Genomic DNA, 72,089 nt, shown 5'->3' on the forward strand with positions numbered 1-72,089 from the left:
CTCCATTTCCGCAGACAGCGGGTATGAATTTCTCGAAGCTTTTCCATCGCGAAACCTTGACCAGCTCCTAAACAATGATGAGCTACGTCACGCCATCGGTCTAAGACTTAATTGCGATATGGTAATACCCTATCACTGCATCCTTTGTCAAACGCCGGTCAACTCCAAAGGCCGTCACTCTTTACACTGCAAGCGATGTAGAGGCAGATTCATTAGACATTCAAAATGCAATGATACTATTGCCAGGGCCCTAAAATCTGCCGGTATCCCATCAACCCTCGAACCTACTGGACTCTACAATTCTGATGGTAAGCGTCCCGATGGCTCTACCATGATCCCTTGGAAGAGGGGGGAATTCCTAACCTGGGATTTCTCATGCATCGATCCCCTTGCCCCTTCCAATATAAATAGAGATGCTCTATTAGACGCCGAGATAAATAAACTCGCTAAATATTCGCCATCGCTTCCGGCCAATTACACATTCCTACCACTAATCGCCACGACTCTAACATCGTTCGGCTCTCACGCCCTTGCCTTCTTTAAAGAGCTGGGGAAACGGATCTCTACTAGGACCGAAGATCCCAACGAGGGTTACTACCTACGCCAAAGATTAGCCCTCAATATAATAAAATCCAATTACCTCAGCTTCATATTCTCAATGACTGATACCCCATAATCACAGAATTGGAGATGAGAAAAGCAATTAAGAACAAGAGAGGGATATTCAGATGGAAGTCAACAAAAGAACCAAACCCTAATCACAGAATCGGCGATGAGAAAAACAATTAAGAACAAGAGAGGAATATTATCAATGTTATATTTTAAAAATATTTATAAATTTTTTTTTGATTCTTAATATTTATATGTATTAATTCTAATCTAATATTTAAAATAGTATTCATATAATTATGCTATATTTTTGTTATAAATAACCTAAATATTTATAATCTAAATTTTAATGAGATATCTGTAATTTATATTTTATTTATTTAATAATTTATTCCTCATATATACATTGAAATTTTTACATTCATATTCCTTATAAAGAGCCAAAATGTGGATAAGAAAAAATAATCAATAAATTTAAGAAAAATATTATAAAAAATGTTTATATAAAAAGGATATTACCTTTTCACATTTAAATCAAGGATAAACGTTAATAGATATCAATTATAAACTGAACAATAAAAGAATAATTAAAACGTCAAAATTTCAAATGGAAAATGTATAATAATGGTGATTTATATATTTTACCGTTGATCATCATATATCATAAGAAAATATAATATGAGGAAGAGAAGGAAAAAAACAACATGCAACTTTGAAATATTCAATGAACTAGAAAAAAATAGTTAAACTTTAAATTTTTAATGCAGCAAAATTTTATTTGTAGAAGGTATTAATATGGGGATAATTTACAAGATTCATTATTTTTTAACGTTTAATAATATTAAAGTTTTATATAAGTTTTATTTCTTAATTTCTTTAAAAATATTAATTTCAGATAATTCTAAATTTTTATATTCAAATTGTTTACAAGTGGCAGAAGAAACTCTTCCAGGTATCAATTTTTCTTATGAAATATTTTTAATATATCTTTATTGAGATAATTAAAATACAAATTAGAGGGACAAAAATAAAAACAAAATGTTGTTCTTAATAAATTTATTATTGGAAAAAGTTTAGTTAAACTCTCTTATCTTTGAATGCATCAAATTTTCGATAATAAAATATAAAAATGGTGATTTAAATTATTTTAATTTTGTCAGTTGATCATATTAAAAAAAAATTTAAAGAAATTTTAAAAATGAATCTTCAAGATTATATATGTATAATTTTTTTTAATTTTTTTAAAATTGTTAAGAAATACTAGAAGAAATTGTTCCATGTAAGAATAATTCAGTTATTGTAGAAAATAATATTTTCGATATAAGAAATATATTATATTTAAAAATTGTTGATGAATCGTTTGAATGAATCTAATATCACATCTATCCTAAAGAGATTTGTAGAGGAGATAATAAACGATTGGTATTTAGCATTTTAACGGATATGAATAAATGTAAGCCAAACCCACAATGCTTAAAAAAAATCTCACTATCTTCAATAATTTAAAATCTCTAATTATTTATGTAAAATATGAAATTTCGCCATTCAATCCCAGGTTAAATAATAATTAAACCCTACATGACTTTATTGAACAAAATTACTTTAAACATTTAACTTTTAATTATAAATATCATTGCAAATAAATATGTAGATGAATTACAAAAATTAGCACATTGTGATTGTCTCCTTTTAAGACCCACGTTATAGCAAACGCGATTTCGCATGAATAATTCATCGGTAAGCGATAGTAAAGCCCTATAAGGTAACATTATGTAAATTATACATAGCTTGAGTGATATCGCTGTATTTCGTTTTAACTATAAACGAGGCCTTAGGCACATTTCAGTTTTTCTTCATATTAACGACTATTTTTTAAATTTTTAATCCATATACAACATATTTATCTATGTTTCTCTTATAAATTTCTACTTTTAATAAAAGTGTTTTTCTAAAAGAAGAATTAAAAACATTTATGGATAAAAAATTTTAAAAAATAAACTAATTTTTGTAAGAAAAATATAATTTTTATTCCTAAAATGGTAATAATATTTTTATTCTAAAAATATTTAATTGTATATTCCGCCTAAGGAATAAGAATTCCCTAGCTTCGAGAGTTTGTATTTTTATTTTATGAGTTAAATATTATTTAAAGAGATGTGTTCAGCGCAAACTGTACGTTGGCGGAAGTAGTAATTGATGTGATTGTAAAATTTCCGGGTTTTTATATTTGTTTGCTTAGTCTAAGTAAGCAGGTAGAATAAATGTTAATATTTTAAATACAAATAGCCCCTTAATATTTATGTATAAATCGTTATTAGGTTACTTATATTTATGTTATAAACTTCCAGTAGGTTTATTTTATAGGGTGATAAATGGGTTTTTGCTATAATTTATTAGTTCAGGAACATATGCCAAAAGATTAAGCATAGGTAATGAATTATATGTAGAAATACATCTTCACAAAAAATTAAAGTCATTGTGGTGATGAATAGTTTTGTTAAGTACCTGATTTAGATCAATTATTTATGCAAGACCATTGGCGTACGCAGCGGGGGGGGGGGGAGGCAGGGAGCCAAATCCCCCCCCCCTCGAGCCAAAAAATGCAGATGCCGGATATATTTTTCAAAAATATTAGTGTTTATATTAATTTATATTTGTTAATATTTATTCCTATCTCATATTAAATATTTATTTAATTACATTTATTTATCACATTTATCTATTAAGTTATTTTATAAATTAATTTTGATTTCAAGTTTTTATTGGCGTAATATTTACCTATTATTTTCAAATTTCTAGTAGCGTAATATTTATCTACCATTTTCATATTTCTAGTCAAATAATAATTTTTCTGACACTCCTTGTCCAACAGAGAGAAAGAAAGTGCAAGCTTATCCAACGAGATGGAGTCTCCGCCATCAAGCAGTAACAGCTTTTATTAGAAGAACCGATTATTAATGCTATTACTGAAATATCACAATGGCCTGAAAGAATATTTCCTCAGAAGCAAGAAAATTATTGGATTCAATATTTATTTCAATTTTTTCTCATTAGAATGTATTATTTAATTATATTACAATCTGCAGATATTACTTCTACAAAAGCCTTCCCAATCTTTTTCAGATGGTGATAGAAAAAAAATAATATTTGTTTGATGCCTTATTAGCTGAATAACTATGTTTAAAAGATTAACCAAGATATAGTCCCAAAAAATGCTATGGATGCTTTGTATAATTTCAAACACATTTTAGATTTTATTCCCAATGTATTAAAATGATTCTTCCCATTAGTAAACTAATGAGAGAACATTCTCTTTTTTAAGAAAAATAACAGAGCCCTGCAGAGATACAAGTTCCAGGGCACGACCTGGATATTTTTTCAAAATTTTTTTTCGGCCCGGTCTTGGTTTTTTTAAAGAAATTTTCAGGCTTGGCCTGGCTTTTTATAAATTAAATTTTTCAGGCTCGGCCCGGATATTTTTAAATAAATTATATTTATTTTTTTTATAGCTAATTTCAAATATTTGGTTTTAAAATATATAGCCGGGACCGGATAATTTTTTTTTAAAAAAATCAGGCCGACCCGGGTGTTTTTTTTCAAAAAAAAGTTTGGAACCTGCCCGGGTGTATTCAAAAATTTAAAATACGATCCGGCCCGGGAACCGGGCCTGCAGTTCTCTGAAAACATAAATAAGAAGTACAACTTCTGAAAGTGGATTGAATGGTTTGGATCTTTTAATAATTTATAGGCATTTGACGCCAAGCAAGGATGAGTAATTGAAAAATTAGCTCAATCCCAAAGAAGATTAAATTTTACATTGTAATATAATACAAAATACAATTATTCCTAAGAAACTTTTTGTGTATTAATATTTATATTTCCAACATTAAAATTTTTTACTTCAAAAAATTCAAATTTCTATTTTGGGTCATTTAAGTGATTCATACGGGGGTTATATTCACTTTATATTTTTTAATTCACATTTATTTTATAATTTTTTATGTGCTGGTTTAAATATATAATTTTTTTATAATTCATATAATTTAAAATGGTTATTAGAAATAGTTATTAGTCCTAATAAATAAATGTTTGATATTAAATAACAATAATATTTCTTTAAAAAATTTATTATCCCCCCCCCTAGACCAAATTCCTGCGTCCGCTACTGAGCAAGACTTGAAGATTTTGCTCATAGATAGCAGAATAGTTTGGACCTCTATCTGATAAAATCTCGATGCTTACATAATATTATTTTGGCTAAAATCTTAATCTGGCTGTTTTTAAAAATCGACCTAAATCGGATCTTTTAACAATACTACTTATGGATTATGAAATTCGTGTTGAAACGGTTTTCTCGTCCCTGGTGTCTCCCATGCCAAAATGATACTGCATTTAAATTAATATCTATTATATAATGTCAAAATTAAGATGATAAACTTTTAGTAGGGAATATTATTAATACAATAAATTAAAAAAAATATTATATTCTAAATATTTAAGTAATTAAATTGGTTTCAAAATGGTCTTGATTTTTATATATGTATAGCTGAATATTTAAAAAAATTAAAAATGTTTGCTTATGAATCATTTTTTTTAAGATAATTTTCAATAAAAAGGTACCCTTAAATTTAAAAGATAGATGCCTTTGGTTATCTTAAAAAAATAAATATGGTGAATTCTCTATCAATTCAAACTTAAAATAGTTGATTTTAATTCGAACCCTATAGAATTTTTTTAAATTTTCATATTGATAGTTAACTACAAAATAATAAAATTTTAGTTCCCAACACCATTTATTCTTTAAGATATGGGGTTTTAAAGATAGGAAGTGATAGATTTTTTGACATAATATACTTCATAAATATCTCAAGAAATAATTAAATTAGAGCGGTAATTTACATTTTATTATATATCTTATACGATATATAAATAAATAAGATTTCCAATTAAATGGCCATAAAAAAATGTATTTTTTCAGACTGATTTATATTTGTGTGAAACTCTAAACTGGACATGCGTCTAGAAGTTATGACCCTTTATATGACTAAAATTTAAAAAATTATAAATATCATCATATTAATGGATACTTTTGTAATAATTTTTAATGTCTAAATGAAAGTCCCTTACTTTATTGTTAAAAAAATATATTTTGGGGGCTTGCTTGAGCTGCTAACAGTAACACCTCCAAATTGTAGCAGGGATTTTACTATTAGCGATTGCAAAAAATGTTTTTCTGCCTTTATCGTAAAATAAAGTTTTTTATATTTATATATTTGTGATGTATGCTTGTAAACCAAAGGTCCCAGGTTCATTAGGGTTTTTCTTTGATGATGGATGGCTTTAGACATATGATATGATAAATATCTGAGCCGAGTAATGCCACCCCGGTCTCCGACAGGCTTGGACAGCCGGGTGCTAGGATACTTGTCCAATAAACCAAAAAGACGGCCAGCTTAATTCGTGGTCAGATGATAACGATTTCTTGGCTAGCGCTAGGATGATGGAATAATGATGACCTCGGGGGCCGCTCAAGCTCAATGTCTACCAATACAATGGACTTGATAACGATACTCCGGTGGGAGATCCATCGGGATTGATACTCCAGTGGGAGATCAGGATTGGAATATCTGTCGATTTGATAATTCGGTGTAATGAATACTCCGGTGGGATATCTGGTCAATATTGATTTTTAACACCGGTGAGATCAAGATACTTTGGCATCGATAGCGATACACCGGTGATTGATACAAATTTAATCGATCAGAAATACAAATATAAATTAAATAAAAATAGATAGCATGAGTAATAAAGTGGAGATAGATAGTGAAAGAGCTTACCACCAGAAAAGGTGAAAGCTAAAATGGAAAAAAAAATATTAGGTAACTTCCCCATAGGAAAATAGACGACTCTGTAATATCTTTAAGAATATGATTAATTTTGTTAATTAAGTACACATACGATATCTTTTACTGATATAACAATAAAATTTACACGTTTAATTATGTTATCTTTCCGATAATTAATCGTAAAAGAATGAAGAGTGTTTTGATTATTGGTCCAAATGATGTGCTGATCCTGCATTACACATGCATAATTTTCTTAAAAGTCATTAAAGACTAAAAATTCCCTAACATTTAAATTAAATTTTAATGAGTTTTAATTTCAAGGGTAGAGCGACGAACCACTAACTATTGTTTAAATGTTATACTCTATTGAATTAGGTCTTTCTTTTATTTTTCATTTATTAAAATAATTTGTAATTAATTTTCCCAGTTATTTTGTAAGAAATTCAAAATCTGATAAAATAGTTTGAAAATTTGATAAGGAATTTACCTTGCATAAGAATAGATGTTACTTAATATGTTATGATAAATACAAAAACTAAAATCTTTTACTTCTACATATCCACTGCTTCACTGTTTTTAAGTTTTTTAACAAATTTTTGTTAAAAATATATATCATTTTCTATAACCGTAGCAGATAATTCTCTGGTTATAGGATAATTTTTTTGTTACTCTCTGGCTATACAATATTGATTTTGAGGATTTATTTGTTACCATCAGGAAGTTAGTTTATCCCATGTTTTGGGGGCTTCTTTATTACTATCGCTCTAGGTTAGGTGTCCTTTCCTCCTATTCTGAAACTTATTATTTTATATTTAACATCTATGAAAGTTTATTTTACATTTTAGGGATTGGATTTAAGATTCACTAAATTGTTTAAGTAGATTTCAAAATATTCTATTTTTTAGTATTTTATATTTTTCTTTATTTTTATTTTTTGAAAAGTTTTTGAAGGTAAGTGAAGTAAAATATAATCATGTTATATTTTTACTATTTATGTCAATTATAATATTTATATAAATTAATTATTATTTATAGTCTTGATATGTAAGATATTTTATACTCTAGCTTATAATAATTGACTTTCCCATAGTCAATATATTATTTTTATAATAGTGACCAGTTTACTAGTTTAATAAATTTTGGAGATAAATTTATATAATATTTAATATAAATTTTTATCGTGTTATTTGAATCTAAGCTAGTTGAAATGGGATTAGGGCTGTAACTAAATATTTTTTTCCTGTTAAGGGGCTTAAATTTTCGCATTTTTAATAAATTGAATTATTGGATATGATTCAAACGGAAATTGCACATGTCATTTTTATGACGAATAATCAGATTCAAATAATGAATTAAATAATATGTAAAAATATTCCATATATTATAACTAAATATAAAAAAAATTGGAAAATGACTAAATTTAATAATAATAATCCTATTATATGTTTAAAAAAAGCATATTATATGTAATATTCATGAAAAATTATTATTATGATAAATTTGTGTGATATATTAGTTACAGCCCAAAATATTATAAAATATATTTCTCTTTTTTTTTCTCCAACATTAATTTTTATTGCTATTGTAGTTTTATTTGAATAAAAAGAATTATATAGATTTTGCCCAAGAAGTTATTCCCTTTTTACGCCCTTTGATATTAAATATTATAATATCTAATATGAATATTTTTACTTTGGGGAATTTATTTTGGTATATTTCAAATACTACGTATTATATTATAGATATTTATTTGGTGATGGATCAAATGAACTTATTTCAATAAATAGTTATTCTTTTGTAAATATTTTTTTTAATTTTTACTATTCAATTAATACATAAAATAATATAATAAATTATTTATTTACATTAAAATAATATGAAATATCTTTTCGTCAAAAAATTCTATATTTATCATATATTTATTGAAGAGTTACTTTAATGGCATATTTTTTAAACATTTATAACTATAAATTTTTTAAAATATTAAATTAGTATTTGGGGTTGCTGTTCTCATCAGATATCCCTTAGACTTCTTTTATTATATATAAATAATAAAGTTAGCTATGTTTATTAATGGCAGCATGGTAGCTATGAAGTAAAAATCTCGACAGAGTGAGTATTAGATTCGAACTCAAGTTATAGCAAAAATATTTTCAGGTCAATAGTTTTTTTTGCTGACACCCCAACCCATTTTAGTAAAATCAAACTAAGAATATAGGCCTACTAAGCATTAAAGATATTTCAAAATTATTAACATTAAATCGCTCAATCTATCAAACCCTAGAATTAGTATTACCTATACCTAGCCAAACAGAAACTCATTTGACTTAACATCTAAAACTTAACTGTTTCCAGTTAGTTTCAGTCTGGCTTCAAATATAGTAATAATATTTGGAAAAATAAATTGACCTGATCTCTAATTTCATGAATTGCCTTATTCCCACAAATAGGGTAATAGAACTAATATACTTCTCATCGATATATTACCTTTCATCCCATTTACCAATCATTTAAAAAGTTTGAACAATAACACTTCAGCACACAAACGTTATTAGTATTTTATGTATAAGAATCTCATTATAAGGGGAATAGTGAAGAGGATTATAATTTCAGGGTTAATTATCATACGGATTAGAATTAAATAAAACTTAAGAGTTTAATATAATTATCTTCCCAAGTAAAACTTTTTCTTGACAATTTATATTAGGTTTTAGAGTTTTTTAGATCTAAAGAACATCCATCTTAGATAAAATTAAAAAAGAATCTGAAATAAAAGTTTAAAAATTGAAATATTTCCAGGGTTGCCATGTCTCCATCAGCGGGAGACTCCCGCAATTTTTTAGTTTACAAGCAGAAAGCTCTCTCCCGTAAAACTACCGCAATTGGAAATCTCCCACAAAAATCTACCGCAATTTTTTAATTTTTCCAATGTTTTTTTTAATATATAAATAATCATTTTGAGAGACAGTAATTGATTATTTTTATATTTTTAAAATAAATTTTAAATTTCGAAAAACATGTCTAATTTGTAAATTTCTTTTTATCCTGTTTTATTTTTATCCTGTTTTATTTTTATCCTGTTTTATTTTTATCCTGTTTTATTTTTATCCCATAATAAATCAACATCATTTCCTTCATATAAGTCAGTATAGGGGAGTATATCGCAGGGTTGTGCATTTGACCGGTCAAATAAGATTAAGTCAATTGACCGATATTTGACCTATGGTCAAAGGTCAAATATGGTCAAATTCATATAAATGTTTTTTAGGATAATATTAATTCAATTTTATATAATAGTAAAAAAATGTATGTATAATAAATTATTTTTTAAATTCTATAATTAATGTTTCGCTCTCCATGGCACAACCTTGTTCTAATTTATATTCAATCTTATTTTCTTTAAAAATTTTTTAATCACTCTTAGGTTATGATATACTCCTACCAATTTTCTGGTTGCGAGATCTTCAATCTAATTTCTTAGACATTTCTCTTAATATTAAAAGTGAACAAAGCCTATTACAACAACTTGAGCCCGAAATCTGATTTTTGATGATCATCTCTTTATGAAACGACTAATTTTTGTATTAAGTCATATGCTTCATAAAACTCAAGTAAGATGCCCCTTATATTGGGGATCAATAATCAGCAGTGCAATGTGAGCACATGTATTTGATGTTTTCTTTTTCAAACTAATCTTTAATATTTTTTCTTTAGGTTGGAAAATTATAAAATCATGGACATGATTGTTATTATGTGTTCTAAATTAAGCATATCATGTGAGCCAAGGCCAAGATAGCTAAATGTTTTTATGAATAGTTTAAAATTTTTTGTCCAAAATATATAATAAAATATATTATATATTATTGGTAATTTTTTTCGGACAAATATCCAATTTCTTCAACAGCTGCTTTCAGATGTATTTGCTCATTATATTTTTTTGATGATGCCCATCCTGTTTGGAGAATCTACATAATGTAATATAAATTGGCAATTAACAATTTTCTCAAACTATACTTAAGTTAAATTATTTATTTATATATTTAGATTCAATCAAATTAATAATGAGAAAAATTCTTAATATTTTAATATGAAAATTTTATATTTTTATATAAAATTATAATTAAATCGATGCCTAGGTGACACAAATATATTTTAAAATATATTTTAAAATAATTTGTAAATAAATTAGATAGATAAATATACTTTAAATACATATAGTTCATTAAATAAATATAGTTATTCACCAATAACATTATAGAGTATTTGACCGTATTTAACCAGGTCAAATACTCCTTCTGTCAATTGACCGGTCAGTAGACCTAATTTGACTAGTCAATTGACCGACTTCCCAACCCTGGTATATCTTATATCAACATCGATTGCAATACAAAAATATTCTCCAAAAATAATAAATAATACAGATGCAACTACAGCTGCGGAAATCGTATAAACCTATTATGTAGTTCAACATTCAAAGAGCTATATCATCACAATGTTGGACGAATCTTTTTGCCATGATATTTAATGACTCCAATATAAGTGCAAACCTCTTGATTTTAGTACCTGAATCCTAGAGGTCAATTCTAGACGATTTGAAAGATGAGCATCCATATGCAATTCTAACAGATGCATCTAATAAGGGAAATATTAAGACATTTCCCTTGATCCTTCGCTATTTCAACTAGAATAAGAACATTTCAATAAAACTGTTAAAATATTTTCCTCGGATAGTGAAAAATCCAACGATGTAGCTAACCACATAATGTAAATATAGCTGATTCAGGGTTATCAATGGATTGTATGTCAGCTATCTGCGCTGATAATGCCTCTGTAAATTTTGACAAAAACCATAGTGTTTTTACCTAATTGAGGCAGCACAATAATGAATTAATAACAATTGGCTGTATATGCCATATACAACATGATTCTTGCAAGAAGGCAATAAATGTACTATCTATGTATGTCGAAATAATTGTGATGAAATGTTTAAAGAATTTAGTTCATCAACTAAAAAAGTTAATGAATTAAAAGAGTTGGTGAAGCGGTCTGACTTGGAAGGGTGTGAGGTTTTGCGATATGTACCTATCAGGTGGTTATCATTAATACTTGCCATCGATAGAATTTTAAAATTTTACAAACCCTTAAAAAAATACTTTTTAAATAAAGATTTTAAAAGCTGTCCTAAAATTTTGAAAAATTTTTTGTATTATGAAATGGCAAAAGGATATTTGAGATTAGTTTCACATGTAGGAAATCTATTTCATGCAGTTAATATTCAGTTGTAATCAGAATATTCTTTATTAATAAAGATTCACAAAATGATGCTACATACAGCTCTGTTCATCTCTACAGTTAAAAATTGATAATAAATTTTATGGCGCTATTGCTAAAAATATTATATTAAAATGTTCAAATAATACTTTAATTAATACATTTTTGAATGAAGCAGATATTTTTATTAAGACAATTTTAGAAAATTTACAATCAAAATTTTAACAAATCTATTTACAAATGTATAAATTTGACCTTGGAACAGAAACCATCAATTGATGATTTTTGTAATTTAATAAATATATTAAAAATACTGAAAAACATTGATGTCTTGTTTGAGGAGATTGTTTTTCTCTCTATTTTTTATGATTAGCAAGAATATTTAAAGTTAGATAGTCTAAAAGTACAGGAGAAATGTGTTGAATTTTTTTGTAATAACTAGTGTTGTTAAAACGCCGCGAGTCGCGACCCCGACCCAAAGCTCGGGTCGTTTTATTCGACTCCGACTCAATGTTTGGGTCGTTTTTTTCGACTTCGACCCGAGTTCAAGCCGAAAAAAACTACTTCGACCCAAAATATGGGTCGTTTTTTTCGACTCCGACCCAAGTCCAAGCCGAAAAAAACGACCTCGACCCAAAATATGGGTCGTTTTTTACGACTCCGACTCAAAATTTGGGTCGTATTTTTCGACTTAAACTTGAAGTTTGGGTCATATTTTTCGACTCAAACTTGAAGTTTGGGTCGTATTTTTCGACTCAAACTTGAAGTTTGGGTCGTATTTTTCGACTCCAACTCAAAGTTTGGGTCGTTTTTCTGACTCAGACTCAAACATCGGGTCGTTTTATTCAACCCGACCCAAAATATGGATCTTTCTTTTTAAAGACGACTTGAAGTTAGGGTTGCTTTTTTTCACCCCTAACCCAATATCTAGTTCGACCAAAAGTCAAATAACATTTAGTATATATTAATATTATAGGCGGGAAAGTTACTTAAAGCTTCTTTAAATTATAATGCTCTGATTAACTATTCATCATAGTTATATTTTAAAATTTTTAAGTGATGTACCATAGAAAAGTGCCATTTGTCATGATAATTATTTTTGAACTTTTTTAAATGAAATACATAAAAATATATATTGTAGACATGTTAAATCAAAATTTCAGTGATGATGTACCATAGATAAGTGGTAATTGTCATAATCGCTATTTTTGAACTTTTTTGAGTTTTTTTAAAGCAAATTGCTAAAAATATATATTCTAAACATGTTAAATTAAAATTTCAGTGAGGATGTATCATAGATAGGTGACAATTGTCATAATCGCTATTTTTGAACTTTTTTCAATTTTTTTAAAGGAAATAGCAAAAAATATATATTCTAACCATGTTAAATTAAAAATTCAGTGAGGATGTATCATAGATAGGTGACAATTGTCATAATCGCTATTTTTGAACTTTTTCAAATTTTTTTAAAGGAAACATCTTAAAATATATATTCTAAACATGTTAAATTTAAAATTCAGTGAGGATGTATCATATATAGGTGACAATTGTCATAATCGCTATTTTTGAAATTTTTCAAATTTTTTTAAAGGAAATATCTAAAAATATATATTCTAAACATGTTAAATTAAAAATTCAGTGAGTATGTATCATAGATAGGTGACAATTGTCATAATCGCTATTTTTGAACTTTTTCAAATTTTTTTAAAGGAAATATCTAAAAATATATATTCTAAACATGTTAAATTAAAAATTCAGTGAGGATGTATCATAGATAGGTGACAATTGTCATAATCGCTATTTTTGAACTTTTTTAAAGGAAATATCTAAAAATAAATATTCTAAACATGTTAAATTTAAAATTCAGTGAGGATGTATCATAGATAGGTGACAATTGTCATAATCGCTATTTTTAAACTTTTTTCAATTATTTTAAAGGAAATAGCAAAAAATATATATTCTAAAAATGTTAAATTAAAAATTCAGTGAGGATGTATCATAGATATGTGACAATTGTCATAATCGCTATTTTTGAACTTTTTCAAATTTTTTTAAAGGAAACATCTTAAAATATATATTCTAAACATATTAAATTTAAAATTCAGTGAGGATGTATCATATATAGATGACAATTGTCATAATCGCTATTTTTGAACTTTTTCAAATTTTTTTAAAGGAAATATCTAAAAATATATATTCTAAACATGTTAAATTAAAAATTCAGTGAATATGTATCATAGATAGGTGACTTTAACATGTTTAGAATATATATTTTTAGCTATCTCCTTTAAAAAAATTTGAAAAAGTTCAAAAATAGTGATTATGACAATTGTCACCTATCTATGATACATCCTCACTGAATTTTAAATTTAACATGTTTAGAATATTTATTTTTAGATATTTCCTTTAAAAAAGTTCAAAAATAGCGATTATGACAATTGTCACCTATCTATGATACATCCTCACTGAAATTTTAATTTAACATGTTTAGAATATATATTTTTAGCTATTTCCTTTAAAAAAATTTGAAAAAGTTCAAAAATAGCGATTTTGACAATTGTCACCTATCTATGATACATCCTCACTGAATTTTTAATTTAACATGTTTAGAATATATATTTTTAGCCATTTCCTTTAAAAAAATTTGAAAAAGTTTAAAAATAGCGATTATGACAATTGTCACCTATCTATGTTACATACTCACTGAATTTTTAATTTAACATGTTTAGAATAAATATTTTTAGATATTTCCTTTAAAAAAATTTGAAAAAGTTCAAAAATAGCGATTATGACAATTGTCACCTATATATGATACATCCTCACTGAATTTTAAATTTAACATGTTTAGAATATATATTTTAAGATGTTTCCTTTAAAAAAATTTGAAAAAGTTCAAAAATAGCGATTATGACAATTGTCACCTATCTATGATACATCCTCACTGAATTTTTAATTTAACATGGTTAGAATATATATTTTTTGCTATTTCCTTTAAAAAAATTGAAAAAAGTTCAAAAATAGCGATTATGACAATTGTCACCTATCTTATGATACATCCTCACTGAATTTTTAATTTAACATGTTTAGAATATATATTTTTAGCAATTTGCTTTAAAAAAACTCAAAAAAGTTCAAAAATAGCGATTATGACAATTACCACTTATCTATGGTACATCATCACTGAAATTTTGATTTAACATGTCTACAATATATATTTTTATCTATTTCATTTAAAAAAGTTCAAAAATAATTATCATGACAAATGGCACTTTTCTATGGTACATCACTTAAAAATTTTAAAATATAACTATGATGAATAGTTAATCAGAGCATTATAATTTAAAGAAGCTTTAAGTAACTTTCCCGCCTATAATATTAATATATACTAAATGTTATTTGACTTTTGGTCGAAAAAAATGATCTAGATATTGGGTTAGGGGTGAAAAAAAGCAACCCTAACTTCAAGTCGTCTTTAAAAAGAAAGATCCATATTTTGGGTCGGATTGAATAAAACGACCCGATGTTTGAGTCTGAGTCAGAAAAACGACCCAAACTTTGAGTTGGAGTCGAAAAATACGACCCAAACTTCAAGTTTGAGTCGAAAAATACGACCCAAACTTCAAGTTTGAGTCGAAAAATATGACCCAAACTTCAAGTTTAAGTCGAAAAATACGACCCAAATTTCAAGTTTGAGTCGAAAAATACGACCCAAATTTTGAGTCGGAGTCGTAAAAAACGACCCATATTTTGGGTCGAGGTCGTTTTTTTCGGCTTGGACTTGGGTCGGAGTCGAAAAAAACGACCCATATTTTGGGTCGAAGTCGTTTTTTTCGGCTTGAACTCTGGTCGAAGTCGTAAAAAACGACCAAAACTTTGAGTTGGAGTCGAAAAAAACGACCCAAAATTTGGGTGAGCTCTGTTCGAGCCGACTCGGCTGAGCCGATTAACAACACTAGTAATAACAATAAATCCCCATGCTTGGAAAAAATATGCAAGTGTCTTCTCCTTACCTCATTCTAATGCCTCATCCGAGCGCATTTTTAGCCTGATGAGGACTGCCTGGAAAAAGGAGAGAAATCGGATTGCTTTAACAACATTAGAGGCCGAGCTAATGGTTAAACATATTTATAATATGTCATGCCAGGAATTTTATAAATATCTCACTAACGACGGTAAACGTTTAGTTCCATTATTTAAATCTCAAATAAAATATAATTAACATTATAATTATTTAATTTTCCATATTTTTTTTATATTTTTAAAATCTTATTTATACATTCGCATAAAATAAATATATTTATTACATTGTAAATCAAAAATAGAGAGCATTACAATCTCCTCAGACACGACATCAATGAGTTTTATCAATGGCGCCATAAAATTTATTGTCAATTTTTAACTGTAAAGAAGAACACATCTGCAGCATAATTTTGTGAACTTTGTTGAGATTCTTCTGATTGCAACTGCACATTAATAGCATGTAGTAGATTTCCTACATGTGACATCAATCCTAAATACACCTCTGCCATTCATTATTGGAAAAATAATTTCGAAATTTTAGGACAGCTTTTATAATTTTTATTTAAGAAATATATTTTTAAAGGTTTATGAAATTTTAAGAACATATCGCAACCAACATTGTGCTGACTCAATTCTGTAAATACACTCTGGTTTTTTCCAAATTCACTGAGGCATTATCAGATCAGAAAGCTTACATACAATTTATTGATAATCCCGAATCTGCTATATTTACCATTATATGGTTAACTATGCCTTTGAATTTTTCACTATTTAGGGGAAAAAATTTAATCGTTTCCTTGACACGTCCTTAATTTTGTTAAAATAGCAGAGGATCAAGGTAAATATTTAAATATTTCCCTTATTAGATGCATCTGTTAGAATTGCATATGTATGCAGATCTTTCAAATCGTCAAGAATTGACCTCCTGAGTTCAGGTTCTAAAACATTGATGATATATTTGCTCATTTTTGTTCTACAAGTAAAGTTTTCATTTATCTTGGAGTCGTTAAATATTACGTGGAAAGATTCTATGCACATTGTAATGATAGCAACTGTAGTTGCATCTATATTATTTCTTATTTTTGGAGAATATTTTTGTTTTGCAATGGATGTAGATACACTCTCCTGCACTGATCATAATAATGTGATTGAACAATAATAAATAAAATAATTATCATTGAAATGAGTACAATATTACATAATTATGTATTTAAACGTGATACGTGATAATTAAGCGCCTATCACTATAATGTTATACACACACACAAGGTAGATTTCCAATTGCGGATGTTTTGCGCATTCGCATAAAATATATTTTTTACATTGTAAAATTAAAATCGTTTGTTTTTTTATAAAATTTTATCTTGTTTACATTCTTTTATATTTAAAAAGGATGGTTGGTTATTTTATAAATTAATATATTTTAATAAATCAAGATGTTATTTTATTTTGAAAAATAGTTACCGACTGTATTTATATAAACTAATTATAAAAGATAATAGGCGGATGGATAATTGAGTCAATTCAAAATACCGGCCGAAGGCCCGCAAAATTTATTTTTAACAACTTTTATATTTCTACCACAATTTTAATATTACCCCCGCAAAATACCAAATTTCTCCCGCAATTTAAAAATTTTGACCTGGCAACCCTGGCACAGTTAATTTTTTTATTCATATTAATATTTTAAAATTGCTCATAATAAAAAGTATATATTTTTTATTTAAGTTATATCTGATTCCCATTGCAGTCAAATATGTAAGATTTTAATTAGCCTGTTTTCTGATGATAAATTATATTCGAAAATGCTTGATATTCATAAAATTGAAATAATCATAGGCAAAAAAATTTAAATAAATTTATTGAAAACTTATATTTGGATAATCATCTCACAAATACCCACAATGTAATTAATCATTAGCTATTAGATCAGAGATGAAGCCTACACTTTATTAAAATTTTATATATATTGGTTAGAACTCCATCCAAATATGTTTATAATATATAGATACAAATATATTCGCTGAAGGCCAGTGACTTTGGTTATCGACAGTTCCACTATTAACTTCATACTGAGTGGTAGTTATGTGCTAAGGACTATTATATAATCGATTAGAAGCGAGAACTTAATTCTATTTTAATAATTTGCTTTTTAAATAAGGATTAAATTTCTCTCTCTATATATATGTTGTAAATAAAGTTTTATTTGTTATATATATATTAATCAGGGGCGTCACTAGCCTTTACAATCTTACGGGGCTAAAAAAAATTTACTTTAATTTTTATAGGGAGTATAAAGCGGTAGATGGAGTAGGGAATAGTAAAAGGTTATGAGTGTGATTTGAAAATGTGTGTTTGTCTGCATTGCATTAAATTTAATTAACTTTCTGAAAAACTTTAGAAATAAAAATATATTTTATGAGATTTATAGGGTTTATATAAAGATTGCGAGAAATTTAAACATTTATAAATTTATCAAAGTATAAAATAATTTATAAAATGGAGTACTAAATAAATATGTGACAATTTAATATTTGTTTGTACCAGGGTTCCAATGACATATAATAATATATGTCATTGCTTGGTTCTAAATAAATATTTACCTGATACGTGATATATAGCGCTTCTTACCTCTAGCGTTGAAGGTTCAACAGAGCCACGCTAGGTTTTCCTCATTTCCATCTAATTGGAATAATTTAATTTGGGTATAAAAGTAAAAATATGTGAAACCCTCTACACGTTTGTGGGCAAGCCGCACGTATTTGTAGGTACAAAATCTCTAAGGCTTAAAAAGGAATGGGGCAAAAAAAAGCCTATACCCGAGAAATACAGTATAATTTAATTACTTTAAAGGTGAGTGATGGCTGATTTTAAGTATAATTTCTTTAGTGTAAATTATGATTACTATCAATATTGAAATATAATGTTCATAGAATCTGTAAACAAATATGATTAAAATAAAATAATATTTGCCTGATTCAACCCATACAATACAGTTCTATCACTTCAGATTTTTCACCGTCAAAAATAAATATTTCAATCTTTAATATTACTTTCTAGCATGAATATTTCTATAGGAAGCATTCCATAACCTAAAATAAAACATATGGTAATTTATGGGAATAAAAAAATTAAGAGTGGGTACCCGAAGAAGTCAAGTTTACTTTAAATTATTTTATTTATATTCAAAAAATAGCTAGCCTTAGTACAAACTGAATACGTGATTAAGGAATTAACGAAAATATGTTCTTTTGAATGTGAGATAGGTATAATTTACATGTATATAATTTTGTATAAAATTGTTAAAGTTAAAATCGACACAATAGGCGATAATATCCTTGACATACCTTTACCAAAAGTTTTAGTTTACTATGATGTTAAATTTTTAAACTATATTAGATTGGAGAAAAGGCACTATTCACCAGAGAACTAGAAGTTGCCTTGGAACTTCATCAAATTGATATTGTAGTGCATTCATTAAAAGACTTACCTACAACTTTACCATCTAAATTAGTTATTGGGGCTATATTAAAGTTTATAATAATTAAATATATAAAATTGTATGGTATATACATTATATTAATTAAATAGAAGAGTTTGTTCTGAAGATGTTGTTATCATCAACACACAAAAGCATTCAATTAAAAATATTGAATTACTACCAAACAATAGGTTATTAAGTTATATTTTCTTAAAATATTAATATTATTCAGTATTATAGGAACTAGTTCACTTAGAAGAATGGCTCAAATTAGGCATACATATCCACACCTTATTGTTAAAGATATAGTAAATTGTATTTGGAATAATTTTAAAAGATATTATTTATAAGATATCATAATATAAATTTACATACAACAAATTTAAAAAAAAAAAAAATTATATAAAGAGAGGTAATATCAACACAAGGATAAGAAAATTAGATGAAGGACAATTTGATGCTATTATATTAGCCTCTGCTGGCTTGCAGAGATTGAATTGGGAGGACAAGATTGCACAAGTTTTAAAATTCTATTTATATTAGGCCTCTTCCAATATGATCTTGTAATATCAGCATTTAAGTTAATTTTTTTAGATTATAAAAAACCATTCAGTAGATATATTTACATTTAAAAATTTTGAAAAATGGCAATAAAGTTAGTGCAGTTACTTTTTAATGCATTAATTTATGTAATAATATTATTTAAAAGTAATTTTTCTAATAATAATTATATTTAAATTTTATGTGACAAATTGTTTTTTGGCACTATTTCTTATATAAAATTAGGTACTAGATGATAAAAATTATTATTACGCAGTTGGACAAGGAGTTTTGGCTGTCGAATGTTTAGAATCTAGAATAGATATTTTAAGTCTGCTAGCTCCTTTAAATCATATCTCTACTATTGTCCAAATATTGGCTGAAAGAACCTTTCTAAAAACTATTGTAAAAATTTAAATACACATAATTTACCCATTTTTGTCACCTCAGTTTTGGAGTGAATTATTTTGGACAAATCTGATGTCCAAAAAGAATATGTAATCAAATATATTATAGATTCATTCTTAACATCAAAATGTATTTACTACTTTTTAATGTTATTAAAGTAACTAGTTACATTTTTGTTAAATAACCATAATAAAAATAACTACTTAATTTTTTTAAAAAAGATCTTAAATATACATATCAAAGACATTTAGAGTTAGAAATTGCAGGCCCTGGCCCAGATTTAAAAAAAATAGTTTTATTTAAAAAAAAAATTTTTGTCTGGATTTTAATTTTTGAAAACATGTTTATTTTTGAATAATTTGCAAAAATGTTGCCAAACGGAAATGGAAAATATGAAGGAAATAAAATATTAAACGCTCTATTAAATGATGCTCAAGCTGATTAATTGGTATAATTTAAATTAATTTTTCCAAAAATCAATCGAAGCTGAATTCGTTTATTTGTTGTTGCATTGGCTCGACCTAGATTTTTAAAATCATACTACTTATCAATCCGGATTTGCCTGATCTGATTAATATATGTTTTATTCATTATCTGATTTTAAATTTTTAATAAATATATTGATCAAACTCTTTTGAAGAATGTTTTTCTTTAGTCTAGGAAAGCCTACTTTTTAAGAAAGAAAACTAGTACATCTTTTTAGATATCAATTTTGAAAATAGTTTATTATTACAGTCAAATAAAAATTATATCAAGTCCAATTTTTTTGAAAAAAAATATTACATTATCTTGTTTATATATTTATAATATTTTTTCTTCAGGTGGAAATAAATATTATATTGTGACATTTTTTTTACAGTGCAAATGAGTACTAAATTGTGGTATCCCCAGTTCAGTAATATCTTTAATTAAATTTTTCTTGTTCAATGTTTTTTTATATTTAAGTAATTATAACCATCTAAATTGTATTTTAATTTACTTTTAATTATAAAGTTATATCATAGATATGAAGAGTTATGAAAATAATATATAGAGTGGTAAATATTTTATTTTTTAAATGTAATTTATTAGCTAGTTACTTTTCAAAATTTTAACAATATTGCTCTTGTATTATCTAAATTGAAAAATATAATCTCAATTAGCTTTTAAAGATGTTTCTGTGTTCACTCCAGCATTGAGATGACAATGTGTTGAGAATCAACATATTTAAATAAAATTTTATTTATACAATTTTTTGATTTATGAAACTTTATTATCTAAATTATAGTTCTGCATTGGGCCTGTTTTTAAAGGTCTCAATTAAGATGTTAGATTTTTGATCCACACCCGCCCATAATATTTTGAGTTCAGTTCGCCGACCCAGTCATGAAATCTTGAAATTAAAAAAAATGATGATTTTATATTCTAATTAATTTCTAAAGGTATTATAGAATGATTTTAATTTCTGTTAAAAATTTATTAGAAATATTTAAAGAAAAATACATATAGTTATAAAAAAAGGATTTAACCAGAAAATTATTTTGATCGATTTAGACAAAAGGCAAGTATTTCTGAATTATCAGCACTTATCCATTTTTATATATTTAATAATCTTAGAGCTATTATTATTATCGTAAGTTTAAACGTATTTATACGGTCAAAAATTTAAAAAGAAACAGTTTATCGATCCTTTCAGGGTAAAATAAAACAAATTTTGGTTTGGACCTACCTAGTGACAGTGCAGGGCTTCTAATATAAATTTTCTTAATTAAATAATTTATTATTTATTTTCTAAGCAAGGTGGGTGTTCAGCTCCAGTTGGTGTTAGAACAATTTTAAAGGAAATAGATGGAAAAATATCTCAAGTATTATGTTTTATATTATAAACTTTACACATTGAATTATTATAAAAAAATAATTAAACCCTTTTTCATTTCCTACTTAAGTTTGTCACATTTCATCATCTTCATCATCATAATTATTCATTCATTATTAATACCTTAACATTCTAGGTCACTCTCTGCGGTATGGTTAGCGATTTGGAAGGTAAAGAACGGTTGGTTGAAAAGTTTACTATGGATTTATATAGTGATAATATAAATAGAGTAAAAAAAATTTAATTTTTTTTTTAAATTAAAATTTCAACATTGATTCCAAAAATAAAAGGTCCGATGACTTTTATCATTTCTATTGTATAAATCAGAGATGTGAACCCTTTATACAAAAAAGGGGTTGGGTCAGAGTTAAGGTTCAGAGATAAAAAATTTAAAAAGGTTTCGGGTTCAGGGTTTGGAGTAACAATATTTATTTCAAGGAGCTTAATTGCTCTAACTTTATATCTAGTAAAAGTTTTATTTGATTGAATGTTTTTCTCAATATTTTACCTTCTTAAAATGGATATAAAAAGATAAGTGAATATATTTCTATTTATAGCTCATTAAATTATGATTGACAATAAAATTTAACCAACAAAATGCAAAGAATTGAAAATTTTGAATAATGTGAAATATATTTTTTTTATTTACTTTTCATAAATTTATTTATATAGTGCTGTAAATATTTCTAAAAAAACAAATCGAAGGCGTTAAACGTTCATTTGACAAAAATCAAACACGTTGACGCTCAACCTTCACTTTTAAAAAAGAACGTGAACGCGTTTAGTTCAAAACTTTATGAATAAATATATTGTTTTTTAATTTGATTTAATATTTAATTTAATATAAATAATTACCACTACATTTTTTTTAACACAAAATACTAGCCATGTTTTAAATTAATGTTCTGAGCAGGGTTGGCTAATCGGTCAATTGACCGGTCAAATTCAGTTAATTGACCGGAGGAATATTTGATAAAAAAATCTGAAGAATTAAAAATATGTTAATAAAGGAAAAACGATATAAATACATTTGATGACAATGCCGTTAATTTATTGAGATCCCCAATATCAAGGGGAGCATCTTACTAGTAGTAAATTTAATAAAGTATGTGATATTAGTGCAAGAATTAGGCAATTTACAAACTGATGTTCAAAATATTTCAAGTGATATAAATTTATGAGAGGCGGAATGTTTATTTGCAAATTATGTAGAAGGGAGTAACTCCCATACGAAACAATCAGATTCCTGCCTCAAATTAGTGGAATGGATTTTGCTCATCATGCCCATTAATAGAAGGGGCATTTTACTAAAAAAATTCCGATTTCGACTTCTTCTGAAAAAAATTTATCAATTTGGGTTAATATTCTTACTATAAATAAAATCGATTGACTCGACAACAGGTAAATTGATTTAAAAATATTAAAGAAAATGATAAAATTGAATATGAATCAGAATAAGACTCTGCCATAGAGAGCGAAACTAAGTTATTGAATGACAATGAATAAAAATATTATAAAATTTATAGATTTCATTTTACTATTATATACAAAATAAAGATAATATTAATCATAATGTGAATTTTATAATATTTGACCGGTCAAATACACAACCTTGGTTTAAATAAATAAAAAAATATAAGATTAATTATTAAAAAAATTCTTAAAAAATAATTATTTATAAAAATATATAAATTATCACTTCAAATTGTGTTCAACTATTAAAATATAAAACCCTTGTTAGAAACTTAAAAATAATAGGGAAATTTCAAATAACCACTAAAAATTAGTGCTGTAAACATTTCTAAAAAAATCGAACGCGTTCAACGTTCATTGACAAAAATCAAACGCGTTCACGTTTAAGTTCATGTTCAAAAAAAAAATTTTATGATAAATTTAATTTAATATAAATAAACTTATATTTTTTAATACAATATTTTAGCCATGTTAAATAATAATATAGTTTTATTTTGATAATATAATTAAAAATAAAATGTAATAATATAGCGAATAAAAAGATATTTTTATTTATAAAAAAATTTTCTTATTAAATTTTAATAACAATTGTTTTCAAAATATTTATCTGATAGACAGGAACACTTGGCAGTTAATACGGCGTTAGCCTATACGCTCTACAGGGGCAGGTGAGGGGATTGCGGTATTATACTTAATAAACAGCTCTTTTAACGTGGAGAATTAATTAAAAACATATTGTTTTGTTATTTGCAAAAAATTGAGATAAGTTATCCTCCTCCAATCCATTCTCTACTCTCGACAAACAAAAAGGATATCTCGAAATTAACAGTTCTCTAGGGTTTTCAAAGCATTTTTTTCAATAACGCTATACGTTTATTTTTAATAGGTTCATTCTGGGCCATTGGAGTTTGAATGCTGGATGTATATTTGCAGAAAGAACATATTGATCTTTATATATATGTTCAAATTTTTAGAAAAATAAAATATATGTAATAATTGAGAGTGATAGGTTTAATACCTTTTATTAATCCCATTTAATACGGCGTCTATCAATGGTTGACCATTTGAGGCCACTAATTTTTTTAATTTTAAAATAACTATCGCTATTGTTGTGGTCAAATATCCCAAATGCATTATTTCTTCAAATTTAATGATTTAACTTAGTTATATCATATAAAATCAAGTAATCAATATTAAAATCAAATGTCATTTTAAATTGGAATCTGAAGATTTTGACAATATAATACTTTTTGGCCACATTTTACACTTGGTAAGCATTGGATTAGTTCCTTCAATATAGGATGTTAATGTAAAACATTTATCATATTTGGCTATAGTAATGAGAATTCATCTGATTTTGGATTCAGAATCAGATGATGAGGATTAAATAATAATATCCATGCTTATGCTAATCTATTAAATTAAAATATAAACAATAATATTCAAATTAATAAACTATGTGTTAAAAAAATTGAAATGTGAAAAGTAAATACACTGCCGATTAAAAAATAAATAATACTTTTTAAAAAAAAATTCGGAAATATTAAATTTTTCAAATAAATAAAAATATTTTTAAAATTGAACGAACGTTAAATTCGAATGCGTTCGTCATAAAAAAGGAACGCGTTCACGTTCAAAGTTCGTCAAAAATAATAGGAACGCCGTTCATCATTTTTTTCTAAAATATGTAATTCATTTTGAACGCGTTCGTTTACAACACTACTAAAAATAAATGAATTTTAAAGAATATTTTCTACATTAATATTTAATGATATTTGATCATAATAATTTAATAAGCCTATCGAATACAACAATATAAAATAAATTATTAACAGGATACTTATAGTTATATTATATATAATAATAAATATTAGAATCAAGTATCTCTAATTAGAACTTGATTTTGAACCTGGTATTAACTTTTTGGACGCATTTTACATTTGTTAAAGATGAAATTTATATATTGTACATATATGTCCTAGTTCAGAAGTATTCAATCTTATCTTTATAAGAATCGATAAGATGGTTTCTATGGATAGATACATTATCCATTACAATAATTGCATATGGTGGTAAGACACTGGTAGCTCTGTCATAAAATCACGGTATAATAACTCATTATAAGCTCCTTCGTTTATTTTATAATGGATTACCCCTGCAATTCCAATTGTACAAAGTATGCTTACATTTTTGCCCTTAGAGGATGTGATTTTTATTATTGGATTGGCATTGTATGGCGCCCAGGCCTAGATTGGTACAACATGCAAGTTTATTCCTGTTTCATCTAGGAAATATAATTTTTCTCTTGGGATATTTAAGATCTTTTCACAATAGATTTGACGAATATTAATTGTCCCGCGAGTATTTCTTCTATCAGGCTCCTTGCCAGCTCTTTTTTGAGCTCGGCATTCGGACAAATCATAATATTTTCAAAATATTTTTTAGGATAATGCTTAACCTCTAAATGTACGCTTAATAAATAAAAATGAAGAGAATTTGGTCAATAACGACATCAATATGTGTCTTACAAGTTTTCTATTATTTTTCGATTCTAACCATACTCATTAATTAAATATCAAATATTTTTTTTAAAATTTTTTTAGGTTTTACACATGTATTTACACCTAAATATAAAAAAGCACTAACCAATAATTATTCTGGTTTCCTAAGATGAAATTTTCATATTTATGCATTTAACGCCCTCTTGTGGATATATATTTGCTAAATTTAAAAAATGAAAATAAGATTTGAGTGGCAATAATCTAGTAAATATTTTTTTTTACAAATATATTAAGTAAAAATAGAATTAAAAATTATTTGATATTTTGATTTATGTTATATTAAATAAAATGTTTCTGAAAATTATTTTAAAAAAAGATTATGTTATCAATTTTGATTGAATGATTAATTGATTTTAATCAATGCATTTTAGGAATGCAGTATTTAATCATATCGGTATTTATAGCCGGCTAAAAATATATTTGTTTGAAGAAGTTTAAAATTAAAATAAATTTTTTTAAAAAGTAATCATTCACCTTCAAGTTTTTAGAAGTATATATGTTCTAAATATTATTGTAAACAAAATATTTTTATCTGAATGGGTTTTATTTTTAATTTAGTCGTCAACATGATGTTATATTAAATCCTCACATGCACAATATTGAAAAATTTAATAAACTTCACTTTAAAATATAAAATAACGGAAATTTTATTATTTATAATTCATTTTTAAAATTATAGTGAAAGTTAAATTTAATAAAAAAAATGATATAAATAAATTTAAAAAAAAAATTAATAAATAAACAACTTCAGAAATATAAAAAATGCATGTTAATTTGCCATGATTTTCCTCAACAATCAACATGCGTTTTTTAAATATATTTTTGAAGTTTTTTAATAATTATTATTTTTTTATTTATTTATAAAGAAATTTTTTTTTATTAAATTTAACTTTCCTATTATTTTAAAAATGAGTTATTAATAATAAAATTTCCATTTTTTTATATTTTTGAAGTAAAGTTTATTAATTATTATTCTTCAGTGTTGTGAATGTGATGTTAATATAACATCATGTTGGCGATTAAATTAAAAATAAAACGCATTGAGATAATATTTTGTTTACAAAAATAATTAAAATAAAACATTTTCCTGAAAAGTGAATATTGAGAAAAACATTATATTTTTAGCCGGCTAAAAAATCGGCTAGACCAAGTGTTTTAGCCCTAAACTATCACTCTGGCTTTTCGGGGTTATTCTTAAAAAGATAGAGGCTCAAATTTGCAGGAAAATAATATATATAAAACGCCTCAATGTTAACGGATTTTCTTCGGAAAGCGCCTCAAGATTGAGCCGAGTTAGCTTGTATTTAGCCATTACCCAATTATAGCAATTACAAAAATTTATAAAAAGTGTAAATTAAAGATTATAATATTTTGGCTTCAAAATAGGCAGGACAAAAGCTTGTTTATAACCAACCTCTCCCCCCTCTCTAAATAAAAACTATCCAAAGGTGTTTTAAATATCACATTTAAGCTCAATCTTGTCGAATTTATGAACTAATGTTATCTAGTGTATGTCTAACATACATTTCTAAAATATAAAAAAAAATCAATACCTGTTAAAAAAATAGCGATGAAATTAAATAAATTCGGCCAGAAAGTTCATATCTAATTCTGAACTAAGATGGTATAGCTGGGAATAATCGCTCAGCTAACCAACATAGTAACTCATTTAAATCCTTGTTTTTTGGTATTTTTAAGACGCTAAGTACTCCCGATTAAAATTTTTTAACCCCAAGCTGAGTTGCTTCCAGAGCTTTACTATCTAACCTCAGAAAATGCCATTGCATTTTGCTGTTTCTATATTTTTGGTAAATATTTTTTATTTAAAGTATTTGTAATAACATTATTCATCTGAATCCCAGGTCTGGACCTCGGGTCTGTTCGTGCTCAGAGCTGGTCTAGTCGATTTTTAGACCCAAATATAGGACATAATTAGTGGTTGGTTAAAACATTCAAATATGATATAAAAGAAACAGCTCACTTAAAAATTAACCCATTTTTTAAAAAAAGTATGGATTATTATTAAATTAATATTTTTATATAAAACGAATAAAAATAATAGGATTTTTTAAAATTGAAACGAACATAAAAAACGAACGTTTACAAGCATTATTTTAAGAAATTATTTTTTGGAACACTTTTGAAACCCTCAACTTTAGAAAAAAAGATACGGGTTCACCAAAAACACGAGAGTTCACGCTCGGGCTCACATCCCTAGTATAAAGCAAGTTGATTGAAACACAAAATTATTAGAAAACTGATAATACTTGAATATTAAGGATACAAATGATTTTTTTCATATTTATAAGCATTCATGATATTTTTTAATAAAATTTGCCCCCCCCCCCCGGTATTCTTGTAAACATCATTTATTTTATACTTCTCTATTTTAATTGATTTTTATAAGAATAAAAATTTTTTTTAAAAATCTTTAGTAGTGAAAAATATTTTAAAAAACCTATTATAAAAAAAATTGTTAGAGACAGGAGTATTTTTATAGGTGGGGAATTTTCTGTATCTTGAGATTATGCTTAGTTTATGTCATATTAATAACGAGAATTATTTTAATATAAAGGAAACTCTCAACAGTTCCGCATCAAATCGATTAGCTAACAAGATAGATAAAAAATATAATAAAGGTTTGTTTCTTATAATGTTATTTAACCCTCATATCATAGGAGTACAAATATTTGTGTCAAAAAATCAAAGCCTTTGATGGTCATTGTAATGGCACAAAACTATGTTCCTTTTTTAATATGTAATTTATTAGGATTTAATAAATAGGAATATAGAAAGATAGATTCATCCATTACTTTTAAATTTTTTGAAAAACAGCTCCTTATAAAAAAAATTTTGTACATAAGTAAAAAAAAGGAAAAATGATTAAATTTCTTAACTATTATTATAAAATTCGCGCATATTCTATATTGTTTCTATAATTCATTCATAATCATAGTTGTATAAATCTTAATTATTTTAGCACAAAAATAAACGTGATATAAAAAAGGGGTAGAAAAAGAAAAAAATTTAAATACACATTTATATGTTTTAGATTTTAGAATGCCACTCGTTTAAAATAAAAACCGTATATAATATATTTACTAAATAATAACTAAATTTTATTATCTTCCTAAACACAGATGGAACAGATCTTTGTTGAAATCATACAATTTAATTTCGAGTTTGTTATCTGATGATATGAGTAATGTTGTTAAAGGCTCGTTTTGAGCCGATTTTTAAAAACGGCTAACTCAATATTTTCGCCAGAAAAATATTGCCTAATCCTCAAAATTTCGCTAATAGTTGTCTAAACCTTTATTCCTTTTACGAACAAAATTTTCGGGCTTGAGTATTATTATTCTGGATGAAATATTGAGTTAGCAGTTTTTAAAAATCGGCTCAAAACAAGCCGTTTAACAACACTATGATATGAGAATTTTGAGATTCCATGTGCTTTATAATTTTCATAAGGCCAGTAAAAATTGATGCCCAATATTTAATCGAACAAGAACTTGGATTCGTTAAAAATATTCAGGAATCCCAAAAGACTAAAATTCATAAAATGATTATATTTGGCACTGCAGAGCATCAGATCATCTCTTTGATCAGCCGATAGGGCCTTAAAACTTTATTGTTATTTTTTATCCCATGTTGCTACACCCTTGGTTTTTTTGCGTATAGTTCACACTACTGCAATATTGCTTACGATGGATGAAATCCAATTAAAATGCTTCCCATATCATCAAAAAAAACAAATCAACTATAACAACCAACTCTACATTAAATTGTATGATCTCAAAAAATTCGATCTGAGATTAAAACGCTATGACTACCTGAAATCTGTTTTAAGTATTAAATTGAGAGTGTGAGAACAACTTGTAGAAAATAGTTGAATAAATAAGTGTATGAAGATTGTAACATATTTTATTTTTTTATTCATCTACATTAATTATAAAGTAAATATATATTAAATTAATATTATATAAAGATTATAGTAAAAAAAATTTAAAAATAAAATTAAAATAAACTAAAAGTAACAAAAAGTAAAATAATATCGTAATAATTCTTCTAATTTGAATAAGACATTTTTCGTTTAAAAATATTCATCTGAATATTACAACATTAAGAAGATATACAATTTAGTTATTACTTAGTCGATATATATTATATAACTTTTTTGTTTAAACGAGTGTCTAAAATCCAAAACGCGTATTTAAGACAAGGAAATATGTTTAGAGGGATGATAAATAACATTCAGAATTGTATATATATCATTTATAATTGATTATATATTTGACTGATAATAACAGATTCAGCAGCGCATATTATTACCGGAATATATTTGAACCCATCTGGATCTTCTCACATTGACATAAAGGATATAGAATTTAACGAAGAAGCTACAGAATTCCCAAATATTGATATGAAAATAAATACTGAAGATAGTAAAAAGCGCGCTGCTTTACATAATCCTGACGATAAAGGGAACGACGAGAGCCAGCTCAAAAATCATAATGATTCCATTTTAAATAAAGTATGATGTTAACTATATAAAAATTCACAAAATAACTATTTTAAAAATTTATTTGAATTTTATTTTCCCGCCGTAAAAACACTTTGGCACTTAATTATTAGAGATTTTATAACAAATTCCTCTATCAATTGAGAGATTGCTATTTAAAAAATCTTTGCTAACGAGTTATCCTGATTTGGTTAGATTTTTTATATTTAATCTGATGAGTATTGAAAGCTAATAATATAAAAAAAATTTATCGACCTAACTATGGAAATTATTATAAAGTCCAAGCAATCGCAGTTCAGTTCTCAAACCGCCCCGATTCGGGTTTGAACCGAGAAATGAGGATCCTTTTGCTAAACCTTTAAGGTCATATAGAGTTTCTTTTATATATTCATATATGGTAATATATGAGGTAACGTTTAGTAAAGCAGGAAAACCAAATTAAACCTGGAAAAAAGAAATTTTGCATACATTCATTCATTACATTTTTTAAAATTTTTTTAGATAATTTGAATACTTTTAATTCTGATAATTGTGTTGGAAATGATATGAAATAAATATTATAATATTTTATATACGAATCGTAATTTTGTTATTATATATTGTTATAAACGAATCCCGGAAAAAAACCCCGTAAAATAAACCCCCGGAAAAAAATTCCCCAAGAATTTTTTTTCATTTTTATAGAATTTACTTAAGACCTAATAATATAGGTATATTTTTATTTGGCCTACTCTTCATAAAAAAATGCTTAAATAAGAAAAACTGATGTTTAAATTGGTACTGGGAAAATATCTGTTCATTTAACTAGTTGCTGAACAATAATATTTTTAACAAATTATTAACTTGCAATTGTCTAAATACCAATTATAGCTTTTTTAATTTATAAACAATTTTTATTCTTTTGATTAAAAATACATTTTAAAACTTAATGATCATAATACATTTTAATATCTGTTCATTTAACTAGTTGCTGAACAATAATATTTTTAACAAATTATTAACTTGCAATTGTCTAAATACCAATTCAATATAAATTATTGCTAGATATACTTAAATATGAGAGTGTATAAAAATAATCCCAAGGGGTTTATTTTCCTGGGGGTTTATTTTCCGGGGTTTTTTTTTCCTATTACCGTTATAAATATACGTGTATATGTAATAGTAAAATTAATCATGAGTAAAGCTAAAATATTATAATGTATATATCAGAGACCTGCAGAGGCACCATTTTCACGGCCCGGCCCGGTTTTAAATTTTTTAGGCCCGGCCCGGATATTTTTTAAAAAATTTTTTTACGGCCCGGCCCGGATTTATAGATTTAAGGCCCGGCCCGGATAAATTTAAAAAAAATTTTTTACGGCCCGGCCCGGATTTAAAAATTTAAGGCCCGGCCCGGATATTTAAAAAAAAAATTCAGGCCCGGCTCGGATTTTTTAAAATTATATTCGACCTGGAATAAAAAATATTCACCTATGAGGTATTTTACCAAATTTTTCAGCGAGCATTATCGCTTATTATTTAAAAAATACATAAAAAAGCTAATATTTTGAGAATATTATATTGAATTTATAAAAATTATAAAACTGTTATTTATAAAAATGGATATTTTGAGCTTATAACTATATTTTTTGCATTTACTATAAAAATAAAACTAATATTCATAAAAATGGTAATAATATTTTGAGCATATACTATATTTTATATTGCATTTAAAAAAAATAAAACTAATATTTAATTTATAAAAATGGAAAATATTTTGAGAATATAATATATTGTATTTAATTTACTATTTATTTTATAAAATAAAAATAAATCGCTATTTAAAAAAATGCATGTATAATAAATAGTATTTTGAAAATATAATCTAATTGCACAATATTAATATAATTTATTTTATAATTTTTAAATATTTTATATTACATTCATAGGTTGGTTTTTCAGGTGTAAAAAAATTATTAATTTTCATGGATTTACCATCACATTTATGTCTTTTTAGATGTGATGTACCATGTTTATAATTATAAGATAATATACTTGAACAATTCTTACATTGTACGTAGCCAATGTTTTTTTTATTTTCATCTATGATGATGTTAAATTTAGCCCATATTTCAGATTTTAAATTATTATTTGTATTTCTAAAAGAATAAATATTATATTTAATTTTATTAATTATATCATTAGTATTTTGTGCCATGATATTCCTTTATTTGATTGTTTTGGTAAATATTCTAAAAATTTAGATATGAATTATAAAAAATATATTATTAATACTGGGTAATTCCATACCAAATCGATAACTTTTCGGCTCGACCTTTTTAATTTCGATAAAATTTTGTATACTGAGAGAATATCATTAGAAAGCATCGAATCCAAAATTTTAGCCTCTTAGTACTCATAGTTCCTGAGATATCAATGGTCAAAAGTGCCAAAAATGACGTTTTTTCGAAAAATGCGATTTTTTAAAATTGAGATAAGTTAAAAAATAATGATTTTAAAAATATAAGTTATATGTCAATTTATAACTTTATTAAGGGCCTTTTATTGAATATTAAAAATTTTTTCAAAATAATATTGTTGCGGTTTTTATTTAAGTTATAAATTTTAAACATGAAAACTCCAAGTGTTTCGCTTTCCAAATTTTTTTGAATTTAATATTTTCTTATTCTCTAACCTTATATCTATTCATAAAAAAAATTTAAACTTGGGACAGCCATGGGTTTTTTAGTTATTGCGATTTAAAAAATCAAAAAATAAATATTATTTTCAAAAATAGATGGCGCTCCTTTATAAAATTACGCGTTTTGTTAAAATTATTATTTTTTTTAAACTTTTTTCCATTTTAAACATAAATAATAAGATTTTCCAGCATTAATATTATGAGAATATATTATTTAGATCATTTGATAGACTTATTTATTATTATTATTACTTTATTGATAACTTGTAAAAATTATTAGTTTTTATAATAAATGATTAATTTCCTAAAAAGATAGTTACAATTCCTATATAAAGCAAGTTTTCCCGCACCTGCCTTGATATTAATTAATTTTTATTTTACAAATATTTTCAATATTAATTTTTTCTTAAAATTATTTATAATGTATAAATATAAATGTGCAAATCCTTTTAAAGAATCTAAACACTTTAATTGTAAAAAGAACCTGCGTAAAGTCACGACGTGGATGTGGATGACATAATTTCAAAACATTGAGGCGGAACACTATATTTGTGATAAATGTCGTAAGCGTTTATCACAAAAAAAATTGAAAATATAAATTCTGATAGCGAATATGTAAATAATATCCCCACAGCATCCGCATCAATAGATTCAATCAATTTAACCTTAGACGAAATTGGAATATCTCCTATTAAGAAAAAAAAACTAACTGAAAAAAATTATCCAAAAAAAAGATAGCAAAAATATCAAAAGCTCTTTCAGATATAATAATTAACAATCCAGAATCGGACACAAAAGACAATAATGATATACTCAACAATATGAAATTACATTATCCTAATTTATCTAAAAATAAAAAATATCAATTGCTGACCATTCTGCCTCCTAATTGGAGTGCAAATAAAATAAAAACGGAATTTAACGCTACATATCATATGGAATATAATTCCAAAATCATTTTAGAAGAAAAGGGGATTCTTTCAACTCCAAATCGAAAGCCTGCAAAATATCTCAATCAAAAAACAGTTGATATTGTTAAAAGTTTTTTTTGCAGTAATGAAGTTAGCAGGGTATTACCAGGAAAAAAAGATTGCATATCTATCATTGAAAAGGGGGAACGAGTGAACGCTCAAAAAAGGCTAGTTCTTAATAATTTAAAAGAATTATATAATCATTTTAAGGAGAGTAATTCAAGCATAACAATTGGATTTTCGAAATTAGCAAGCTTAAGACCAAAAAATTGCATATTGGCAGGGGCTAGCGGAACACATAGTGTATGCGTTTGTAGCATACACCAGAATATTAAACTAATGATTTTAGGCTGTGAATTAGCAACATTGACTAAAAATGGTGAGGATATATTAACAACTTATAGAGATGTTAGAGGCAGAATGATTTGCAACCCCCCATTACCAACCTGTTATTTTGGGGTTAATGATGCTTGGTACCTTAAGGTACCATCTATCAAATTTGAATTTTGTTCATTTTTCATTTGGATAGGCACTACCAAATATATTTATAATATATATTTGAAAAATCGTGATTTTTGGAAAGCCTCTATGGCCTAGTAGGCAAGAGCTTGGTTTACTTATCCCATGGTCCCGGGTTCGAATCCCGGCAATGATCATGTTTTTTTTCTTATTCTAACTTGGTGGTTCCATCCTTGGGGGGATAATATATAGGAGGCCGGACTCGACCACGTGATTCCGTATTAATATATTAAATAATAAGGATCTTATTACATTTTAATAAATTTTGGTCGGTATTTAGCAAATTAGGTTGGTATTTAGAATATTTCCATACATTCACTTGGTAGTAAGCATCATTAACCTTATTTTGGTGACTGTAGCAAGTGTCCTGGCTCGACACTCTTAAAAGAACGCATTGAAAAATTATTTATAAAAAATATAGCTCTTATTACGTCTAAACAATGAGTTTCGGTTGATAGAACAACTCTGGAGACTATTTCTCAATCTTCAGACGAATTTATTAATTATTTTTTCGATAAAATGAATATTCTCATATGCCATTCATTTATTTGTGAACAACAAAGTTCATTTCACAGGGTCTCCTGGCTCGACACTCTTAAAAGAACGCATTGAAAAATTATTTATAAAAAATGATATAGCTCTTATTACGTCTAAACAATGAGTTTCGGTTGATAGAACAACTCTGGAGACTATTTCTCAATCTTCAGACGAATTTATTAATTATTTTTTCGATAAAATGAATATTCTCATATGCCATTCATTTATTTGTGAACAACAAAGTTCATTTCACAATAACCTTAAAAATAGTTTAGAAAATAATCACTATCTAATTATTTGTGACTTTTCAGAAAATTATTCCTTTATTGTCCAAGACGAAGTTCAGGGTTATCATTGGACAACTTCGCAAGCTACGCTGCATCCATTCTCAATTTATTATAAAATAGGCAATCTAATTAACAACCTAAGTTTTGTGGTAATATCGGAATCCTTAATTCATAATACTGTTTCATTCCATTTATTCCAATCGCATTTGATTAATTTTTTAAAAAATAAATTCGACACTCCACCAGAAAAAATTTACTACTTTTCTGATGGTTCAGCAGCTCAATATAAAAATAGGAAAAACTTCATCAATGTTTGTTACCATGAAATCGATTTTGGTGTCCAAGCAGAATGGCATTTTTTTTCTACGGCACATGGTAAAAGTGCCTGCGACGGCATATTAAAAAGGTTAGTTGCCAAGGCAAGCTTACAAAGACCTTATACTGATCAAATAATTACACCTTTACATAAATATGCGGAAGAGCATATAAAAGGTATAAATTTTTCTTATGCCACCATACCAGAGTATGAGGAAGAAGAGATGAGGCTACGTGAGAGGTTTAGTAAAGCTATCTCAATACCTGGGACACAAAAAATTCACGCAGTGTTTCCTATTGGTTTAACTAAGCTCAAAACTAAAGTATATTCTAATTCGCAGACATTTGTTGTGAAGAATATAATATATCAACGTGAAGATCTTTTGATTGAGGATCTGTTAATCGATGAGATTAGAGGATATGTAACATGTGTGTATGATAACGATTGGTGGTTAGGATTTGTACAAGAGGTAAATGTAATTAGAGATGAAATAAATTTTCTTCATCCTAAAGGACCAGCAAATTCTTTTGTTTATCCAGCGGCACAAGATCTCCTTTACATACCAAAAAATAATATTTTAACAATAGTTAACCCATCAACGGCTACTGGGCGTACATATAATCTATCGCAAAACGAAATTATCATGGCGTCAAAACAATTAAATTTAAGGAAAACCGAAAATAAGTAATATCTTTCATGAATTTTTATTTATCTATTATATTTACAAATTAATAAAATAATTTTACGAAATTTAAAATTATTAATGCTGGAAAATCTTATTATTTATGTTTAAAATGGAAAAAAGTTTAAAAAAAATAATAATTTTAACAAAACGCGTAATTTTATAAAGGAGCGCCATCTATTTTTAAAAATAATATTTATTTTTTTATTTTTTAAATCGCAATAACTAAAAAACCCATGGCTGTCCCAAGTTTATATTTTTTTTATGAATAGATATAAGGTTAGAGAATAAGAAAATATTAAATTCAAAAAAATTTGGAAAGCGAAACACTTGGATTTTTCATGTTTAAAATTTATAACTTAAATAAAAACCGCAACAATATTATTTTGAAAAAATTTTTAATATTCAATAAAAGGCCCTTAATAGAGTTATAAATTGACATATAACCTATATTTTTAAAATCATTATTTTTTAACTTATCTCAATTTTAAAAAATCGCATTTTTCGAAAAAACGTCATTTTTGGCACTTTTGACCATTGATATCTCAGGAACTATGAGCACTAGGAGGCTAAAATTTTGGATTCGATGCTTTCTAATGATATTCTCTCAGTATACAAAATTTTATCGAAATTAAAAAGGTCGAGCCGAAAAGTTATCGATTTGGTATGGAATTACCCTACTTGAATATTGGGGCTTATTTAAGATATTCCTTTATTTGATTGTTTTGGTAAAATATGTTGTAAAAATTTAGATATGAATTATAAAAAAAATATTAATACTTTGAATAAATTTGCAGGAAATTAATAATTAGATCGATCTGTGGGTGTTAGGTGTGTTAACAATTACCCAATATTATATAAATCATAACTATAATATAATATAATCTTATAACCATTAACTCATAATGTTAAAATTTTTATAAAAAATATTGAGGCCCGGCCTGGGTTTAACAATCTTAGGCCCGGCCCGCCCGGCCCTGATATATTAAAAAAAAATTTTTTTAGGCCCATGGGTTTTATTTTAGCAATAATGTACACATTATTAATATTGATAGTAGGAATGAAATAGAAGAGAGGAAATTAGGGAGAAGACAAAAGGGTACAAGAATAGAGATAATATCAAATGTTATAACTGCAATGAAATAGGACACTTTGCGAGTGAGTGTAGAGATAATAGATACAAAAGATATGAATCAAAGGACGAAGAAGGAAAAAAAATAACAGCCTGGAGACAAGTAATTACAAAGCTATTAGGTTGTAGGGAATTCAATACCGAGATAATAGAATGTGAGAAGCATGAAATGTATGAAATGAACGTAAAAGAAATGGAAATCGAATAAAAAGAAGGGGATGGATCAAAATAAAGCGGGAGATGTCATATATGGTAATATATGGGGTTACTCTAGGAAAGGAGGAGAACCAAATAAAACCTGGAAAAAAGAAATTGTGCATACATTCATTCAGTATATTTTTTAATTCTAATATTTATTAATTTTATTATAACTACTATACAAAAATGTCCCTATTTTACAATTCTTTTCAAATTATCATTAATTCTATTTTTTTTAAGCTCCAGATATCATTTCGGGCATAATTAATATACTGTCATCTGATTAGGGTATTTAATTTTAATTATTTGAGTTACATCCTTGTTATCATCATCATTGAAATCGCCAATTTGAAAATCGGTATCAGGCTATGGATGTGCTATCAAATGTTTGATCTATTTTATCTAGCAATTTTCCATGTAACATGCAATTATATCAGAATGTTGACCAATTAGAATAAAAATGTATAAAATATGAAAATTATTTTTTTAAATTTTGCTGGCCACAGCGCACCGCCGTGATTTTCATTAACGGCTGTGTTTTTGGCATTATCAAAATAGTAAAATCCTGTGATCTTTTTTGTTCCAAAAGTCTTTCTATCGTGAAGAAAGTAAAATCCGATTACTATTCATGATCAATGTAAATTGTTATTTTTCTAAAAACTATTTAGATTTAAAGTCATAAATGTCCTTACAAAAATAAATTATGTATTTTATTTATTTTTTTAAACAAATTTTCATTTTAATTATTTAGTTTTTAAATATTTTACCTTCAATTGTATAAGTTTTTAACATATACATTATTTTTTAAATATTTTGCCTTATTAATTGTATAAGTTTCTTAACATATACATATTATATTTTCAAAATATTTTGCCTTATTAATTGTATAAGTTCTTAACATATACATCAGAAACTTGCAGAAGTACCATTTATACGGCCCGGCCCGGATTTAAAATATATTTTTGATTTTTATAGCTAATAATGGCAATTTCAAATATTTAATTTTAAAATATACCTCTTCTCTTCTCGTCCCGGATTTTTTTTAAAAAAATTTTCAGGCCCGGCCCGTGTATTTTTAAAAGAAATTAAAATCCGGCCTGTGTACCCCTGGCAGAGTTTAGGGCCAGGCCTGCAGGTATCTGATATACTTAAATATATTTTTATCATATTATACGTAAATATATTTAATGGTGAAAAATTTTTAAATAAAGACGTCATTTTATCGGATAGAACTATTTTCATCCTTCACAATTTTAAACATAAATTTTAGATATTTATTTATATATTCTAAAAATTAAACTAGACTTATAGTTTTTATAATCTATTATTATATAAAATAGGGTCTAGAATATTTGATGTCTTTTAAAAAAATATATATTTAAGGGTTCTACAATATAATAATCGAAATATTTAAATAAATTTTATCGATAAAAATTTTAGAATTAAAATGGTTACCAATTAATGTCAAAATATTTAACACCATCTATAAACTTTTGCCAATAATAAAAATGTTATAAATTTCTCTTTAAAAAAGCATTATTAATTTTAAAAATAAAAACACATTTCAATGAAATTTCATAAACGGTCATTTTTTTGATATTTTTAACAAATATTTTATATAATTATGTTTTAATCCGGGTGTCGAACCGATAGGTATAACGGTTCAGGCCCATTTCGATTTTTATTTTTAAATTTCTAAACAAAAAAAAATTTATATCACTTTTCTTCACAGTTAGTTTTAAATAAAAATAAAATCATAATTGCTGCGAAATGGATTGCGACATTATAAATTGTCTAAGATGGTCGCCAGGTTTATCACATTTGTTAGACAGGTGATGCCTTAGGCCGTCCATCGTAAATGACATCAGAAAAGTTGAACTCTCTGTTGTTTATAGCTCAAAGTTTCATGGATGTAATATCTTCTAAGAATTCATGACTATTTAGAGAAGCAAAATGATTTCGAATTATAGAGTCGGATATAGTTAATCAACGCACTTGGCAATGCATCGCGCTTTATTGAAAATTATTTTAAAAAACCTAGTCAGTTTACTTTATAATTTTATTATAAAGGTTCGGAAAATTATAAGCTGTCATTCCGGTTAGATTTTATTACGCATTTCAAATAAGTAGTATACAATTTTGACCCCAATTATTTTTTCATATTTTTTATTTATGTACACTTATTTTGATAAAATAATTTCTTTTAACATTAATTTCGAATATTGCAATGGTCATTCTTTTTGAATAAAATATTTTTTTGTGTTACTTTTTTTAAAAAAAGAATAAAAAGAAGTGAAAAAGAATATCTTTGAAAATTAATTATAGGGTTATGGCCATCAGCGACGATACTCTGAAATTAAAAATATGTTTGACACTTTTAAATATTTAAAATAATTTTATATTTGGGAATTCCTCCCATCTCCTGTTTCTTAGTGAATTTTACAATCGTTTTCTTTTTCATAAATTTTATAGATACCATACAATCAAACCACTAATTTTATTATGTGTAAAATATATCAATTTATTTTCTGTATAAGTATATCATCTAACACTGTACTTTACGACTCCCTTGGATTCATTTTTTACAAAATTAATAAAAATTTATGCTTAATAAATATAGGAGGCAGTAAACGAAAATCTTGTCACAATGTATTTAAACGCCGAAAAATGTGGGCATACATTAGCCGAAATGATGCTAAATCAGGGTGCCTTAGAAATTTTAACCAAGGTTAGGGAAGGGAACTTATAAAAAAAATAGGAAATTTTATATTTAAATTACATTTTTTTAGAAAATATTTTATAAATCACAATTTTATTTTAGACCAATTTTTACTTTCTTATTTTGTATTTTAAGCAATAGATTTTTATCTTAAAAAATTACATAAAGATATTTAACTTGTATAAAAAAGCGCCCATATTTTAACATCACGTAACCTAATTGTAATCAACTCCCAAAAAAGCACATTAAGTTGATTAGTTTTTTTTTTATAACAGCAGAAAATGTCAATTTTATATTTCATATTTTCAACTATAAAATATAAATCGTCGTTTGTATTGTTTGTTATAAATTAAAATTTGCAAAATCAATATTATTTGTTACATTTTAATTTCTCATGATCCGATCAGTTTTGAATAAATTATCCTGTGTCTCACTGTTTGTTTATTGTATTGAAATAATATCTTATATTATTTTATAACTTCGATAGCTAAATAAATTAGAAATTCGTTATTACGTCTGGACCAATCCTCTTAAATAAAAAGACCGGTCCAGGTCTAAGACTGAACCGTCGACCTTCATTACCTTTTACTGGAGCCAAAATCATTTTCTTTAAGGAAAAAATTGTTAATAGGATATAGAACTATTGAATTTATTATTCATCAAATGGATACATATAAATAAAGGCAGGATAAGAAGCTTCGACAAGAGTATAAAATTTTTTTTTTAATAATAATCCTAATGTTAAGGTAGCTAGCTTCACAAAAAAAACTCGATGCTTACTAGATTCGAGCCAATATCTATGAGGTTAGGATATACGTTCCACCCACAGACGCTTCTCGAAGAACGAAAATTTTTAAATATATAAAATAACCATATGTGGCAATGCCGATTAGTGATCTGCATCGGGCCTAATTTTTCAAGCCAGGCCTGAAATTTTTTAAAAAAGTTTTACCGGCTAGGCCCGAACCCGAAATTTTCTTTTAAAAAAATTATGGACCCGGCCTGGCCCGAATTTATTTTTATAATTACTCAAAATAAAAGACATATGTTATATGTCGTTTAGTTTCAATAAATAAAATCAAATATTTTTATTTTACAATAAAAATTCAATATAAAATTGATAAATTTAAATATATTTTAAAAAAATTCCAAGGTCCGACCCTACTCGTCCCGAATTTTTTTTAAAAATGTTAGGCCCAGCCCAAACCCGATTTTTGGGCCGGGCCGGGCCTAACTTTGCAGATCTATAATGCCGATACAAATAAAAAAGAGGGTAAAATAACACTGCCTTTTGTAATAACCCGGCTCAGAATTTATTTATAGCTGAGGAATTTTTAAAATTTCATTATTTTGAATAATAATTTTAACTTGTATTCTGCAAATTATTTAAATGGGAAATTGAAAATTATGAGCAGTAAATGAATATTAAACACTCCTCCATTTCATTATCCCAATTGATATAATTTAAATCTATTTTTTTTCTTTCAAATAGGCCCATAAAACCATACCATTTTTCTGTACATTAAGGGCCAGCAGATCTCTCAAACCATTTTTATGTAGATTAAGGGCCAACAGATCTCTGCCTATTGTATAAACAAATATTTATTTAGAATAATTAGCCTTGGTATCAGCCAAACGGTGTGGGTAAAGGTTAAAAAGTTTTCATGCATTTTTATAAAAAAAAATATGTAATGAAAATAAAAAAAATAATAAATGTAAACAACTTTTGCAAAAAAAACAGTTAGTCCTAAGATAAATTGATTCCCTATTTTTATTCTGAATTAAAAAAAATTTATGCCACAATACTTATTACTAGCTAGACCAAATTGAAATATATTCCAAATTTAATTTTTTTGATCAGGCATGTCAAACTAATTTGATATGTATTTTCATTTCCGATAAAATGATATAAACTACAAATTAAAGCATTTGCACCGCATGGCCCGATTTTTTTTAAAAAAAAAATGGCCCAGGGCTTTATATTTTCAGGTCCAGTCCGGATTTTTTTTAAAATATATTACATTTATTTTTAATTTTTTTAGCTAATAATGGCGATTTAAAATATTTAGTTTCAAAAATGGCCTGGATAAATTTAAAAAGAAAATTATAGGCCCAGCAGAGTATATTTAAAAAATTAAAATACAGCCCGACTCGCATACTTGGACTGGGTCTGCAGGTTCATGAGTAATCACTATTTTTTAAATATAATATAACCAAATGTGGCAGTTTCGATCCAAGTAAAAAAATCACTTGCCTATGGTAGTAACCTATTTCTTAAACGGTATTGTATAAAATAAGATTAATAAATTTGTCTTTAATTTTTAAAAATATTTTAAGGTTTAGTTCTGAGGTGCTATTTTTAAACAAAATGTATCTAAACCAAAAATGGCAATTATATATATATAAATATTAAGTTATCCTTGTCTTCCTAGGGTGGTGGAGAAACAAGGCGGCCAGAGGGGTGCGGTAAAAAGCAGATGGATTTTCATTTTAAAAGGGCCAACCCACCTGAAAAAATATTCTAATCGAGATATCTAGATACTGCTATCAAAATCATATTTTTAAATTGCGAATATTATTATTGAACATAATGAAAATATTTCCAATCGTTATATAATTAAAGGCGTGATAAGTATAAGTGTCGAGTGTAGTATCAAAATATATTTATTTTTTTTAATATAAATTTTTATAATTGAAATGTCAAGGGTAAAATTTGTTTAAATTATAAATTAAAAGAATATATCGCTAAAAATATTTTCTAATTAGAAATGACCGGTGTTTATAAGTGTTTTCAATTTCTTCTCTTTATTAGGCAAAATACTCGATTCCGTATTTGTACAGTAGTGATTTTTTTTATAAATTACAATCTTATAAAGGTCATCCATTAGGGTTATCATCATTATTATATAGAAAATTATAGATTAAAAAAAATTAAATTAGATAAAAAGATTTTATATATTAAAATAGAATTTGTTAATATATTAAGATTTGCGTTTAATTTTTCATCAAGGAATGGATAACTGATTTTGTGTCCAGGTTTTTCAAGTCAGTGTAAGTTTGTCCAGTACCCACAAATAAGATTGGCTGCCCAGATATATAAGTCATCGAAATAGCAGCGCCAACCTTTTAAATGTTTATGTTAAAGAGCATAAAATGTTTAAGAAAAAACGATTGGTAAATTATTACCAGTCTGATAGCAAGATGATTGAAAATTTGGCAGAAATATAAATTTGGTATATATCTATTTTAAAATAATATAAACCCAAGGCAAAACTACGTTAAAAATAAAATCATAATGGCCTGGTACCTACCCGCTCAGGTTCTTTTATAATTTATTTATATCTGCAACATTTATTTTTAAACTGCTAAATTTTTTTGATCAGTTACTTATAGTTTTAATTAACAAAATAGTTATTATAATATTTTAAAATAAATGATTATTATCCTTATTAGCTCCTCATTTTATTCTACGATCTATAAATAAGTGTTACCAACAAAACCAACTGTGTACACAAGATCGGGGAGGATTTGTCTCCATATATCTTTTAGAAAGATAGAATAAGGGAAAATAGAGAGCATAAAATATTTAGGGCATCTAAATGACTTTCTAATATGAATACGCTGAGTTAAAAAGAAAATATTCATATATAAACCTTATCATCTATCGTGTCAAATTTGGTGAGGAGAATTCCATCTATGAGCCTGGGTTCTGTATCGTCCGAAAAATTTGCTAGTGATCTGTTAAACTTAACTAATTGATCTATAGCTTCGTTACCGACCAATGCCTCGCCAACAAATAGAATCAGATCGGGACGATTCACTTTTATCAACTTTTAATATGTATAATTTTTTAAAAAATATTTAAAATGGTATTTATTATTATTTTTGTATAATCAACCTAGTTTAAAGACACAATTTTTTTTTTTTTAATTCAGTATTTTCCATAAGTTTTTAAAAATTAGAGGACACTAATATTTTATCTCGTTTCGTGGGAAAAAAACATCGTAAATATCAAGATCTGGGATTAGAAATAAAACTATTTTTTGTTTAAATCCACGCATTTTTATATTATGTTTTTATAATAAATCTTGTAAATTTCCCTTTTAAATTAAATAAAATAAGATATGATCAAACTTTGGCCAATGCACACATCAAGGGTTCGTTATCCTGCATTCTGCCGGCCGTGTCCACCAAAACGACGTCAAATCCATTTTCTTTAGCTTTTTAAATAATTAACGCCATATAAACAAATAATAAGTTCCTCTTTCTGAATTATTACGTGCTTTTAAATGATACTCAAATTTTTTTTTTAATTGATCAAACCAAAAACTAATGTAGGAAAATCAATTATAAAAAACTGTAAAAAATAAAAATTTAATTTATTAATTATTCGCCCTTAATTTAAAACAAAACCATTTTATAGTGTTGTTAAATGGCTCGATTTGAGCAGATTTTTAAAAACGGCTAAATCAATATTTAAGCCAGAAAAATATCGCCTAAGCCTTGAGATTTAGCTAATTGATGATGCAAACCTTCCTGCCATCTATGAGTGAAAATATTCAGACTTGCGTTAGATTTTTCCTGATAAAATATCGAGTTAGCCGTTTTTAAAATCGGTTCCTTCAAATCAAGTCATTTAGCAACACTACTATTTATATTATTAAAAGAAGCATGACAATTATCAACGTTTCGCAATTTTATTTTAATAAGTAGTTTATATATAGTTTTATTTTAGAATACAAGTATATAATAAAAATTATAATGAGACAAAAATTACTGGTAAAAAAATTGCAAAAGTCTCTCTCTCTATTTTTTTTCAATTAAAAAATTTTTTATCATTTATTCTTTGGGTCTGTGTATATCGTGTTGTTAAGCTACTAGATTTGAGCCGATTTTTAAAAACGACGAACTCAATATTTTATCCACAAAAATATTACACAAGCATAAAGATTTGCTCATAAGGTTTGGACTTCTATTAGCGAAATCTAATGCAATATTTTTTTGGCTTAAATATTTATTCAGCCTTTTTTAAAAATTGGCTCGAATCGACTTTAACAACACTATGGGGTTGTGGTGGTAGACTTTAATGCTATAATTTGATATAATAACGAATTATTTGTACCGATTTTATGTTTTTTTTATTTTACGAAAACAAAAAAGCAAAACAAAAAGATGACTATTTGTCTTCTTCTCGTTCAATAAAATCACGCGAAATTTAAAATTTTTTAGATATCCATTTATATATTTAAAATGGCAATCACATTTTGTTTTATTTCGTTACGAACTGAAAAGGGTTGTTTGCTGTTCTCTGTTAACGAAATGCAACCGGTTTGTCCAATTAACCCTTTCATTCACGTCGGAACAGAAAATGTAGATTTATAACGCCCACTTTTTTTGTTAAATATGACAAATACTCTTAGTGATCTTTAAAAGTTTTCCTATTTCTAAAAAAACATACTATTTGGCATCATGGCATAAAATTATGTCTTAATATTTTAACAAAAAATCGCGCCATAACAAGGGACCCTTTTCCCATTTTTTAATCAATGTGAATGATGCATATCGGGATTTAAAATTTTGAAGTAATCTTGTAAAAAAAATTCTTAGTGGCCACCACTGAAAAATATATAACTGAACAGGATAAAATAAGCAGAATTGCACGACCAAAAGGATGAAAATACAAAGATGATGTGCAATTCTTATTTGCTATTCTAATATAATCATTACTATTTATATAGAATTATGTATTATCTCGCGAATAAGATAATTAATGTTTTATTAATTTACAGTCACCGGTTATTGATATAATTTTTATTACACAAAAATAATAATTAAATTATAGTCTTGTAAGATTCAATGTCAAAGTTCTATTAATAATATTTAAAATTGAAGTATAAAGAATAATATTTTTTAAGAGACAAGTTAGGTTTGTATATCCATAACCCCCCCCCAACTGCTTTTTTAAATATAAAACTTTTACCAGTTTGTGTGTTTTAAATTTAGGTATTCTTAGGCGTAATGGTAAAAAAAATAAACAAATCATATTAAAGCATAAAAAACACTTAAAAAGCCCATAAAATAAATTAGTAACTGTTCTCGTCGTCATTTAATATAAGGATTTCGATTGAACCAACTATTCTTTAAAATAAGCAATGTTTTAAATATAATCCGGATCTTAACCATAAAGCAAACTCATATAAAGTATGGAAACTAGTTTAGGTGAAATATGGATTTATCTAGTTTCTAACGCTACCACATTCAGAGACAAAATATTGAGGTAATAAATTTAGTTGCAAAACATTTTCATAAAAAAATATATATTTCGATACTAACTCTTTTTAAATCGTTCACAAAATAAAATTGGTAAACTAGTGGTAAGTAGTATTACAAAAAATATTTGGTAAAGTTGACAAACAAATTATCAATAGTCATCCTAAAGGAGGTATTTTTGCAAGTGCAGTCTCTTTAATGAAAAAATTTCAAAATGGTTTTATATAATTATTTATTTTTTAGAACTGATGTTGTAATAAATTTTTTCTAATTTTCTCAATACACAGAAACTAAAAAATAAAATTATAAATTAATCCTAATAAATTAATAATATAATAAATAGTAAAATATAAAAAAACAGTTGGAGAGTTTTATTCCGGTAATGTACACATGAAAGATATAATTTCTTAAAAAATCATCCTAGCAAGTAAAACATTAATTAATAAGGCAAATAAAAATGATTTTAGTGATATCGGAAAATATAGAATCGGTAAAAAATTTGTGGATCGGCACAGCCCTAGTACTATGCTGTATATAAAACACATTGATGCTAAGTTAAATTATACATAAAAAGGTACTCAAATGAGTCAAAAAATATGAAGATTTACAAAGATTATAAATAATTTGATGTAACATTACCATAACTAATTGCTTCATTAGCCAGTCCTGCGGCGTCCTTACCATAACCTTTCTCGAATAATTGTACCTTAAAAATGATATAAAACAAACTTCTAAAAAAAATTGTTACTCAAAAAAAACTTTTGAAACTTTATCACTAATTTCGAAGATATAAATCTTATTTTAGTTTATATTATAAGTATAAATAAGATATAATACCCCACCCCCCCCCCCGAAAAAAAATTTTAAAATTGTAATATATAGTATAGGTCAATATAGAGATAATTAGGGTCGTTAAAAAGTCTGATTTTGTGTTGATTAAAACGACCCAATTAAGATTTTACCAAAATAATATTATGTATGCCCCGAGATTCGGACAATAGAGATCCAACTCTTTGTGCCATCTTTGAGGAAAACCTCCAGGCTTACAACTAAAATCTAAATTAGGTCGTTTTAAAAAATTGACCCAAATCGGGAAAGAAAGAAAGTTTTAACATTCGTAGAGGTAATCTAATCACGCATTTATTTTATCATATAATCCTTTCCTCTTTTATAAATCAATCATGTGAAAGTGTAGTGGACAGGGAAAAGTAAAAAGCGACTCAGCATAATATAATATCATGCCAAAATTAGAAATATTTTCTTTTCAGATCTATTTAAACGATTTCTAAAAATAATTTATTACACCACAAAAATATTAAATGGCTTTTAAAAAATCAAAAGACCTTGAAAGATGTATTATCATCTTTGACAGACGGTGGGTAAAGCGAGTTGAGATGCCTAGCGTGAGTTCTGAGCTGTTCCACTGCCCCGGATCGAAAGGTGTCGCATGCTGCTATAAGAACCCGCATATCGTTTTCTATGAGCCAAAAGGCTATCTGTTGGTGGCATAATAAAATTATATATTATCTAATAAAGTATTGTAAGTAAATCATTACTACAACCATCTTTTTAAATATAATAAATCAAATTATAAATCTTTCTTTTCATTGTCTAATCATTTTTTATGTTAGATAAAATAATAAACAAGTTCAAAAATAATAAATAATGATATAAACTTTAGCCAAGTTAGTGGATTTTCCTACGCCATTCACGCCACAAAATGTCACAACATAAGGCTTGAGTTTGTTTTTCCTATTCTCCAAAATGTCCCTAAGCACGTCAATCCGTTTGTTAGGAGAAAGAATTTTGACCAGCGAATCTTCTAGCGCCAAATTTACCGTTGATTTGAGTGTGGAGAAGGTGCCTAAAGACTTTTTTTTATAAATATACACTTTAAATAAAATTATGGGAAGGTTAATTTTGTTACAAAAATGACATAATTCGTGAATATCAAATGCGGAATAAAAGGGTTATATTTCTGGTTCTGAATATTCTTTCAAAATCGTAGTTTTGGCTTTAGTTCTTAAAAATTTTTTTTAGATTCTCTTAGACTTGACTCCAGGTTTTGGTTCCAAAGTATGTTAATGAGCAATCTAAATAATTTTTTTTAAATGAATCACTCAACATTGTTAACATATAATTATCTAAAAAATTTGTTGGATGCAGAACCAATTTTTTGATAATTGTATCGGTCCATCGAACAGTTTGAATAGGATAGTTGATCATTATATATCATAGTTTACAAGAAATCTTCAATAAGAAAGCCCGTTTACACTTTTACATTTAAAAACTTTTATTAATATAGGGTTCAATACTTGTTAGAAATAGATAGGGTCAAAATCGTATCTTTAGGGATGTTTATCTTGTCAGCCAAATTGGTACAGTAAACTGGACCTGGGCGACTTTCGCTAATGATATATAAATTCGGTCAACATATAGCAATTTACTAAAACCCAAATTTTGTTAAAATATAATATCACCAATCTTTTATAACTCTCACATCCTTGTAACCTTCAAACATATCCCTACTATTTTCAAGGTCGAATAAAAGGCTGCTCCAAGCTGGGATCACATGGTGGATGCCGTTTCTAAATCAAGGCATCTAACCTCTGTGTTATATCAAAACTTATTTTTGGGTATAGTAATTTAAGATGTTAAATATAAAAAACCAATAAAGTCTGAAGCGAAATCATTACTCATATAAAATATATAAACTTAATGAATGAATATTTTTTTTTAAAAAAAACCTTTCCTTTCAAATTTTGGGCCACCGAATCACAGAGTTGATTTGCAACCTCAGAAGCAACGTTCTTTGCGATAAGATGTTGTTTCAATTTTTCCATCAGTGGCTCCATGTCCGAAATATCTATAATTTTATTGGAAGAACCTATCAACGTCTTGAAGGCTGAAAATAGACCACCACCCGATTGTTTAGTCAACTTCCCACTAAATTGAGAAAACCAAAAAATAAAACAAGCTAGTATCAAATCTCTGAAAATGTACCCTATATTTTATATATTTTGTTCTCCTAGTGTTTTTATTTCAGGAAAATAAAATTTTATTTTTTGCTTATAACTATTCAGCTTTTTTTAAAAGTATTTTTTAAAAAAATGTAATATTTCACTTAATTTCTTTTTACAATCAAATTGACCCAAATATCTCAGATAAAAAAATGGAGTATGATGGATTTTTTAATAATTTAGCAATGTATTTAGTTAAAATCACTGTGAAGAAAACATTTACCAAGGTATTTGAATATATGGGATATAATATAAAGACAAAAGATATTTATAAATGTAAAATAAAAAGAAAGGAGCAATTAATAAATTATACAAAATAAAATTTAAATTTTTTGAATAATAGCATTTTAAATATCTTTTAACCCTTGAACAATTTTCTCCCTCTTTTTAGTGGCATTGATATTATTCAACTCTTGGACAGGTTCCAATTCATAATCAGATTCGTAATCCATTTGAGAAGATATATTAACATCCTTCAAAACCCCTTTCATTAATCCAATTACCTCCTTAAAAATTGTTAGAATTATATTTTTTTTATTATAATTAAAAACTAAAAAAATCATTTCTGCAAATTACTTTCTTACCTTCTTTAACATTTCATTTTTCTATACTATTTCTTTCCTACCTTTTTTGACATTTCATTTTTCTATACTATTTCTTTCCTCCTTTCTTTCTATTTGACTTTCTTGGTTAAATATTAAATCCTTATATACCTTCCCACCAAACTTTTCGTAACTAAATGGATTTGACATTAGGACATTGGGATCTTTAGCATCAGTGGGTAATTTATACCCATTAGATGTATTAGTAGGTGAACTGAAATCCAGGGATTGTAAGTCTTTATCTGTCCCTTCATTTTCCCATTTTCTAGCTTCTTTCTTTTTCACTTTACTGGTAAATTAGGTTTACAAAAAAAATATATAAATTTATATAATAATTTTGAAATGAAATAAAAAAATTTATATTATCACATATTTGTTATATTTATAAATTAAGCTCTTTTTATATATTTTATTAATAATCGAGTTGAAAAAAATGGGATACTTGTTAGAAATAATAGTCCCTTTCTTCTTAATTGGATCATTTGTCATTTTGTTTGTAAGTAACTCTTTATTTTTTGATATTTTTATATGGTTAACAAATAAACTATGATTCCCATCATTTTCTGATTCAATTAGAGGAACTTCATTGATATATATCTTTTTGCCTTGGTCATCTAAATTTAATTAGAAAATAAATGATTTTGAAAATATGTATAAATTACATTTTTCAGCTTTAGATATCCCATTGCAAATACTATGATTAGTTTTAACTTTTAACTCCAATCCAGTTTGCTGATTCTCTGATTTAGATTTAATTCCTAAATTAGATTTTTTCTCTCTTTCAACTTTAGCTGCTTTTGTCTGCTTATTCTCAACTAAACTTTCAACTGTTTTTTTTGACTTCTCTGATTCTTGGAATGTTCTCATTTGTTTACTACCTGATATCACATTTTGATTTGAGCCATCAATACCATATTCATTTTCAACTACTTTTAAAATAATTTCAAACTCAGAGTTAAACTCATAATCATTTAATATAAGACCCTAATAATAATAATAATTTAATTAATTATATATTAAATATATACCACTTTCAATTCATTTTTATATTTATCACGGAACTTTAAACTTAATTCATCTAAAAATTTATCCAGATAATTGAGTATAAGAATCTTTTGATATGCCACCTAATTTTTAACATTTTAAGAATCAACAGAAAAATATATTACCACATATATAAGTTCAAATTCATTATCTAAAAAATACTGCAATTTGAGGTTATCATATTCAAATGGTTTGTTTGTAATTTTATTCTAATAAAATTATATAATCGAATTTAAAATAAAATTTGTACTGGTATAATGATCGTTTTTATTAAAGCATTGACAGCTGGGTTAAATAAACCAGCAGTAGATTGGAAACACCAGAGAACAATTCCACTCTTGCTGAATATCGTCAAAAAATCCAACATATCGTAATTTAAGGAATGTACCTTGCCTAAAGTAAAATAGGATGACAGGACATGTTATGAGTGACCATATGTCACTATATGACACTTTGAAAATGATTATCATCTTATAATATTCATTATGATATGTAAAATCTGTTTGCAGATTTATAAAATTAATAAGACTAATTAATTAGAGGAAAAATTATTTTTTTTTAAAAAAACATAAATGACTATCTATTCTGATTATGGAATATTAATAAATTGGGTTCAAGCTGACATGCTAGTTTTTATAAAGTATTTTGGCTGTTCCAATTAATAATTTATGCTTTACACTTTAAAAAAAAATTTCTCAAAAATTTGGCTATTGCGCTGATTTTTTTTAAAGGTATGGTGAGGGGGTAAATATGAAATGTAACTTAATCATTTATTTATTAATATATGAATAAACAATGATTAGATTTGAATTATTAGAATTATTAGAATAATTACCTATTACAATATTAACCCTTCAATACTCCGGTGGGGTGTAGGAAACCACAGGCATGCTGGAAATGATATTGCATAAAAACGGTTAATTATCATGATCTGGATTCTTCAGTAGCTTCATCAAATATATCTTAGATTCTATATTCCAAATTTCACATATTTTGGTTGAGTAGTTTTTAACATATAAGCATTTTGTGACTGCTTGGGGTTTGTGAGACCCCACCGGAGTAAATTCGTAATTTTTTTTTTAATTTTTTTTTTAAAACTTTTATAATTATAAATATATACCACTATATTATAAAATTTATTAAAACGAAATTTGAATATAACATATTTTGAATGAGATATATGAAATTGAAAACACAAATATTTTTTCTGATGGAGTTATTTTATGTTTATTTTCTCCAACAAACTCATTTTTTAAATTATTTCTATCATCTACTATGATTTTTGCAGATTCTGAAAGTAAATATAAAATATATAAATGTAATATTTTTTTTTGAAATGATTTGCATAATATAATTAATAGTGAGGATGAAGATTTTATGTATGATAGTGATCATGATACACAATCTGAATTAGATGAAGAAGAAGATATATTAGCTGAAACAGATAATAAGCTTAAGTATTATTTAGGTAAATATAAAATCATTTATCAGAGTATATCTCTCTTTAAAATTAGCTAAAAATAAGGTTACTCAATGGAAAAAGGATTTTCCCAATCAGAGAATAAGAACTAGTCAGCAAAATATAGTTATTGATCAGCCAGGAGTAAAAGAATATGGGAAATTAGCTAACACTCCAGAAAAATGTTCTGACTTGTTCATAACACCAAAAATGATTGAAGAGATAATTTATCATACCAACCAAAAAATTAAAATTGTAAGTCAAAATTATAATCAATATGAAAGTTCTACAAAAGAAGTTGATATAACTGAATTCAATGCATTATTGGGAATTCTTTATTTAGCTGGAATTTTTAAATCTAACCATCAAAATATGTCTGATTTATGGAAATCTGATGGGTTTGGAATTGATATATTAGAGTAACAATGCCTCTTAAAAGATTCAGATTTCTAATTCATGCAATGAGATTTGATGACATACTAACAAGAGAAGAGAGAAAGGTGGTAGACAAAGCAACACACATTAGAAATATTTTTCAAGATTTTGTTGATAACTGCCACAAATCTTATACAATATCAGAATATGCAACCCTAGATGAAATGCTTCCAGCATTTCGTGGTAAATGCCCATTTAGACAATACATGCCAAACAAACCATCCAAATATGGCATAAAACTATACTCCTTGGTGGATGCCAAAATAAAAAGGTGTGGTGTGTGTCCTAGAAAAAAGGATAAAAAAACTAAATGTTTTTGTCAAATATGCAAAATAAATTTATGTTTAGAACACAATAATATTTTATGTAACAAATGTTTTGATTGTCAAATTTAACATATTTCAATGTTCAATATTTTTTTTATATTTGAATTTATCAGTGTAATTTTTTTTTAATATTGAAGAATAAAGATCCATGTTATGAATTATCAGGATTATATGATGGATAAGTTATTTTTTTAATTTCCAATTTAAAAAAAGTAAACTTTTTTTAGAAATTTTGGCACAAATTATAATTATCCTCACCATCTTTAATCTAAACTTAAGAAATTAAAATAAATAAATATTTTATCAAGTTTAAGGTTAGTTCTATCTTATATTCAAATATTAAATCAAAATAATGAATATAACTGGACATATGTACATTTGAAATTGGGGTCTATTAAACCCCACTGGAGTACTAACGTCATTTTTTTCACCGGAGTATTGAAGGGTTAAGATCATAAATTTAAAGAATGTTCGAAAATCATGAATTGTTATAATTGTGCTAATATCTCTTTTTTTGTTACCTTTCAAAAAAAGTCCCGCGTTGCCTTCATTCGATTCTTTTAATAAAAAGAAATAATTAATTGAGATAAAAATTCCTTGTTAGACTAAATTGATAATTATGAGGAGGCAGATTGCAAATTTTGGGACCCAATTTACACAATCTGGAAGCTATGGATCTTAACCAAGGATTCCAAAACTATGGAAATTATGACTGTATATAAAGAATATGTAGAAATATTGCTGGAAGAAATAAATATTATAAATATTTGACCCATTGTTGTAAATAAGCGCCAAGGATTGGAAGGAAATCCCCTTTATCAAATTCGCGAACAATTTAAATTAATTTTACAAATTTGTGGGAATTAAAGGGAAAATATAATTTATTTATTTTAAAATATACAGCCAAAGCTTTCAAAGAATGTTTTTGAATCTAAATTAAATAAAGCGAAAAAAGTTATCCAAATGTTTTCTCCCCTCTTATAAAAATTCTCGATATGCATGCTTTTATACTACTTAAAGAATGATATGTACATACAACTCTATATTAATTTAAGTTATCATCCTAGAGTGGCTTATTTTGGAATATATTTCTCAATGGGGCCCACACAATGATATATTATCCTTGGGCCCACAATAGATTCCAGAATGCCCCTCCAAATTAAATATTTTCAAAGTCATAAAATAATGATTATATAGATAAATAATATGAATATCCGTTAAGCATGATGTATACATAATATGGCATATTAATTCTTCAAATAACATTAATTAGAACATAGTAACAGTAATTTCTACGATAAGGGGAATCCCTTATTTTATAATTTATTTACTTCATATTTTTGGATATTCCTTTATATTTATATAGCCACGAAAATGTGGCTAGAGATTTTTTCATATTGTATAGCAACTTGCCCTTTTTATGTCTGATGAGATTTTAAAAACTGTTTTTAGAATAATTATAGGCATAGCCAAAACTTTAAAAGTCGGGCCTTAGACGCTGGAGTTAGTGCACTATTCCTCAATCGTGACTACGCATTTGGTATGATTAATTAACATATATTTTATAGAGCACACATTTTATTCAGAGATTTATTTTGGTGTTCTATTACTTATATAATAATAAATTTTATATATTTCGCGTATGAAATAATGTCGAATAAAATTGTATTTTTTGTAATTTATTTTATTTTTATTACAATATCTTATCGAGTTTCATTTTACATATTTGTGGAGAAAGGATTATCAGGAATATTAAAAAAAATAATTGTATTATTATTATCCAGCCTAGAACTTTAGAATTCCATCATTTTTAGATTAATATTACCATTTTGAGGGTTTGGCTCTTCTTTTTATGTTTCCAAAGCAATGATTTGGGATATTTTATCCATAATTTTATTATTTATATTGGCGCTTAACATTTATCCTACTCAATCTATAAACATAATTTTGTTTAGATAAAAATAAACTTTTGGAATTATTTATCGCTTCTTGGATAAAAGCGTTTATGCTTAGTATTCAAAAACATTATAGCATTAATGATTCATGTCAGTTATTAAGTATTGTCATAAAATAATAAAATAGTGTTTAATTTTAATACATTCAAAAAAAGAAGATCTACTTACATACAGAATAATTAGAACATCGGCTGAAAATTCGTTTCCTTATCATGGGTATTTTATCTATGTTATAGCTTGTGATAATAATCTTTTAGGGCCATGTGGTTTGCACGTTGATTAAATAACATTATTGGGCATTATAAATAAGGCAATTAGTCGACGTGCAAACCATAAAATGGCGCTACAGTTGACTCCTATGTATACATAATTAATTAATCACCAATCTAGTATTGTATATACATCATGGGTTTTAAAATAACTTGCAAATTTGCCAAAGAAGGGAAATTCATACACTATCCCCTCCCTGCCACGTCTATGAATTGGGTAAATTAAGAGACCCTTATTATAAATTGATGCATATCTTCTTTATTTTAAACATTTATATAAACCAAACTTTAGAGTTTATAAAATATGATTAAATTCTAAGAATTATAATTATTAATGAATATCATAATAATACAGCTTTGATTTTTTTTTTACTATGTAAATAATATTGGTGAATAAAAAATGAAATTTAGATAATTAACATAATTACAAATAATAATGGATAATAAACGAATATGAATGGAAATTTGTCTCAGTTTAGGTTATCGGAAGTAAATTATAGATTTATTATCAATATGATTATTCAAATATTAATATATATTTTTTAAAGGACTCGAATATATGTGAAGGATCAACCCTTAAGCATTTTATTTTTAAATATTAGGGCTGGTGTGACAATGTGCGGATTGGTCAGAGCTGTTTGTACCGCTACTTTACCTTGTTATAAATTACAATGTTATTGTAGAAGAAGCGTTTCCAAATGTAGGTGTGGTGTAAAACATATTACTGGTTAATGAGACGTTTACGCAATTATATATTAAAAATTGGTTTATTAAAAACTCAAATTATCTTATCTGGGTATTTTTTAAAATAAATTATTAAAAAATTTTTTTTTGCGCTTTCATTTTTTTATTCTATTTTTAAATAAAATTCCAAAACGTTTAAAAAATATATATTTAAAAAAATATTAAAACATATATTTTACTGGTCGTTGATTTTTTTATTTGAATAGTAGCTGATATAATATATTATCATTAGGTATTTTTTATAAGATAAAATTATGCGACAATGACTTATAAATTAATTTTGTACTCTCATTATAATATGTTAGTTCATCTAATTGTGAACTATTAAAAAATAAATTGCTCAATTCATCACCAGTGGGAAATATGTGTTACTAATAACTTAAAACATATTGACATTCTCAATAAGAGGGGAGGAAATATCCCTATAAAGAATATACAATTTTTTATAAATATCCTCTTAAGCTGACAAAAATTACCTCCCTTCACTCTTCCTCGATTACTATTATAAAGAATTAATTTTATTTCTCTAAAATTATTTTTATATTTTATTAATGGTTCGAATATATCAAAAGAAATGTCAACATTAGCAAAACGATTCCATGTTATCAAATGACCCCTTATTTTTTTAATCTAACCCAAACAATATCTGTTTAACACCTAAACCACCCTTCTTAGTTTTCTGCTTGTTACATTTTCAGAATAAAATACTGACCTGATTTATTTTACCCAACCCTGGGGTCTCGGATCAAATCTGCTACTTATATGTTACACCAACATGGGGAATATAGAAAAATTATTTTTTAAAATTTAATAACGATAACTAACTAATTAAGGACATTTGATATTAATACCTTCTCCCACCTCGCCAAAACTGATCATCATTAGCAGTAATTTGAAAATTATTCGCTTAAAATTAATTTCTGGTATCTTAAATTTAAATAAAACACTGCATTTATAAACGCGATTTGCTCAAGCTATAAAAAAAATTTGTTTTTGAAATTTCTTCATAGCATTTACATCGCTTCTTTCAGTATTTATAAATTATATTTAAAATAGCTTGCTTTTGTAAATTACTCAGCGAAAAATTTTGCATCGCTTAAATCGTGCTTACTACAGCGTAAAACACATTGAACCATATTAAGATCGCATATCTAATAAGAACAAAATTTACACTCAATTTATTTTTATATTGTATATATATATAATATAAATAAATATTTTAAAAAAGAAATATTTTTTGTTTATCATAGTTTTCAAATAATATAATTGGAATTTATTTTTTGAGATTGCAATTCAATTTTTTTCCCCTCATTTCTCCTTCTTTTTGTTCGTATTCAATAATATGTTTCCCTTTCTACCCATCCACCTCTATTGTGTCTAATTATGTATCTTCTAAGTTCATCGTATACGAATATCAAAATACTGAAAGGAACTGCGGGTAGCCACCAGAAAAATCTAAAGACCATTTATAAATATATTATATATAGATAATTTACAAATAAAATTGAATAGTTTTAAAAGAATTAAAGGGTTATCGATTATCATGTACATCAGGGATGTGAACAGGGACCCTGAACCCTCGTATTTTTGTTTGACCTAACCTGAACCCTTGTTAAAAGTAGAGGGTTCAAAGATTTTTTTAATTTATATAAATTTTAGAGAGTGAAATATTGTAAATTTATAGAGTAGATAAGATTATATTATAAACGATAATTTATTAATATGTTTTATAATAGGAATACGTTGCTTATCTTGTTTTATATCAATTTAGAAAAAAAATAGTGGGTATTTTGCAATCAATTAGCCCCCCTTCCCTACACCCCCCCCCCCATCGCAAATTTGCTTGTTCTCATAAATATCATCTTTAGCGAGTAAATATTTTTCCCCCTACACCCTACTCTTTCTCAAAAATGTATACAATATATTAAGAATAAATTAGTAAAAATCAATAACTTTTCAAAATAACGACTATAATTCAAAATTTTTAAAAAAAGATTTTTATAACAAAACAGTTAAAACCCAAAATTATTATTTTTATCTAATATAAACAAAGGCCTATAATAATTAGACCTAAAGATCTCCAATAAAGGATTTTCCATCCTATGTTTATCATTCTTTTCTGATCGGGAACAAACCTCTCTTAAAAAAATAGGATATGTCTATGTTTTATAATATAAGTAATAATATTTTAAAATGATATTAAGGTTACACGATAAATTAAAATTTTAAATATAAATTATAAATTAATTTTAAAATTTTTTACTTGTTAATTATGCATGTATATTTATGCGATGCATTAAAAATTAAATTAAAAAAAAATTCTTTTAAATTTAAGACATTATTTTATGTTCTCCAAACCCTAAGCCCAGACCCTGGACCATTTTTTGTTCCTGAACCTGGATTTTTTTATAAAGTGTTCCCATCCCTGGTATATACTTCACTCAAGCAACACTATTAATTCTACACAATCTATGATAACTTAAAAAAAAGAAAAAGTCATATTACTTTAAAGGATACATTCTGAGACCTTTATCCATACCAGGAGTGTAGCACAAAAAGGCCGCAACCACAGTCTCAAATACTAGAGCAAAATTTAGCACCCAATTCCTAAATTTTTTTTTGCGAGAGATTGTGATATATTTTATATAGTAAGTTCAATTGAATTATATACGTTGTTTTAAAATATAACGTTCTAAAATGTTTCGTAAAAATTTAAATTACTGCTTACCGCATTCCTTGTTTGAATAACGAATTCATTCGAGTTTTACAAATAATCAAATCGGCCCATTGCACAACAACTATGGACACAAAAAATGCTGTGTGACAGGTGTGTTCCAAAATTTTCCTATTCGTATAAGTCTGCAATACGATCATAAATAAGATAAAGATATTATTTTTTAAAAATGCCCAATAGAAGAACTTGTAAAAGGATAACTAGACACTGATGTAGGGTAAGGAGACTTTAAAATGGAAAGTTAAACATGAGCTTATGAAAGAAAATATTTATATGCCTAGAATTTTCGCATTACTAAAATGAAATATGATGGTCTAATTATAGCGAAATTGGGATAAAAATTTTACCACAAAATAGGAAAATGCACATCAATTATTCCTAATCATCAGGGGGCTTCACTAGACTATCTATAATAAATAACAATTTTTACCCATTCCTGGCCATAAGAATCCGTCAAATCATTGACTCCTGCCGAATCCCAAGGAACTCTTATACCTAATAATTTCCTGGGCAAAAACCCGTTCTCAGCCATAATGACAAAATAGGTGAAAAACCCCGCGCAAGCTTGAATCATTCCTACTTGGCCGTAGGCGAGGCTTATCAATCTGGAAAAAAAGTATAAAATCATTCGATATATTTAAAAAATATAATCATGGTAGGTATTGCTTAAAATTAATTTTTCCAAATTTCTGTTTTTGTTTATTATGATGATTATTATTTTCATCATACTTCATTTTCTCAACCGTCACCAAAGAAATCATATTTTATAAACATTTTACACAAACAAGTTTTCATATCATACATATAGAATATCTAATATTGCCTTAACCTTTATTTTATGGTTTTATCAATTTTGAATTACGGCTCATAGATTCAAAAATGAAATCCAAGTTTTTAAAAAAATTAATATATATAAATATAAAGGTACATATTATGTCTAAGGCTTTAACAAATCTATGTTTTTAACAAATTTTTAAAACATAAATAATTTATATTTTGCGTATTTTTAAATTTTTTGACAGACATATTTTCGTCGAAATCGTATTCAGCATGCATGAACAGAGTATACCTATACCTACCCACTTACCATGTCAATTTCAAACAATTTATCCAAGAATATTTGAAAAATTCTTAATTTATATGAATTTTTTATAATCGATTTTTCATAAAAATCCACAAAAAATGATGGCTAAATTATCTGAATACAAGATAAATGTAATACAATTCCGGCAAAATAAGCTCTTTTAAAAGAAAAAAAAGCGAGGGTCTTAAATTTTAAAAATTTGACGAAAACTCTGGTCAATGAGGCGGAATCTAGAATTTGAATTCTTACGACATATTATATATTGTTATTTAAATTTTAACCTTTCGTTAACTAATTTATCGTATTTGGGATTACGCGGCTTCCTTTTCATGATATCGCTCTCTGCCTTTTCGTAGGCTAGAGATATGGCTGGCACCTAGGGATTGATTCATATAAATATATTAGTTATAATAATGATATTTTATATGAAATCTAGAAAATAAGTGGAAACTGGTAGTATAATCAAAATCAGGGCTGTACAGATAGTAGGAAGAGAACGGGTTCCCTCCCCAGGCCGCCGAAATTTGTTGATTTTAAGGGGCCTAATTTTGTAAAAAAAATTTTGATACAAGCCATTATTCTTATGTAAAAAATCCAAGTAAAAAAAGTTTAATATGTATAGTCATAAGTATTATATCAAAAAAATCTGATTTATTTTTTACTAAAAAAAATTCATTTATTTTCTTGTTAACAAATTTTATTTTCTCATTGAAATGTTTTTCTTCTATTTATAATAATCTTTTAAGAATAATTTAATTAAATTTTCTATTAGCAATGAATCATTCTGTAAGTAAAAAAAAATTAAATAAATTTATTTTTTAAAAAATGATTTCTATTAAATGACTATTTTGATAATATTCGGTTTATTTTATAGTAAAGGGATAAGTCTATTTTAAAATAAAAAAGCTTACATCAAAGTCTTATACATAGACCTATCGGGTGGGTACACTTTAAAGGACTCTAATCTAGATTGAGTTTTTATTTTAATTAAGATCGATTCGACTATAATGTTTAATTTAATATATACAATATAATAAAATGATTAATCTAAAAATACTGTTTAGTGAATTTAATTGTTAGGAGACGCCATATAATCTTTTATTATATAATCAACGAATTTTCAAAATGGGAAAAAATTTGATCCAGGCGGTGAAAAATGAATAAGAAAGAAGCGCGAAGCTACATTTATTAATCTCAAAAAGGGACTATTTTAAAACACTTTAAAAAATAAAAATTGACATCATGCACCATGAGTGAAATGCAAGAATTACTCGATATCCATCTATAGCCAATCATTATGATCCAACAGAAGTCGATGGTTCACATATTTCTCTTTCTCATCATGACGATCCCGCAGAAGTGGCTGATTCACATATTCTCTCTATCATGAGGAGCGCGCAGAGGTCTCTGGTTCACATATTTCTCATCTTCATCGTGACAATCTTGCAGAAGTCGCAGCTGATTCACACATTTCTATCTCTCATGGTATAGGGGAATCCACAACAGAATACAATATAGTTAAATATTTTAACACAAACTGGGACGATATAAGTAAATGATTATTGTGGATGAGTAATAATATGCGAATGTTTTTAGTAGAAACGAAACGAGTATTTTAATTTTCTATTAAACCAAAATGGTAGACATTTTTTCTGCTTCATTCCATATGCGAAAACTTTCCAATAATCAACCAGTCTATCTTATGGTTGGTGTACTTGATATAGAGATGCAATATACTGTTTTTTATTGTTTATTTTCAAATTCGATAAACAAATTTTCAAGCAAAGTCTATAATGACTTTAAAAAATTTTCACATCGCGTAAATAATCATCCTTTTAAAATATGTTGATAGTCTGCATCAATGTATTGAGCTAGAAGATCATATTGGCAAAAACCAAATGGTTGACAAAGAACATGAACAACTATTACAGGATAACAAAAAAGATGTCGTGCAGTTTTGGAAAGAATCATAGCAATTATTCATTTAGTCCAAATAAATTTACCTTTTAAAGGAAGCATAGAAAATGGAAATATTTTTGGATTTTAACAACTTCAATTACTTTAGCATCCGCAGAATACAGCTTTTCAAAGCTCAAATTAATTGTAACTTACCTACGATCCTGTATGGCATAAGATCAACTTGCTGATCTCTCTTTAATTTCAATATATAATGATATCGCCTCATCGTTATATACTATAATATCTTCTTTTACAAATAAAAAGGCGAGGAGGAAAAATAAAATTACAATATTTTAGTTTATGAATATATTAATTTTTTAATGTACTTTACTTATTATATTTATGATTAAAATTTAATAAAGTATATATGCTTTAACATTGCGAAAAGTTATCATATAATAGGTAAATTGTGTTTTTTTAAGGGGCGGCAAATTATTTTTTGCCCTGGGTCGCAAAATCTAGGGATGTAAAAAAACAAAAGATCACATTAAACAAAAAATTGTTTTTTTTGCTAATATAAATAACGAAATAAATAATAATGGGGAAAAACGTAAAAATAAACATGCTAAAATTCATTTTAACGATATTTTTACAACACTCAAAAGTTAAATTTATAAATAAAATTCATCATAAAAAATTAAAAAGGTAAATTTTTTTAAACTCAGGTAATATTGTGCAAAATTATTAATTGATATCTATCTACAACAAAAAATGATTATAATTTTAGCATATATTGGTAATATGTGTAGTTGGTATATCGGCGTTTCGCCTATAAACATTTCTCCTAAGCCTTTTCTTTCGCTTAAGGAGGGTCAATAAGCGCCAATAATTACCAATAAGGGTCAATAGGTAACCATTTCGCCTATAGTTTTTGCCTAAGAGCGCCAAAGAGTACCAATAAGTGCCAAAGAGTGCTAATAAACTCAAATGAGTACTAATAAGCGCCAATGTAATTAATCAGTCCCATATTGCAAAAAGATCCTCTAAACTTTGAATTTGTTCAAACTAGTAATAATAGTTTAATATATAAAAATTACTTATTATCAACATTTATAGACCCTAATACAATCCAAATACCTGTTATACAATCATCGGTTTGCAGCTGATATAAATAGAATTGAAATTTCAACTGATGGTATTTAGCCTTTTGATTGATATTTTAATTAAAAATATTTTGGATCTTGAGTTATGGTAACTTCTAGACATAAAGAAATGTATTATCTTCGATATTTTTATCATCATAATGGAATTTTTAATCTAAATTTATACTGTTATAGGTTTAGTCACAGAAATTGTATAGCTAATGGATAAATTAATGACATAATTTTTAATATTCTGATAAATCGTAATAACATAGATGATGACGAGGAGAAATATGATCTAAATCCCATTCAGAAGCTAAAAGATGCCGTCAAAGAAAAACCCCCTGAGTCAAAAGCCATCATTTATAACCAGGTGATGGCATAGGTTAAAGTAAGATATTCAAAAAAGATATCCATCAACTATGCCCTTACTAAAATCAGTCTCTAAAATGATGCCTAGGATTTCCAATCGTCCAATAAGTCCAAATACAAAACTGATGAAATTGACCTTAAACCAATTTTCTAATACTGTTAGTAGAGAATTATTTTTATTATGTCATACCGGCCCAATATTTTGCACCTTACAATTTTTAAAAATAATGTGTGAATCAGATTTTATTTATTCAGATGGTATATTTTTCACAGCACCATCTTTTTAAGCAGATGTACATCTTACACATTCCATATAGGGGTAATATGATATGTGCGTTATATTGCACCCTTTAAACTAAAAATAGAGAAACTTATGTAACATGGTAATATAAAAAAATCAAGAATTTGGATTGGTTTATAATCCAAGAATAGCTATGATATTTGAGCTAGATGCCTAGCATGCCCTGGAAGATGTATTTCCGAACATAAAAGTTCAAGGCTACAATTTAAATTTTTTTGAATTTTATTAATTTTGTCATATCGGATTCTTGTTTCATTTAAATCAAAGCCTTCGGAGATTTGTAATGAATAATTAGCATATGACAATTTATAATTCAAATAATGAGGTCAAACTCTTAATAAGATTATGGCCATTTCTTTATGCACTCCTCCAGCACTCATTGAGACTTATTAATATTCATTGGCGCTTATTAGTACTCATTGATGCTTATTAGCATTTATTGCCGCTTATTGGTGCTTTTAGGCAAAATAGGCTAAAAGTTTTAGGCGAAAAAGCTATAGAAGAAAATCTTGGGCGAAAAGTCTTAGGCAAAATGTCGGAAACGCACCCAAACCCTTAAGTTAATGGTTAGAAAAAAAACTAGCTGCCCGAAAATAGAAAAAATTAGAATGCACCTTTTTAATTTCTCAACTTGAATTTTTGTTTCATACTGAAGTCCATTTATGTGAAAGTTGGAATTATAAAAAGTATATTAATTGTATTATAATTTTTGCAACTTTAGACATTATATGGTTCAATAAACTTTGTTATATTCGAGAAATTTCTATTAAATAAAAAATATATAACTAAATATTTAATAAACAATCGATGATGATATTGACAAATTTGTAATAAAATTGGTAAATTAATTTCCCATAAGGATTGTAGTAGTACTAAATTAAAAAAAACGGTTTTTTTTACCCCTATTGAAATTGAAATTAAAAAATAAAAAAAATATTGCTGATTTTCGTTTATTACTCCAAAAATATTTTTCTCACTCTATAGGGAAATTAGAAAGAATTTTTATTTATATGTGGAACAAGCCCTTCCCCATAAGTTATTAGAAATTTCTATCTTTTTACTCCCTTTAACCATCTCTCAAATCTCCCAAATCTAAATTAACATGAAAAAAAAATTCAAAATAGCAACCCAAATCAAAACTACCGATCTCCCATTTATTTCGATAATGATAGTAAGTTATACCCCACCCCCACCCCCACCCCATGGTAGAAGTACCTTGTTTGAAATGATACCTAGTACAATACTAATCAATTAAATATATAAATACCATATCAGTTCCGAGATCTATGCACAAAATTGTGACGGTTCCTAAGGGTAGGGGAATGTTAGCGAGTATATAAAATAAGAATGGACTTATTTCCGGTATGTTACTAGTAAGGGTATACGCGATAGACTTTTTGAGGTTATCAAATATTAAACGGCCTAAAATGATGATTGATTGATTTTATTTTAAAATGTCACATTAAGAAAAAATAAATAAATAAAATGAATATCGTCAAAATAAAAGATATATTTGAAGGGGAGAACAGATGATGAATCAGTGAAACATATGTTGTAGTGCATTATATAAATTGAAGAGTTTATTTTAAATAACGTTTTAAATGGTAAAGTGCTAATTGGTACGTTTTCCCCTTGCATTTAAATCAAATACCAATTCAATTTAAGCAACGAAACGTTTTATATAAAAAAGCACAACCTCGAACGCCACTGAAAGAATTAGAAAAAAAAGAAAGAAAGAAAGAAAGAAAGAAAGAAAGAAAGAAAGAAAGAAAGAAAGAAAGAAAGAAAGAAAGAAAGAAAGAAAGAAAGAAAGAAAGAAAGAAAAAAAGAAAGAAAGAAAGAAAGAAAGAAAGAAAGAAAGAAAGAAAGAAAGAAAGAAAGAAAGAAAGAAAGAAATAAATAAGTAAATAGAGAAATAAAGAAATAGAGAAATAGAGAAATAAAGAAATAGAGAAATAAAGAAATAAAGGAAGAAAATGCGTAGACATTTTGTCCTAGGTGTATAGTACCCCCCCCCTCCCCCGGATACTTAATTTAGGTTGAGATGCGTTTTCCCATTTCTTTTATAAAGGAAACCGCAGCAATTCCAAGGTTGTAAGGATGGATGTTACCATTAAGGTGATAATAACTTCATAGCGTCAACTGCTGATAAAATGCCTAAATTTCAATCAAATGTGAAAGTAGAATTAAGGCTAATAATGGCAATTTTAAATCGCTTAATTAACCTTAATCACAAGCTGCCTTTAAATAAAAATAAATTATATACCTTCTTCAACCCCAGTAACGATGGAAGCAAAATTATCGTCCAGTAAAATCATATCGGCAGCTTGTTTACTAACATCACTTCCGGCTATTCCCATAGCAACTCCTGAATATTTAATAATATAGTCAAATTAAATATATTTATCCATTTTGCAATGATATTATTATCTACGGGGGTGAACTAGGGGAGTTTCAACCTCTTTAAAAAAATTTTACGGGCCTTATTTATATAGCGGATTTAGCTCCACCCCCATTTATCACCGTTGAAAATGTATTATGAGAAAACTTGACCAAAACGATGGTAATTAACATTGCAACTATTATATTTGTAATAGAAAAAAAAAGATAAGAATGACAGATAGATCACAGTATTGAAAGAAGTTTTCAAAAATATCGAAAGTATTACCCTATAAAATTGTTATGTCAAATATATTTCTATAATTTTTTATTAAGTAATTTAAGATAAAATTATAAATTTTTCCAATCTATATAAGCTGGTTTCAACGACAAGCTCATCCATTCCACCGTTTTCTTTGGAAACGTTAATATATTCCTATCTTGTGATTTTTCACAGGCCTACTTATTCTGGCAAATGAATATAATTTTTTTTCGTAATTTTTTACTATATACTTTGGCTAAAACTAAAAAAATAATCATAAGCTTTTTCATTTATATCTTCATTATTAGTTTCATAGAAATTTAGAGGATGCAAATATTGAATATCAGCAATATGATTTGGTTTTTCTAAAAATTTTATTAACAGCATGATATTGACATTTCGTCGAGTTTTTATCAATGTTTCTAAGAAATACGTCAACTTGATAGATGTTAAGGGTATCATGTGGTTCATCTGAATACTCCTCTTTTTTGATAAAAAGAATAATTATCAAAGAATAATAAGTTAACTATTCCTTTTTTTATACAATAATATATATTTTTAAGAAAAAATTAAATATAAAATAAGGATAATAAAGTAACAATAAAATAATATCAATTCTTTTTTTAACCTTACTACCATCTGGCTTATAAAAAACTAAATTTATACTTAACCGACCTCTAAAAATGCAGGAAACTTCTTACCAGGCTCAATAGCCAGTACTCCCCTATTATCTTGTCATATAATGTAGCTATTTTAAATGCTTCAATTATATTTGCGAATGCTTACCTTATTTACAAATTAAGCCTTTATAAAAATACAAAATACAAAAATTACAAAAAATACAAAATACAAAAAATAAACATTAAAAAAATTAATAACCGATATCGGCCTTCTTAAGCGCAGGAGAATCGTTAACCCCATCTCCGGTTACTGCTACTATTGCTCCTTGTCTCTGGCACCCTTCCACTATCATAAGTTTTTGTTGTGGGGAGGTGCGAGCGAAAACAATTTCGGGATGCCATTTCAAAATCTCGTCCAAATCTTTAGGACTCATTTTTTTGAGGTCTCCGCCATGAACCACGCAAGCCTTCGCATCGCTGTAAAATGGCAATGTATAAATCATCGTGTTATTTTCTTCGAATAAAAATTTTTTAAGAGAGAAATGAAAAGAAGAAAAGAAAGAGTAAAAGAGGATAAAAAATAATTTTGAAGATATGTGAGAATTAACATATCTTTAGATATTTTAATAAAAATTTTATTTAAAAATTTTTTATAGTATTAAAAGTAGTATAACAAAATTATGGAGATTTTATTAGGATAGGTGGGGGAGGGGGTTGTTGTAGCAGTTAGAAAAAAGAAGAAATAAATTTAATATAATATACTAAATGTCAGTATATTTTTATGACATGAATAATTAATTTTCCTTGGGAAGAAGGGAGAATGGGGAGATCACGGGATGTCAGCTGGAAAAGAACAAAGAGCATATATAGGATGTCTTGGACCATTTAATGGGATAGTTATTGGTTAGGTTTATATATTTTTATATTAGTTGTTATTTTATCATTGTGAATAAATAATTTGAAAGAACTCTTGGATATTTAAGTGTAGATTAAGCTGAAGGGAAGGGTAGAGAGTAAGGGGCTTCTTTACAAAGGTGACATCAGGAAAATAAATTTGAATATTTTAAGATATTAGGTCGGCTAACCGCGGATTAATTTCTTCTAATGGTATATTTAAACGAGAGGATATGTCATCGATGGTTTCACTGCCTTCCGATATTATACCTACTTGCCTAGCTATAGCCTTGGCCGTTATTGGATGGTCTCCAGTAACCATTATGACCTTTAGTGATAACAATAGAATTTGGGATAAAATATATTTGCTATTTGTTATATTTAAATAATATTATTTTCACATGATTAAGATTTATTACTATTAAATCTCTGTTACAGATATGTTACTTAAAGGAGTTTAATTAAACTAAAAATAGCACGATAAAGATGTTAATTAAAAACAAGTCTACCAAATTCTATATAAATTGTAATAATGGGCATTACATTGAATCGGAGTAAGGTTTTACAATCAATCAAACATCATTACACACATAACTTCAGGGTTTTTACCTTAATTCCAGCGCTACGACACTTAGCTACAGCGTCAGGAACGGCAGCTCGGGGTGGGTCTATCATAGCCATGAGACCCACAAATCTAAATCCTTCTAGAGGGAAATTTACATCGTCGGGATTGAAAGGAAAGCCTTTGGGAAATTGTTCAACGGGCAACCAAAAATCACAAAATCCCAAAACTCTCTCTCCCATTCCACCCAACTCCAAGTAGGCCGTGTTAAAATCCTCCTTTATCTTATCTGTTATCGGAATTTCTTTACCATCTATCAAAATGGTCGTACACCTCTCTAAAACTCTCTCTGGAGCTCCCTTCATGACTAACAAATGCCTGGGATCGTTAGGAGCCTCGTGGATCGATACCTTTAGTATTTGTAAGCAGGAATAGATATAAAAATTAAATAAAAAAAAAGATCTTCCCGACATTACTTAAATAAAATAAAAAATAATTATATAAGAATAATGACTTAAGTTTAACCTGGTATTTATTGGTAGAATTGAAAGGAATTTCTACAAGCTTTCTGTAAAGTTTCCTCATTTCTTCCACATTCCCATATGTCAATTCCACACACTTAAGCAGGGCCGTTTCAGAGGCATCTCCATTACATTCCCTATTTAAGAAGTAAAAATATAAATATAGTTAAGACAGATTCAAATTTATGTCTCCTGATATACCTTTTCATAACGGGCACATTTTCTTGGTGAGCTTTAAAGTAAGCCCTGTTGCACAATCCGGCTATTCGTTCCAGTGCCTCCCACGTTTGATTTTTGACACGATTCAATACCACTTTTTAGAATTTATTTTTATTTTATCAGAAGACGTTTTATAATGTCGTAATGGGATAAGGAATTCATATGGCGGAATCTCTAACTTTTAAATCATTTCCTAAGTGGGACTTAAGTTAAAAAATCAAATTGACCGGAATTTTTCCAGAAAATTTAACCATGAAATTTATTGTATTATTTAAATATTATATGAAAGAATTTCGGTGTGTAGGTTACTCTATCTTCACTGGAATATATTTTAGGTCAAATTAAATTTTTTAAATTTTAAAAGTGTCTTCAATGAATGCTTTGTAACTGAGAGATTCCGAATTACTACCGATTCTACATCTTGTTATGACGTATATACCAATATAACGAGCATTAAAATATTAAGTCCCATCTTTCAAATTTACTCGTTTGATTTTCCGAAGTGTCAACTTCCCAAATTTTGCTATCGTACCACATGTGTGCTACAGTCATCCTATTTTGTGTCAAAGTACCAGTCTTATCCGAACATATTGTAGATGTTGATCCTAGTGTTTCTACGGCTTCGAGATTTTTGACTAAACAATTTTTCGCGGCCATTCGTTTAGCAGTTAAAGTTAGGCATACCTGGGGTTAATAAGGTTTAGAGTGATGAAGATATATTATAAGCGGGTTACTGTCTACTAAAATTGTAGTTGGCCCACACATTGTTTTGTTTTTTAACCAGCCCCATCTATTTATTTTATTAAAAATTTCCAAGTACATGCTCGTCCATTATTTTATAATTATTTTAACCCGCCCATCCACCTGCCTAATGTTGAATATTTTAGAAAAAGACAAATTTTTTTTACCGTGACTGTTGCTAACAGGCCCTCCGGTACATTGGCTACAATGATACCTATCAAAAAGATGACCCCGTCCAACCAGGTATAGTTCATTATTAGGGCGATAATAAAGAATGAGATCCCCAAAAATACGGCTACTGCAGTTATAATGTGAATAAAATGGTTAATTTCTTTATGGATTGGCGTGTCCCCCGTTTGAAGCCCCGAAGCCAGATTTGCTATTCTGCCCATTATGGTTCTGTCTCCCGTATGCACAACAACTCCGGTTGCCGTTCCTGCGAATGAGGATAAAAAAGCACTTTAACTTTTTATATACATTTTTTCTTACGAAAATAATTATGGCAGAAATAGAAGAATTTATGCAATTTCAATCAGCGAGCGAGGATCAAGCGCTTCTGTTGTTTAATAACCATCATTTAAATATTTTCTTTAAACAATATTAATTTGGGCGTGCATAGATCAAAATCGTTAAGAGAGGTTTAATTAAATAATCAGAAACATGACTGAATACGAGTGACGTAGAAAAATATTAGGTATTGAGGACCAAAGTGAATTTTTTCGCTTTCCTATAAAAGTAGAGCTATTATCCTTTATATAAAAAAATAGAAAGGCTAATTTTCTGCATATACAGTTAGCGCGAATTCGCGAGGTATATGTGTATATACATAAAAGTACATCTTTTTTATATATATCGCCATGAATTCATGCTAACTATGAATGAGACGGAGGAGTTTTCGGATAAAAACTCGGGTATACCATTTTTGAAATCGGGAAAAACTGCTTAAAAAGAAACTATTATTCAAATAGGTGCAAAAATGTGTATAAAATTAATTCGCATTTTAATTATTAGGAAGTAATTTTTAAATAGAGGTTAAAATTGTCGTATGATTTTGTAAACTAAATGATTTATGATGATAACAAGGGAACCGACTTTAAAATCAACTTATTTTCTAAATTCTTATTGGGCGATATTAAATTATGAATTTGATATTTTTCTTCGCCCGACAATTATATTTTTTTATTCCTGAACATAATATTTTTTTAAAAAAATATGTGGCTATAATTATCGCGATAACTCTCATATAAAGAAAAAACATATATCATGAATTACTGATACCAAACAAAAACATCCCTATAATTTTTTCTAACATTAACTTTTTTCTTGAGGAGAGATAATAATCAGGGATATTATTGAGTGTAAGTAGAAAGTATGAAGTATTTTTTAAGTTTTCCTATTGAAGGGAGGCAGATATTTTAAAATGGGGAGGGGGGTACATTTCTCGGTGCATTCCGAGACCCCCGTTACACTATCATCCTACACAAATAAAATAAATTGATCTTTGAGGGAGAAGATGGAACCGTATCTAAATCCGGGACTTCGATAAAAACATATACAAACCTTCGACTGCGTTGGTTGAGAAAAATGCTAAATTTTTGGTTTCTAGCG

General features: G+C 26.8%; 3 protein-coding genes and 1 long non-coding RNA gene across 8 annotated transcripts in view; 2 read left to right on the forward strand and 2 right to left on the reverse strand.

The window, feature by feature from the left end:
- Nucleotides 1–18,794: 18,794 nt before the first annotated feature.
- Nucleotides 18,795–40,694, forward strand: LOC135929600 (porphobilinogen deaminase-like). Of its 2 annotated transcripts, XM_065466256.1 has the most exons (13): nucleotides 18,795–18,904; nucleotides 18,943–19,012; nucleotides 19,055–19,104; nucleotides 19,146–19,279; nucleotides 19,338–19,418; nucleotides 19,460–19,535; nucleotides 19,636–19,746; nucleotides 20,014–20,172; nucleotides 21,951–22,019; nucleotides 22,167–22,259; nucleotides 28,640–28,703; nucleotides 30,375–30,598; nucleotides 40,529–40,694. In XM_065466256.1, the coding sequence occupies exons 1-13, from the start codon at nucleotides 18,863–18,865 to the stop codon at nucleotides 40,655–40,657; spliced, it is 1,302 nt and encodes a 433-aa protein (XP_065322328.1). In that variant the 5' UTR covers nucleotides 18,795–18,862; the 3' UTR covers nucleotides 40,658–40,694. The 2 variants fall into 2 exon arrangements, with proteins under 2 accessions (XP_065322328.1, XP_065322330.1); XM_065466258.1 differs by lacking the exon at nucleotides 20,014–20,172.
- Nucleotides 40,695–43,248: 2,554 nt separating this feature from the next.
- On the reverse strand, nucleotides 43,249–51,967 carry LOC135930449 (signal recognition particle receptor subunit alpha homolog). Of its 2 annotated transcripts, none has more exons than XM_065467246.1 (14): nucleotides 51,814–51,967; nucleotides 51,689–51,772; nucleotides 51,551–51,646; nucleotides 51,182–51,503; nucleotides 50,962–51,133; nucleotides 50,631–50,808; nucleotides 50,281–50,423; nucleotides 49,645–49,843; nucleotides 48,574–48,768; nucleotides 48,241–48,393; nucleotides 47,537–47,603; nucleotides 44,762–44,847; nucleotides 44,281–44,457; nucleotides 43,249–43,750 (listed from the first exon to the last, which is right to left on the reverse strand). In XM_065467246.1, the coding sequence occupies exons 1-14, from the start codon at nucleotides 51,928–51,930 to the stop codon at nucleotides 43,622–43,624; spliced, it is 2,118 nt and encodes a 705-aa protein (XP_065323318.1). In that variant the 5' UTR covers nucleotides 51,931–51,967; the 3' UTR covers nucleotides 43,249–43,621. The 2 variants fall into 2 exon arrangements, with proteins under 2 accessions (XP_065323318.1, XP_065323317.1); XM_065467245.1 differs by having other exon boundaries at nucleotides 51,548–51,646.
- An 846-nt stretch (nucleotides 51,968–52,813) lies between these two features.
- Nucleotides 52,814–53,314, forward strand: LOC135930033 (uncharacterized). The gene is made up of 3 exons (XR_010572708.1): nucleotides 52,814–52,860; nucleotides 52,925–53,031; nucleotides 53,078–53,314. It is a non-coding gene; the product is annotated as an uncharacterized LOC135930033 (long non-coding RNA).
- Nucleotides 53,315–57,965: 4,651 nt separating this feature from the next.
- LOC135930497 (sodium/potassium-transporting ATPase subunit alpha-B-like) overlaps nucleotides 57,966–72,089 on the reverse strand; it is a 25,692-nt gene continuing 11,568 nt past the window's right edge. For 2 of the 3 annotated variants that reach the window (XM_065467296.1, XM_065467295.1), the window contains exons 7-21: nucleotides 72,042–72,089; nucleotides 70,649–70,917; nucleotides 70,226–70,424; nucleotides 69,723–69,834; nucleotides 69,526–69,658; nucleotides 69,048–69,410; nucleotides 68,630–68,766; nucleotides 67,804–68,021; nucleotides 66,550–66,651; nucleotides 65,551–65,705; nucleotides 60,851–60,945; nucleotides 59,916–60,090; nucleotides 59,480–59,610; nucleotides 59,257–59,358; nucleotides 57,968–58,206 (exon numbers count right to left, since the gene is read on the reverse strand). The exon at nucleotides 72,042–72,089 is cut by the window's right edge and continues 70 nt beyond it. In XM_065467296.1, the coding sequence (XP_065323368.1) occupies nucleotides 58,086–58,206; nucleotides 59,257–59,358; nucleotides 59,480–59,610; nucleotides 59,916–60,090; nucleotides 60,851–60,945; nucleotides 65,551–65,705; nucleotides 66,550–66,651; nucleotides 67,804–68,021; nucleotides 68,630–68,766; nucleotides 69,048–69,410; nucleotides 69,526–69,658; nucleotides 69,723–69,834; nucleotides 70,226–70,424; nucleotides 70,649–70,917; nucleotides 72,042–72,089 (2,360 nt within the window). In that variant the 3' untranslated portion in view covers nucleotides 57,968–58,085. Of the gene's footprint in view, nucleotides 58,207–59,256; nucleotides 59,359–59,479; nucleotides 59,611–59,915; nucleotides 60,091–60,850; nucleotides 60,946–65,550; nucleotides 65,706–66,549; nucleotides 66,652–67,803; nucleotides 68,022–68,629; nucleotides 68,767–69,047; nucleotides 69,411–69,525; nucleotides 69,659–69,722; nucleotides 69,835–70,225; nucleotides 70,425–70,648; nucleotides 70,918–72,041 lie in introns of all 3 variants that reach the window. The other variant, XM_065467297.1, reaches the window with a different exon arrangement.

This window comes from Gordionus sp. m RMFG-2023, chromosome 5 (genome assembly GCF_954871325.1).
Source record: "Gordionus sp. m RMFG-2023 chromosome 5, tfGorSpeb1-WG-v2, whole genome shotgun sequence".
Classification (NCBI taxonomy): Eukaryota; Metazoa; Nematomorpha; class Gordioida; order Chordodea; family Parachordodidae; genus Gordionus; species Gordionus sp. m RMFG-2023.

What these genes read in the sequence shown, in the direction of transcription:
- LOC135930449 (XM_065467245.1), bottom strand. Translation starts at nt 51,930, where the DNA reads ATGTTGGATTTTTTGACGATATTCAGCAAGAGTGGAATTGTTCTCTGG. An exon ending in GGGACTATTATTTCTAACAA is followed by an intron (nt 50,809 to 50,961) that starts GTATCCCATTTT and finishes CTAATTTACCAG; the next exon opens with TAAAGTGAAAAAGAAAGAAG. An exon ending in AGGGAGAAAATTGTTCAAGG is followed by an intron (nt 49,844 to 50,280) that starts GTTAAAAGATAT and finishes TTCTCAATTTAG; the next exon opens with TGGGAAGTTGACTAAACAAT.
- LOC135929600 (XM_065466256.1), top strand. Translation starts at nt 18,863, where the DNA reads ATGGGAATAAAAAAATTAAGAGTGGGTACCCGAAGAAGTCAA. An exon ending in AGATAAAAAATATAATAAAG is followed by an intron (nt 28,704 to 30,374) that starts GTTTGTTTCTTA and finishes TGATAATAACAG; the next exon opens with ATTCAGCAGCGCATATTATT. An exon ending in ATGATTCCATTTTAAATAAA is followed by an intron (nt 30,599 to 40,528) that starts GTATGATGTTAA and finishes TAATAAATATAG; the next exon opens with GAGGCAGTAAACGAAAATCT.